Source organism: Cornus florida, unplaced genomic scaffold (assembly GCF_030987335.1).
Source record: "Cornus florida cultivar Cherokee Brave unplaced genomic scaffold, ASM3098733v1 CherokeeBrave_3.0.0_Hap2_Chr10, whole genome shotgun sequence".
Classification (NCBI taxonomy): domain Eukaryota; kingdom Viridiplantae; phylum Streptophyta; class Magnoliopsida; order Cornales; family Cornaceae; genus Cornus; species Cornus florida.
In genome coordinates, this window is record NW_026775580.1 from 103548734 (window position 1) to 103620822 (window position 72089).

At 33.5% G+C, this 72089-nt stretch overlaps 3 protein-coding genes across 4 annotated transcripts; 2 read left to right on the plus strand and 1 right to left on the minus strand.

Moving 5' to 3' along the window:
* The first annotated feature begins 16129 nt into the window (after positions 1-16129).
* On the plus strand, positions 16130-22853 carry LOC132279614 (agamous-like MADS-box protein MADS3). Its single transcript, XM_059781633.1, has 8 exons — positions 16130-16311; positions 19109-19184; positions 19347-19408; positions 19746-19845; positions 20967-21008; positions 22040-22102; positions 22189-22328; positions 22766-22853. The coding sequence occupies exons 1-8, from the start codon at positions 16130-16132 to the stop codon at positions 22851-22853; spliced, it is 753 nt and encodes a 250-aa protein (XP_059637616.1).
* Positions 22854-24335: 1482 nt separating this feature from the next.
* Positions 24336-32630, minus strand: LOC132276582 (MADS-box protein SOC1-like). Of its 2 annotated transcripts, none has more exons than XM_059778068.1 (8): positions 32104-32630; positions 31793-31986; positions 26449-26530; positions 25695-25756; positions 25470-25569; positions 25334-25375; positions 25186-25227; positions 24336-24710 (listed from the first exon to the last, which is right to left on the minus strand). In XM_059778068.1, the coding sequence occupies exons 2-8, from the start codon at positions 31972-31974 to the stop codon at positions 24555-24557; spliced, it is 666 nt and encodes a 221-aa protein (XP_059634051.1). In that variant the 5' UTR covers positions 31975-31986; positions 32104-32630; the 3' UTR covers positions 24336-24554. The 2 variants fall into 2 exon arrangements, with proteins under 2 accessions (XP_059634051.1, XP_059634050.1); XM_059778067.1 differs by having other exon boundaries at positions 32165-32629.
* Positions 32631-41414: 8784 nt separating this feature from the next.
* Positions 41415-43412, plus strand: LOC132276583 (pentatricopeptide repeat-containing protein At1g08070, chloroplastic-like). Its single transcript, XM_059778069.1, has one exon. It carries the CDS (start codon positions 41586-41588, stop codon positions 43161-43163), a length of 1578 nt encoding a protein of 525 aa, XP_059634052.1. The 5' UTR covers positions 41415-41585; the 3' UTR covers positions 43164-43412.
* The last annotated feature ends 28677 nt before the right edge of the window (positions 43413-72089 follow it).

Below are 72089 nucleotides of genomic sequence, written 5' to 3' on the forward strand. Positions count from 1 at the left end.
AATCTATGAAGCTCATGGACATTATTATATCGGTAGTTTTATGGACATAGAATATGAGACATTCAGTTCTCGTGTACTCATGTGGTCACGTGAATTACAGATAATTATCATACATTAATGAACAATCATTTTTTAATCAACTTAATGACAAAAATTTGACCTTTTACGAAAGTACATAATTTATTTTATATTTGAGAGTAACGGTTTGGATTTAAAAGAAGAAAAAATTTAGTTTAAATCCAAATTGCCAATGATCCATAAGGCAACAATAAATTTAACCCCTCCTAAGGTGTCATTTAGCAATAATTGATTAATTAGTGACATGAAAAGTCTTTAGATGTAAAGAGTGATTTTAGATAGGGTGCAATTTGACCCTAAACAAGTTGTCATTTATATTTGAGAGCATTTAGATTGTTCATGTAATACATATCTCACACCCGTCACCATTTAATCTTAGATTCAAACTTGTTCTTAATAGAAAGTGGCACAATAGAAGTGATTTACTAATTAATGGTCATTACCATGCATGTTTTAACAGTTGAATACATTTATCTCTATGATTTAGGAGAAAATTCTAGTAGGGTTTCACAGATTTTAGCCAAAAAGTGCCAATTTCTATGTCAATAGAATTGACCTATTTTGGCTAAAAGAAACTAACACCATCCCATTTTGTTCAATTTGCAATTGATGGAATGTGCTCTGAGAAGAGACTGAAACACTACCATGCCAAAAAAAAAGAAAGGATGAATCTCCAAGTTAGCTAATAAATGGGTGCAGAATATATTACTAAATCAATGCCTTCCATAATTCCTCGTCAATTAGCTTCTTTGGGCCCCTCTTGAAATTTTTTAGATAATTGTTTGGTGCACGTGAAACAGGAGACTGCATTAGTCAATTCGACTACTGTGAGATTGGTTTGGATGCAATTTAACTTGATTAATAACAAGTTTGAAAATTCAAACCTCCTTTGTTTAGTAATAAATAAAAATAAATTGTTTGATTTTTTTATTTTCCATTGTCTTTCATGATAATTAAAATTTTAATTACAAAGTTAAGAAGATAATTGTGATATTAAGTACTTGTTTATGATTAAATATGCATAAGGGGCATGGGTTGGAGTGTTGAATTTTTATTATTTGATAAGTTTGAAATTCTAGGTAAAGCAATAATATTGTACATGTCACATCTAAATTATATTGTACTATTATTTCACATGGCACCATACATGGCATATAGCAGAGAGTGCTATCATTTAATTATTTTGAATTATAGAAGTGTACCAAAACACCTAATAAATATACATAGAATTATAGTTCCACAGTACCTAAAATGAGTACTATGATAGAGAATTGATGAGATATGAGTAAATTACGCATCACGCAGAATGACCCCAACAGTGGTTAATGAAGTGGAACTTCACTCCTTAATGTTGTGAGTCAATCGTTTAACCCTTTTTGGTAAAGTGATGATACCACTTGATTTTATGTTTGTTTTGACCATTTTTCATTGAATAATCAATAGCATGTCATTATGTAGTCCAATTGACTAATGTCTAGTATTGTCTTCAATTCTTACTTTAAATTTGTGTTTTTTTATTTTTTTTTAACTTAATATATATAGTTGGATGAATTGAGTGGTTCACAACATGATTTGAAGCAAACTATTAATTAGAATTACATATAAGGCATATTTGGTATGTATTTTATTTTGAATGGTAGTATAGTATTATATTGTGTCGCAATATATTTGGTTATAAACGAAACGAGTTTATAAATAATGGTCCAAAGTTGATACATAACGATGTGATAAGAAAAAAAAAAAAAAAAAAAATGAAATACTCAAAATTTACCTTTTTAAATTAACTATTATATTTTTTAAACTTGCAGCATTTTTTTATCAGGCACGTTCTTATGTTTTTTAGTTTAAGGAGTTTGTTCATAATTTCAAAATTGCCCTCAACAATTAAAAGGAGAAAATTGTTATTTCACTCATACCTTATTTATTTAAAAATGTATGATAGTAATTTGATTGTTATTATTTCATTTCATTTCTTCTCTATTTTATCCAAATAAAAATATTATTATTTCTTTTCTTTTCTATCCAATTTATCCAAACGTGAATACAGATTATTCCTATCATTTCTTTTATTTTATTTTCTCTCCTAACTAATATTATCATTTCCTTTTTTATTTTATTTTCTCTCCTAACTAATATTATCATTTCCTTTCGTTTTTTTCCCATGTGTATTTAAACAGAACCTAATAGTTTTTTATTGGACAATACTTACCTACCCACCACTGAACAAGTAAGTACTACACTTTGAACGATGTGATCCAATCACAAATGTACATTGTCTTTAATTACAAAATTAAAAAGTAACAATTAAGAAAAACGAGTTCATCTAGAATGTGATTTACCAAAAAGAATGTTTTTCTTATTTATTAATTTACTGATTTTGTAATTAAGAACAATGTATATATTTTTTTTATTGGACCACACCCACGAGAGGGAGTATTGTCATGTTTTAGTTAATCAATACATAAATATTCAGTTGTCATTATTGTAGATTTCAACCGTAATAGAAATTGACCATAAAAATACACATGGACATTTATTTTCTATATGTAGACAAAACCGTTTACTTTTAATTTTTTTTTTTCTATTTTATAATTTTAAATTTTCACATGTATAAATTTGCACTTATTTCATAATTAATTTTAGTTTTATTCATTAATTTCGTAAACAAAATTTAAAGTTGTAAAACCTTACATAAAAAAATTAAATTACAGTGAATATCCAAGCCACTTCCGATCAGACCTAAAATATTTAAAGCCTGAATTACCAAAAAAAATTGTTATTTAGGCTCCGTTTATTTAGATGGAAAATATTTTTTTATTTTTTGGTGTCTAGTTGTCATAAAATATTTACAAAGAAAAAAAATATTGAAATCTAACAAAAGCAACTTACTCATTAATTTTAGCCAAGTTATTTTATATACCATACCAGATGAATTCAATCTCAACCTTGACCTAGACTTTTGTAAAATACTAAAATATTAAAATAAAAAAGAAATATTTTAATGAAAATATTTTAAGGGAAAACAAACGGAGCCTTAAAGCCTATCATAAACCCTAAGGAGCAGTAGTTAAAACTTAAAACATTGACACAGGGATTTAATTTTCAGATATTGAGAATGTTTATATTGAAAAAAATCATAATTTAGTGACAAATATAAAAAATATTTGGTGTATAATAACCATTAATGTCTTTGTCTTACAATGATAATATTATTTAGTTAATAAATAATTGAAATAAATTGGGATATTATAGGTACGGCGGAAAAAATAAAATTACTTTTATTTGTACAAGTATATAGTACAATGTGATGTGTAGTGAGAGTTGAATGTTTTAGGAAGAAAAGACAACAGTGGTGTCCAAGTTGGTACTTTCCTTGTGATAGAGATCTGAAAGAAATGAAAGGTCATTCCCATTTGCCTACCTGGGGGTTCAATTTCCACTTCTTCTCACCAAGTGGAGGTGAGACCATATAATTTTCACCAAAAAGGTCATGGGACAAAACATCATGTCCCACTATGGTACACTAATATCACAACTGTTTCATATGTGATCAATTTTCAACTAATTTCAATTTTTTTTTTTTTTTTTTTTTTTTTTTTAAGAATAAAGTACAGTAACACCCCTCTTAAGTTTATCAAAAGAATACTCAAAAGAAAAGTTTGTCTATTTTGGAACAATAACACCATTAAAGTTTGATACATCTATCAAAGACACCCTAATGATAATAAATTGATATTTTTACCCTTTCACTTTTATATCGACTAATTTAAATGCTGAAATGACCTTTATTTCTTTCTCTCCTATCTATTTTCTTTTTCTTAGCCCCTAACACCAATACACACTGTCACACATATACACACATACTGTCACACAAATGATGCATTCATACTTGTTTAATAAATAATACATCAATTACTTGATATTTTTTTTGGTTAATAAATCTAATTACTTTGCTGTGTTCTTTGAGCAGAATCAAGTTTTAATTTTTGGGCATTTTATGGTTATTAAATTCCCCAAATAGCTTGGTGAGTTGATTTGATGATGCAAGTTGTTTTGAAATTTTCATTATTTTTATAGATATAATTTTTCTGGCTTTGGTTTTAAATTTTCCAATGTTTATGTCCGATCCCTCCTATCTATAGTGTTTGTCAAATTCCACGAGACTAGAAAAATTATATCTACAAAATGTGAATTTTGGTTGTTGGATGCACTAGGACATTTGTTATGATTTAGCCCTAGCAATATTTAAATACTCCACTTTCATTTTTTATGTGTGTGTGTGTGTATGTGTGACAATATGTGTTGGTGTGCTGAGGAACAGAAAATAGAGAGGAGAGAAGAAAATAAATTGTTATGGATATGAGGTTAGAAAGATCATTTCAGAATTTAAATTAGTCAATATAAAAGTCAAAGGGTAAAAATGTCAATTTATTACCATTGAGATGTCTTTGGTAGATGTATCAAATTTCAAGGGATGTTGTTGTTCCAAAATAGACAAACTTTCCTTTGAGTGTTCTTTTAGCAAACCTCAATAGATGTTATTGTATTTTACCCTTTTCTTTATATATATATATATATATATATATATATATATATATATATATATATTTTGGGTGGGAAAAGGCAAAATTTATCATTTCAAGAATGGACGAAAATGAAATACATCAAAGCCGCCTATAGAATCAGCAGCTATATCACCCTGAATACACTTAGAAATCTCAAAAGTGTAAACCTTCTCTAATTTACTTTTAAGAGCCCACCTGCTAGATGATGTGCAACACCATTAGCCTCAAGGAACTCTGAATGTCTTCAATAATAGTAGTCATTGGCACAGGAGTTACATGCTTATTATTCACTTCTTTTGCAACAATCTCTGCATCGGCTTCAAAAACAACCTAATTAAGACCCCACCCAACAAGGACAGACCTACATGTCTGCCGGGGGTGAATTTTTTATTTTTACAGAAATACCTTGCTATTTTTTCCTTTTCTCACTATATACCATAAAATATTACTATCGCCCCCTTCAAATTTTGAAAAAGATTATTATTGCCCCCTCACCTAATGTTGTGGGTCGTCACTGCCACCCAATAATGTACCCCATTGGCTAACGCAAACTCATAACATCTTTATTTTCATCTCTCACAAGGGGTGGGGGGAGGGGTGGCCATGGCTCCCCAAAATCAAGTATTTTATTTTATTTTTTAAATTAAATTTTATATTAATTAATTTAACTCTCAAATATTTTTTTCTGGCGCCGTCCCTACTCACAACCATACTATCCACAGGCAAATGAGAAGAACCACAAAAAGCCGCATCACAATTTTACCTTTACAAATCCTTTTGGTGGAGGCCTCCATTGAGACCACATTATTGGAACGCACATTAGATTTTGACGAATATTTTAAACTTCAAAATCAATAGGTCTATATAGTTAATAAAGGTCTGAAGAAATTGATTTTTCTATTTTTCCTATAACAGGAGAAAGAAAAAAAAAAAAAAACCCAAAGAAGTTATCATTGGTTTGGGGGGGTCAAAGTATCACCTTTTTTTTAAGAATTTTTATATTCAGTGTATTTGATAAATTAGGTTGTGGAATGAATATTTAGTAATCCGGCATAAATTTCATTGCTGAGTTTCACTTCATGTTGTATGCAATTGGAGTTTTGGAATTGGAATTGAAATTGATGGAATTAGAGAAAAGTAATTCAGAAAATTAAACTAAAATTTTTTACGATTCTACCAATTTCAATTATAAAGTTTTAATTCCATACAACCGAATAACCACTCTAATTCATCAAACAACTTATTATTTATTTCTAATTCAATTTCAATATAATGATTTTTAACATGAGTTGTTAACATAACAAAAACTCACTTTATTTTCATGGAATCACATTACAATGAAGTCAACTTGTCTCTCATAATCGTTCTTTTCCCTTCATGACTGAAAATCAGATTTGTTGACAGTTTTTGATAAATATTTTTTAAAAACTTAATTAAATAAGAATTATATTCAGATAATTGATTTTTGTAGTTTTTTAAAAATAATTTTTTATTTTTTTACTTCTTAACAAACCAAATAGGCCTTTAATAATTAAGAAAAGTTGAGTGCAATTTGCCTAATTAGAATGAATTGGCATAGCCAAAATTGAGTTTCCAAAGGACTGGTTCTTTAATTTACCCAAAACATAATGTTGAGTAGTTAAACCCATTCCTATGCAGTCTGCCAGTCTCTGATCCTAAAATCACACAGGACAATAAAAGAGGCAGCAATGGACTTATTATCCTGTACTGACATGTTTGGATTTCAAGGACACATTCAGAAAATTAGGGCCTGTTTGAGTTTTGTTATGTGGTGTGGTGTATTGTTCCCAACATTGCTGCAGTAGCACTATTGAGCATTATTGAGGAACAAAACATGTTTAGCGTAGATTGTGCTGGTTTGAACAGTATCAAAACACTTTGCACTGTTTGGGCCAAATGTTGGAACAAAAAAAACTTGTTCCAAGTGTTCCGCCTCCATCTCTATTCTCGTCTCAACTCTGAACTTGCCAGTCTCTCTCTCTCTCTCTCTCTCTCTCCAACTGCAAACCTGTAGGGGTTTTGTTTTAATTTTTTTTAGGGCAAATCATTCAGCCTCCCAAACGCCTCCATCTCTATTCTCTCTCTCCCTCTTCGCCAGTGCCAAACCAGTCGTCTCCACTGGATCCTCACAGCTCGTGGCCGAATCTGGATTCTCAACGATGAACTTGCCCTAGTCTCTCTTTCGATCTCTCTCTGCAACTGCAAACTTTTGATACCCAACACCATATGTAGCAAATTGAGTTGTTTCAGAAACCTTTTTGGGTATTTTCCTTTGAGAGACGGGATGTAGGGCACGGTTTTTGCCATTTTCGATCTCTTCAACCCTAACCAACCAGGGAATGAAAATTGGAGTGTTTGGTTTGGAGTTTTGTTGATTGGGTGGTTGGAGGAGGTAGATGGTGGTTTCGGTGAGAGAGAAGAAACCGTCACGTTTGGCTTTTCGACCTAGGACAAGATGGTTGCGATTGGTGGGGGAAGGAGCAAGGAGAGGCAGAGGAGACAGTTGCCATTTTTGTTCTCTGATACGAAATTTTTTTGAAGATGAAGCCAACTCTAGGGTTCCTGTGACTAATTAATGATCAGCGCTGGACTTCCCCTTTTTTTTTAGGGCAAATCATTTCAACCTCCCAATTGCCCTAGTCTCTCTGTCTCTCTGCAACTGTAATTTTGTGTGGTGTATGGTTTTTGTTTTAATTTTTTTTCTAAATTAACTAATCAAGCTCTGTAATTCTTGTTTTGCAAACTAATCAAGTGAAGTAATTAATTTATTTTAATCATTAAAAAAAATTATAATAATTTCCATTCAGAGTAAAATTTTGTCGCCAAACATGTTTTGTTCTCCTCTCAAAACACTACACCACACAACACTTATTTTGTTCTAGACTAGAACACTACACTGCACCACACTACAAACTCCAAACAGGCGCTTAGAGAAAGCCATGGGTAAACTTGGTCTTACAATTTTAAAGGTCAATTGACGGCGTTACTGTTATCTACGACTATGGAAACTTCATATCACCGAACAACAAGACGGAGTCACGGATGGATAATTGACAAATTGCAAATCATTCATTGGGTTTGTCTCTATCTTTCACCGCCCAACAAAAAAGTGGTACATATGATATGACTTTCTTTTTTCTTCTTTTTTTAATCAAATTATTAGTGGGACCCACATCGGACGATTGCAACAATTGCCTAATTTAATTATTTTTATTTTCAACACAAAAATTGATATAAATTTTTAATTTATTGGTTTACATCTTATAATATCTGAATTTATGTATCTGTATGTTGTCTCATAGCAAGTATAAATCAAGGTGTAACGAAAACGGAATTTATTGATACAAAACCTATTTTTTAAAAAAATGGACCTGTATCTCCAAAATTTATTAATACGAAACATATATTTTTTTTAAAAAAAATAGAGTTTTAGTCGATTTTAGTAATTCTTAAGATCATCTAACACAAATAATAGCCTATTCATTATTTTTTAGTCAATGTCATTATTAAAAAGCTTAATATTTACACTATTTACAAAATTAATGAATAAAAAGCAACTGAATTATGAAATAAATGAAAATGATCCCATATGATATAATAAAATATAAAAGTAATATATATATATATATATATATATATATATATATATATAATGGAGGTGTTCCGGATCTTGTCATGATTAATCCACGAAACATGTGCAAGACACCTAAGGGTGGCAAATTATGACACGACACGACACGACAATCCGACACGAACACAACACAAGTTAAAAGTATTTAGGTTTAGCATAAACGGGTTTGGGTTATAAAAAAGGTCGACACGATTAACCCGTTTTCTTAACCGTGTCGGGTTAGGGTTGAGGGGTTCAACCTGTGTAACCTGTTTATGACCCATTTAACTCAACATGTTATAATCATGAATATTATATTACCTGTTTAAATCCAATTACTATGAATAGTTAAGTCATTTCAACATAAACCTTGTATATGCCTTATGATTTTTCTTTTTATTTTAAATATTTGGGTTAATTATGATAATTTTTTTTCTATTATTTAGTATTTAATTAAATATTAAATGTCTTATTTTAATAAATAGATCATTAAACGGGTTAACACGATTACCTGTTTAATAAACGGGTTGAGTTAGTGTTGAGATTCTTGACACGATTATTAAATGGGTTGGGTTTGAGTTTACCTATTTATTATAATACCCTTACATCAATACGATACGAACACGACCCACGAGCACGAATTGCCACCCCTAAAGACACCTCACACGAATCAAATAAAAACTCGAACTATGTATGCCGGTGTGACCCGAAAGGGAAATGATATATTGTATCATTTTGTTTGCATGGAATTTATAATACAATCATTTTTTTGGGTTAAATTTATGATACAATCATGATAGCAAATGAAAAGAGAGATTTTTTTTTTTTTTTTTTTTTTTTTTTTTTTTTTTTTTTTTTTTTTTTGGACAATCAAAGATTACATGTCATAATAAAATTGTGTCACATATGTTGTGAAGATGCTATCGCTCTTCCGCGATTGTGAAGATCTAAATATTATTCTTATACTCAATATTAAATTAAATATGAGAGTTTAATTTGGTTGACTAACAGAATTAATAATCTCTCGTAAACATAATCCAAGAGAATATTAAAAATGAGAAGACATTTGAAGGTTCTGAAACATAATAAGAAGTTAAAAAATGTTATAACTTATACATATTAGACATCCAATGGTACAAGGAAAAGGAAATAGAATGTAATACCCCTAATTTTAAAAGGATAGTTCTGCCATTTATTTAATTGTTTAATCTTTTATTTAATTGTTTAATTGCGTGTTATTCTATAAATTGGTTATTTTAATTGTGTGTTTCTTCCATGGTTATTTAAATTTGATTTTGTTTTAGTTTCTATCAGCTTAAAACTTCATTTCTTATTTCGGTTTGTATTATGTGTTCATTATAAAATATTAATTATTAAATATCCCTCGGGTTTGGGCCTGGGCCTGATCAACCCGTGACTTGGATCCAAGGGGTATCACAGTTGGTATCAGAGCAGGTTCAAACTCGAGGGATATTTAACAATTAATATTTTATAATGAACACAGAATACAAACCGAAATAAGAAATGAAGTTTTAAGCTGATAGAAACTAAAACAAAATCAAATTTAAATAACCATGGAAGAAATACACAATTAAAATAACCAATTTATAGAATAACACGCAATTAAACAATTAAATAAAATATTAAACAATTAAATAAATGCCAGGACTATCCTTTTAAAATTAGGGGTATTACATTCGAGATCGCATGCGTACTGCCCAAAGTAGGCAGAAGAGCTATGCTGATCGTCGCACTCGTGCTTTGGAGTTTCGGGTTGGAGATCAGGTTTTTCTCAAAGTATCTCCTATGAAAGATGTTATGCGCTTTGGGAAGAAAGGGAAGTTGTCTCCGCGGTTTGTCGGTCCATTCATGATTACGGATCGAGTTGGAGCTGTTGCTTATCGGTTGGCACTGCCGGATAACTTGGATCGCGTTCACAACGTGTTTCCATGTTGCGAAAATTTCTGCGCGATGAGGATCGGTCTCAGCATATCGATGTTGGGGAGATTGAGCTGCAGCCGGATGCAACTTATTTGGAGCCACTTTGTCGTATTGTTGACCGTCGGGATCAAATCCTTCGCAATAAGGTTATCCCTTTGGTTCGTGTACAGTGGAGTCATCACAATGAGGCTTAGTCCTCTTGGGAACGGGAGGATGTCATTCGCTCGCAGTTTCCTGAAATATTGGAAGAAGGTAAGAGCGAATTCCGAGAACGGAATTCCTTTTGTTAGGAGGGAAGAATGTAATACCCCTAATTTTAAAAGGATAGTCCTGACATTTATTTAATTGTTTAATCTTTTATTTAATTGTTTAATTGCGTATTATTCTATAAATTGGTTATTTTAATTGTGTGTTTCTTCCATGGTTATTTAAATTTGATTTTGTTTTAGTTTCTATCAGCTTAAAACTTCATTTCTTATTTCGGTTTGTATTCTGTGTTCATTATAAAATATTAATTATTAAATATCCCTCGGGTTTGGGCCTGGGCCTGATCAACCCGTGACTCGGATCCGAGGGGTATCACATAGAAGGAGCTGTGTAAGGATCTATTCCATCTTATCGTATGATATTGTTTGCTTTGGACCTGAATTCGCATGATTTTTGGTCTTGAATTTTACTCCAAAAAGTCTCATACCAATTAGAGATAACACCACCACATATAAACACTTCACCTTTCTCTTTTCCTTTACGCAAACAATGTGAAATTATACACCCATAACTTGCTTGCACTTGCCCATAAAATGGCCATAAGCTATATAAAGTGAAAGGCAAATAAAATTTGTACAGGTCCCACATTCAAAGAATTTAAATGGGAGCACAAGCAGGTATTTAAAGTTTGTTAGAGAGGATGTGAAAAAAAAGGGCATGATGAGGCTTTAATGGAGGTTTTGGAGGAGGAAAGAGAGAAGATATGAAAAAAAATAATCAAACATCATTCTCGTAATTTGTTGGACAAAATGGTAAAAAAATCACTGCACCAAACATATTTCTAGGATACATACTTTTTGGCTTTAGAAATGGGTAAGTGCAAAAAATACCGCTGGAGTATACCTTTCATAGCAGTTTTACCCTTTACTTAAAAAGGTGTGCAAAAAACACTCCTATTCTTTTTAATTTGTGCGAAAATACTCTCAATTAATATAATGACCATTTTACCCTTTTCTATTCCAAAAATGCCCCTACCAGAAAGACGTGGTTTGTACTACCGGAGAGTATCTGTTTCATACCAATGAATCACCGCTACCATATCCAGACGAACGCTACCGTCAACCGAGACAACGAGAACTACAGCTAGAGGAGAGGTTGCGGAGATCATCCTTGAGCTAAGACCAATGTTGCCATGATTTGAGCAAGCTTCTGCTAGTGACTTGAAAATTCAAGGGCGTAGGTGATGGTTTAACAGCACAGTTCAGGAATTCGTGGATAAAGCGATCGAGTGATGGTTTGGAGAATTGAAGGCGTCGCGACCCTTGGAGAGAAGGGGATCAGCGGAGGAAGGGGTTTCGATAGTGAAGGAATGGGTAAAGTACAGCCACACCCCTGAGGTTTGGCAAAAGGATACTCAGATGAAACTTACTTGTATTTTGGACAAAGACGCCCCCTGAAGGTTCAAAAATGGATAAAGAGATCCCTTTATATGAGAAATTGACCAAATTACCATTTGACTGCTTAGGAGACTTTTTTAACTTTACAATTTAATTAATTAGACCAATCTACCCTCATGAACAATTTATGCATAAAAAAAAGTAACAAAAAAAAAAAAAAATTTCTTTTTTTTTTTTTTTTTTTTCCGATTTTTTACTTTATAAATGTCCCAACTTCTTAAAAATGTAGATGTCTAAAATAATTTTTTAATCCAATAAATATATTTCAAATAAATTATATTTTGTTAATACTTTTTTCTTTTTCTTTTTTATTTTTAAATTAAGATGCTTTATTATTTCATCTAAAAAAATTAAACCAATCTTTTTTCCTTAAAAATAAAAAATATGATACCAATATAACTTTATGCATCTTAAATTATATATCAAATATTATGCATTTCCCAACATAAAAGGGAAAAAATAATAATAATAAAACAAAGGGAAAAAAAATAATAAAACAAAGGGGAAAAAAAAAAAAACAAAGGCATACATAAAATTAAGATGAACAAAGTTATACGGGTACCTATTTTCTTTTATATTGAGAAATGCATAATATTTTATATATAATTTAAGATACATAAAGTTATACTGGTACCATATTTTTTATTTTTAAGAAAAAGAGATTGGATTAATTTTTTTAGATGAAAGAATTAAGCATCTTAATTTAAAAATAAAAAATAAAAAGAAAAGAAGTAATAACAAAATATAATTTATTTGAAATATATGTATTGAATCAAAAATTCATTTTAGACGTCTACATTTTTAAGAAGGTGGGACATTTATAAAGGAAATAATAATAATAAAAAAAAAGAAAAAGAAAAAGAAGAAGAAGTTAACAATACAAAGTTTTTTTTTTTAGCTTTTTTTATTTTTATGCATAAATTATTCATGAGGGTAGATTAGTCTAATTTATTAAATTGTAAACTTAAAAAAGTTTTTTAAACGGTTAAAGAGTAATTTAGTTAATTTTTCATGTAAAAGGGTATTTTTATCTATTTTTGAACCTTCAAGAAATATTTTTGTCCAAAATATAGATAAATTTTATCTGAGTGTACTTTTGCCATATCTCAAGTGTGGCTGTACTTTACATGCGTAGGAATAGTTGTTGGTGGCGGCGGCAGTGGCAACACCTCCATTCTTTCTCTTCGTTGAATTCTGTGGCCCGATTGTGGGTTTAAGGATAGTGGGGGTGGTGGCCCTTCCACCATCGGCGGAGACGATTGTGGGCCATCAACAGGTGTATATCCCACAACGGCTTGTCGAAGCTGAGCATCGACACCGCCAGCTTCGCGAGGTAGTCGTTGATCGCGTCCTCGTCGTTGACTCTGTCAACAACGGGTTCATGGGGGACGATGAATTGGTTGAGATCAACCTGGGTTTCTCTAGTGTTCGATGCCGCGAGAGTCTCTGGCCACCAAGTTGTTGAATATGGGGCGTGTGATCATGACGGAGTTGCTAATCTCAGCCTTCACGGTGTCCACATCAATTGGGTATTTTTGGTTGGTGACGCAGGTGATTATTTGGTTCAGCTCCGGCTGAAAGAATAAACGGCCGACCGGCGACAATGGCTCGTCCATCTCTGCAGCGTCCATGAGAGAGAAAGGGAGAGTTACCTGTTTTGGTGTTTAGAGAGAGCAATTGCTCATCTTGGTCGGCTAGTCACGGTTGTTTAGAGAAAGAAAGAGGGAGAGTTACGAGGCTCCAGCCGCTTCACACATTGGTTGTTTAGATAGAGAGAGAGAGGGAGAGTTATGACGCAACTAACAATGGTTGTCGCCCCTACTGAACCATACCCAAACCAACGCCACCATCAACGGTTGTGGGTTTTTTTAGCCACCTATTTTAGTCATTTTACAAAATTTTAAATTTATATATATATTATTAAGTACCTAGCTAAGAGTATTTTAGTCATAAATGTGTGAGTAGAACTTATTTGCATAAATGTTATAGTTTAGGTGTATTTTTTTATACCTAAAAAATGCAATACGGGATAAAGATGTTTTCTGCACTTGACACCTTTAAAAAAAACACATCATGAATAATGTGAGTTGAATTTCAGAACTTGGTCAGTTGGTCATTTGTCGGGTTAGAAACTCATAATGCATGTCTTAGTGTTAATGTTAGAATTCATGATAAGGAATTAAGGATCCACTAAAATTGAATATTTTCTGATTATAATTTAATCCTTTCTTATTACTACCGCGATGGTAATTTATTGATATATTCTCTACTTTCTAAAATAAAAGATAATTTAATGTCTAAGTCAAAAAAAGAGTGTGATTGACATGTCAAAGTTAAAAAAAATTATATAAAAAATTATATATATATATATTTTTGTTAAACTAAGTACTCACAAAAGCATTGTCTGACTTTCTATGTAAACACGTGTATTTTTATTAAATTTCTATCCTAACAGACATGTAATTTGGTTTATGACTGTGAGAATAGTCTTAAGAACTAAATTAGTCAGCTTAAATTGTCTGGAAATGCTGCATAGTTATTCACATAATACTCATGTCATTTCATCTTTTATTTAGATTTGGTGGGGATGAACCTCTCTAACATTTTCTTTCACTTGTCTCACTCGAACTCGTAACGTCAACATTAATGTCGGACCATCCTACCTACCGGTGGAGACCCCGGACACTTTCCAGATTGACACTCGGCGCAATACCCAATCAAGGACTACATTTGACTAGGTGAAAATCCAAATTTCTTGTATTGTTGTACCACACCGACCTTGTATTGAGATTAAGTTGTAGCATGGCATGTGTCTATGAACTAGGAGTAGTTTAAGTGGTCTTTTTTGGCTAAAAACAATATCAATCGGTTAGACAAAACTTAATATTATTATGAACATATAATTTTAGTTATTGGGAGTTTAGTTATTCCCATTTTTCTTATGTTCACTGAGAGTTTAGGATGAACCCTTTTAGTAGCTAATGGTATGGGGAAGTAAGTATACTCAATATATATATATATATATATATATATATATATATATAGTAGGAAAAGAATGTGAAGGTTACACTAGAGACTAAACAAATGAAAAATGGACAGATAATTTACGTAATTTGTGCGCTTTGCCTTTTTTAATATAATGTGTGCATAAAAATATAATATCATGCTTTGCCATATGAAGCAATCGAATCAAAGGATAATCATGAACCCAGGATATGATTACTTTAGAAGAAGACCACATTAAGTTCTAAACCAGTTTAGTTGGGACAACCAAACCCAGTTTCTGTTTTCTACACAAATATTCTGGGTCTTCAATGCATTTGTGTAGGGGTACACAAAAAAATCCCGTCAAACCGAAAATCCAAATTAGACGGGATAGTTTGATTTGGTTTGATCACGGTTCTAAATTTATGAAACCGTAAAGATACGATTTGATCAAAATTTGAGATCCTTTAAGACTGAATTAGACCGAACCGAACCATTATGTTATATATATATGTTAAATTATAAAGTATACATAATATAATATAATCCTACAATTTAAATCACTTATTAGTTTATAACAACTATCAATCATACAATGCATCCTTAATTATCTTATCAATTTGTTAAATAATCTAATTATAATATATGTTAATGGTCCACCTACAAAGTACAAACCAAAACCTACTTGTAATCTCCAACTGTGCAAAATGAGGATATTTATAGGTTCCATAGTTTAGAATTCAAAATTTAATTTAATTGTGGCGCACTGTACCCATCCGTTTATTTTATAACCATGACAGTCAAAGTCAAATAGTGCATCCACGGAGGAGCGTGCTTTTCACTTGCAACTAAGTCGCGTCCGGCTGAAGTTTTACCCCCAAAACTGGAGGCTATTCTGAACAAGCAGACGCAGAGTAAAGTTTTAGAGAGAGAAAGTAGTTATATAATAAACAAAGTAATTTCCAAAACAAAAATTGCAAAAGAGTATACTCGGTAAAGAAAAAGAAGAATTACTGTATTAGATTTCCTTCCTTCCCTTGTGTTGTAAGAGTTGAGTCCCTCTTGGCCGTCTATTTATAAGGAGAAGGAATTTGCAGTACCCCTTCTTATTCTCCCCTCCATTTTCGTATATACATACCCAATTCTAGTGATAGAAAATACATACATGTACATAACTGGTTGCTTATATATATATAAATACACACACACACACACACATATACACCACTACTCATCTCTCATTGTTAATTTTAGAGAGAGAAAGAATGGGGAGAGGGAGAGTGGAACTGAAGAGGATAGAGAACAAGATCAATCGTCAAGTCACTTTCTCTAAACGCAGAAATGGTCTGCTCAAGAAAGCTTATGAGCTTTCTGTTCTCTGCGATGCTGAGGTGGCTCTCATCATCTTCTCCAGTCGCGGCAAGCTCTATGAGTTCGGTAGCTCTGGGTATACACATACCTCTCTCTATATATATACTTATATCTATAATATCACAATAATCTCTCTCTGGAAATTTGTTGCTTGAAAATATATATGATTCTCTGCTACATCAAATAAAGCTCTATGAGCTTTGTGTGATGTATGTGTGTATATAAATATATATGTCTTAAATTTTAGTGTGTGGAAATATGAATCTCTTACATGTCTTCAGCACTTTCTCTCTGACGTAATTCTACATCTCAGATCAACTCCACTCTTTTGTATATGTAAGAGTGTGTGTTTTTTTTTTTTTTTTTTTTTTTTTTTAGAGCTTTGTACTCTTTCTTTCTCTTTCTAGCTACTCTCACTGGCTCTTAGAAAATATCTCTCTTTCCCACTCTACTTTTTCTCTCTCTTCTGGTTGTGGTCTTCTGGGGATCTTCCTACAGCTTTTTATGGCTTTTATCTCCGATTTTCTATTTCTACATTGATGTTGTGTGCAGTGATTTTCCAATGAAAGATCGACACGTTTTGTGATTCTCAAAATCTCATCATGAAGAGCAGAGAAGAGAGTGAGACGAGGTTTTTCATAAAAACCTTCACCCCTTAGACCACCGTGCTAAGATCTAGGGTTTTCTCTTTTATTCTTTATCTTCTTTCTGTCTCTACTCTCTCTCTCTATAAAAATATGCAACAATAGTGTACTACTACTGAAACTGGTCATCATATATATGAAGCACCTCAATGTCCAAAGGACTTGTATTGTTGAAGAGATCGAAATTTTGTCTCATGTCTTTTAGTCCTTAGATCTTGTGAGTTCTTCACTGGTTTTGTACCTTCTCTTTCTCTCTCTCTCTCTCTCTCTCTAACATCTCCTTCAAAAATAATATTTTCCAAGAAGGTTATGATAGCATAGATTGGTACAGATATACTTTTCACTGTAAAATTAGGGCTTTTTAAGCTATCTGAGGCTCAAACTCAGAGTCAAGATTTCTATGTTTCTTATTCGTAATCTCTCTCTCTCTCTCTCTATACACACACACACATGGTTTTGGCGTGAATCAAACATATGTTTTGTTTTTGGCATTTCAATTTTTAGTAGTTCTTAATTGGTTTTACTATCCTGAAACATATTTGTATCATTTTATACATACACATATATATACACACACACAAGATAAATCATTTTATATAAATCGGATTTCCTTCTTTTATATGATAGTTAAAATACTAGGTAAAAATTAGAAATTTTAATATAATTGGCTTTTGATTGAGGTAGTATGATGTACAAAAGGTAGCTCAGTTTGTATGAAATTGGAAGTTGCTTATATATAAACAGATGAGAACTAGTGTGTGATCTAGAATGTGCACACATAAACTGTGCATCAATACAACTTATTCTTTAATTTAGTGCATCACATAAAATTTATTCTCGATTTTTTGCAAATATGGATCCATACAACCCACGAGTTTGTGTCTGGCTTATACGCTTTGGATTATGTGGAAAATTAGTGTAACAGGAGAATTAAAAGTTTCTTGCTAGCACCTTTGACCAAAGGAGATGATGATAAGAAGTGAAAAATCAGGCTTTCTGTTTCTGGATTTTTTTTTTTTTTTTTTTTTTCTCTTTCTTTATTTTCCCTTCATTATTTTTTTGCTTTTTTTTTTTTTTTTTTTAGTTATATGTATATATATATTACTTATTATTTTATTTTATTTTATTGGGGGTTTTGGTGTGGTGACTGGTGAGGGAGTAAACACATGCATAACTATATCAAGATATTCCACTTATAATCAGTAATAAACACTGCTTCACCTTAATTAGGTTGCTTAAAGCCTTAAACTTCAACCTTTTACCTTAAGGTATTTGGGATGCTTCTAGATACCACCCAAGCTATGGTCTTTTCCTTGATAAGGCTTGACTTGCACTACTAATGAGCATCCATTTCATAATATACTTCAAAATTTTCTTTTTCTTTTTTCAGTAAGGTAAATGAATTTTAAGGATGTATTATGCATAACATACTTAAAGATTAACATATATTATTTGAGTAAATAAGGTTTGGATACAAAGAATGAACTTAAAATTGTACTTTGTTTTAAACTTATATGTCAATTGTTATTTAACCAATTTTGATGCTTGATTATACTCTTACTGTCAGCTAGTTTTTATTTTCAAGTTGTTTTAAGAATGTAATAGACAGATGCTTGTGTATGGAAAAAATGCTTTTGGATTCTATTATTTTAGAATGATTGAAGTTAAAAAAGTGGATCATTAATTGGAATGTTTATGTTTATGTCATTCCTTCTCCTACTCTCTGAATTGTCTTCAAGGCTGCAAATTCTCATCTGTAAGCAATTGCCATGGTTGTAATGGAATTAAAAAAATAAGGAAAGGTTGTAATGGTGGCAAATTCTCATCTTTAGTGAGAGTAAACCAACTCACTAGTAATTATATTGCATTAGATAATTTTTAGTAAAATATTTGGAGGACAATTGTTTTTACTTCCATATATATATACCCTGAACCCTAAACCCCTGTATATATATATTTATTGGCAAAAAACATATTCACACACCCATTTTTGTCGGGAACTTGAACCCTTGACCTTCTACTAAGGAAGGCGAGGAAGTACAGTTAGGCCACAAGGCCCTTAATTAGTTCATATATATATATATATATATATATATATATATTGAAAGGTAAATTTTATTTCCATATTACACCAGAGTATAATTAGGAAAAATATTAGTTGGAGTGGTTGGTTGTAGACACAAATTCTTCATATTTAGGCAACTATTTACCATTGTTCTCACTCTGCAGTATGACCAAGACCCTTGAGAGATATCAACGTTGCTGTTTTAATCCTCAGGACAACAATGTGGAACGTGAAACTCAGGTTTTGCTCTAAAACAACATTCCACTAAATATGGCAAAAATTATTCATGTTGAGCAGATCATTTTCTTATTCTCGTATGGGACAAGTTCTTATTTTGTAATGAGAAGATCACCACTTTCTTTCTGTTTCACTCATTTATTGAATCTTTCGGTCACAATGCAGAGCTGGTGCCAAGAGGTGTCAAAATTAAAGGCAAAATATGAATCTCTTCAACGCACTCAAAGGTTATTTCATTTCTCTTTTCTTTTCTCCCATATTCTTTTTTTCTTCAGTAGGTAACTTGAGTTTTATCAAGTGGAATAAAGATGACGTACCCCATCTCCCCTTTATTTTTCTAATTCACAGTTAATACTTCATTTATTTATTTTATTTTTTATACGCAAATGCATTCTACTATTGCAGCTATTGAGTAGAGTTATAAAATTGTTACTAGCATCAAATTTTGGCCTAAAACATACAAGTAGAATTTGGATAGAAAATAATTTGTTGACTTGTCTGGCAATTATACAAGTGCCAATTAAGGTACGTGCTGACACTTGAAATGGTATGTAATTCATGAAGGCATTTGCTTGGAGAAGATCTTGGACCACTGAGTGTGAAAGAGTTGCAAAATCTTGAGAAACAGCTTGAAGGAGCTCTCGCGCAAGCTAGGCAAAGGAAGGTACTTAAATGAGTTCTAACAAACTCATAATTCTGCATTCCATTGAAACCAGCATGACAGCGTCATTGGTTTTTTAACTTGAATATATAATGTTTTAACAAATATCAATTTTCTAGTGTGAACCTTTAAATCCAAACTTTGAAATTTTATGAATATTACTAAAAAAGGAAACTGAAAGAAAAAAAATCTCATTTCTTTCTATAACCCAATTATCTGCTCAACGCGAATGCTGTGCAATCTGGAAATTAATAAAATTTCATTGATATGCTTAATTGGACAATTTTTTGGGAACAATAAAGAGATTGAACCAGTAAAGTTGTGTACTGAACATATAAGACTAATTGTGAATTCTGCTAGTGATCTTTTTTTTTTAGTTAAAAGGTAAGCTTGTATTAGAAGAAGAAAGAATGTACAAGGAGGTTCAAATTGGACAAAACAAGCTGCCAAAGCAGTAAACAAACAAAGCAGACCAACATCTGCAATGGGAGATATGAGATTCAACACAACACTAACTAAGAACAAGTAAAGAACTACCATAGTAAACAAAATAGTTTAAGGGAAAGCAAGAGAATGAGCATTGGATTAAGTAAGAGGGATGACTAAACATTTTTCCCACATCCTCATTCACATCTTTATTCATGTGAGTTTGATCAGGGCATTCAGACTAGGGATTTTGACTCTAGATACATAAAATTTGAATTTATAACACCCAAGAAAATTGTAAATTATATGTAATTCACAAATTCTTATACTGAAGGAATGCCCTACAACTGTGCCATGGAGCATATATATATATATATATATATATATATATTTCTGCCTCCATCTGAATATACCTAGGGCTCACGCTTTAGCTCCATTTCTTGAGACTCCATAAATGTGCACGGAACTATATTCAATTAATTAACTGTATATTCTAGATATAGCAAAAAGTACTTCAATTCTGCCAAATGAATTCCCAATGCATATTAGAAAAACAACAGGATCAAAAGCATCTTCGTTTTCTTAGAAAATTATGAAATTTAATTATGATATTCATGTGATTGGCTAGTCATATAATTAAGCCTTATTTTTTAAATGATGGATTTCTTTTTTATTTTATTGTTATTTTGTAACTGCAGACACTGTTAATGATAGAGCAAATGGATGAGCTTCGAAGAAAGGTAAGTGAATCATATAGCTTTGCTTTAAATAGCTACAGTGGTATAGTCTGAATTAGATATTGGTTTTAATTTTCTGGAGATTTAATTGACAAGGTTGTTTGTTTCAGAAACTGGAAATCAATAAGAAGATATTAAACATTATTCATCCAACTCTATGAAATTAATCATACAAATCGTCATTGTTTCATCGCCTAGGTCCTCTAAAGAAGATAACTTGTGGTCTATGAGTCAAAATGAAGTTGGTCAGGTATTAGGCGGAGAACTGGGGATACATTTTTATGCCAAGAGTTAAGGTCCATCCAAATTAACCAGAAATTATTGGGTATTTCCGGATACCTAATAAATTTTCAAATTAATCTATATGCATGAATTTCTTGAAAATTGAAGGAGAATTCACAATGTAATACCAAAATGGCAAAAGGGCATCTTGCAACTTAAATGTGTACAATCATTGATGTAAATATTCATTAGTGATGCTTTTTCTTGACCTTATGAAATCTGTGATTGCGGCTAATTTATAAGCTGTAAGAAGTAGCTACCATTTTTTATGTACATGTGCTAGTTAGAACATGGGTGTCTGTATCTTACGTAGAAAGTTTTTTTTTTTTTTTTCCCCAGCTAATGATATTTTATTCGGCAAACAAGCCTATTCTTGAAAAGTTGTAGTACATCTAAAACCTATATTTTACTTCTTTTTAATGTTGTGATTTTCATATTGCACTTGGCTATACATATTGGAATTCTCATTATCAAATTGCCCTTTTCTTTTCCTTGTAATATGTTCTTCGGGTTAGAATAAAGATATTTGAATCGAAGGGTTCAACCAAAAATGCGACCCATAAGACCCATAAGATTTAAGGCTCTTGGATGCATTGAAGTGGAGCTCATGCTCATGGTTGGGAGTTTCACTTCATAATCCAATGGCTTTGTATGACTCGGCCCACCCCTTCTGTTGGACCAAAAAAAAAGTATTCTTCTAGTTATTAGAACTCATATATCTCTTACTATGTTTGTGTCGATTATATTGGCAGGAGCGTCATCTTGGAGACATGAACAAGCAACTCAAGACTAGGGTTTCGCTTGAGTTGACTCCGGTACTCACTGCGAAATATACATCATTATTGGCGCCTTAAATTAGTGAAAATAAACCTGACTTATTTGCTTCGGTTTAATGATTTAGCTTGAAGCTGAAGGACAAGGTCTTAGAGCCCTCCCATGCTCATGGAATTCTAATGCATCAGCTGGGACCAGCTGCTTTCTCGTGCACCCTTCTCAATCCAATCCCATGGACTGTGAACCTGAACCTGTCTTACAAATAGGGTTATACTCTCTCTCTCTCTTTTATATTTGATGGAGTTCAATATGAATATAATGTTTGATATATTTTCTAACAGCTATAACTTTTAGAATGTGTGTGCCAGCTAAACTGTTAGAGAATATGTAACTTAATTATTTATATTTTTTAAATTGGCCTTCTCCCTCTACTGTTCATCATAAGCGACATGCATGCAACAATTTAATTGTCATGGTGACAATCGAGATTGAAAATTCAAGACTTTGGTTGTTCTAATAACATGTTAATTAACCACCAGCTACTTAAAAAGTTATGTGCACCATCCCTCTATTCGAACTATTCACAAAAGGCCACACGTGACAGAGGTGTTGAAATATATTGTTACACTACCTCCTATCTCTTAACAGTTTTAAGTTTTGGAAGTAAATGGTGATTATAATTAAGTATTTGTTTCGTGTAACAGGTACCCTCATTACGTTCCAGGGGAAGGATCGTCTGTTCCAAGGAGCATGGCTGGTGAGAGTAACATCATGCACGGTTGGGTTCTTTGAACTCGTATATGCAAATTACAAATGTGATCTGTTTATGATTTTCGAAGTTAATTATAATGGGATATGAAATCTATATGTACTTGTGTATCATCCTCTCCATGGAGAGGAAGTAAACTGCGTAACTATTGCTTATATGTTTATGCAATATTAATGTTGGAAATCGCAATGATAATTTGTTTTTTCTAATCAATATATGATTGCTTGGAATGTAATATTTATAGGTAACTGTAGGCGATGACAAATCTATATAACCAACAGTATTTGGACCAAAATTTTATTTTTATTTGTTAAAGGTGTATATGTATTGATGGATAAAAAACACTATATTCTACGAGAGATTGAACAGGGCAGCCCCTTAAGGCCCCAAAGGGCACAAGACAAAAGCTATAAAGGCCCAGAACAAAAGGGTGAGCCCGAATCCTAAAAAGCCAGCCCAAAAAAAAATATGATGTACCTAAAGGACCTAAACTACTATTTCCATTTGTTACTTGTTACTTGTTACTTGATAGAAGTTTTGCTGGAAGGCTTTTGGACTATACACGTAACACGCTTTCACTGTTATTCTCATATTGAAAAATGGAATTTCCTGCTTTTTTGTTGATGGAAACCTAGGTTCCATTTGAATTGACGGATTTGAAATCAATGAATTTAGGTTCAATTATATAAGAAATAGGGATAATTATACTTATCTTATGTTTGGGAATATCAAATTCGTGAATTGGATTTGAGAATTGTCAAAAATTTAGTTCAAAATTTGTATTGAATTTCTTCCGATCCCAAATTCAACGTGCCGATTCGGCAAACATAGCATTACCTTCTTTGTAAATTGCCTATATAACATGACATCCCCTCTAGTTTTAAATATAACACTGAGGTCATTTGGTTTAGGTATGAGTAACACTAATCTCCTTGTCATAAAATTTGACACTCTTATTTTTAATGTCATACTCGATATTTACTTAAACAGTAATTTAAAATTCATGTATGCAAGAATTCAATTTGTATGATGATTGTAATACAATATTTATCTGATACCTCTACACTAACATCACTTTGTTTTTCAAAATCCAACCTTTCATTTAAATTTAAATTGCTTGATTCAAATCTATTCCTTTATCCAAATGACATTGAAACCAATACCAGGCAGGGGAGGTTCAAAGTAGAAGTGATTTCCCAGAAAGTTTAGCAATTCTTGGCCACATCCTTTATCTGAAACATTCAAAATCTTTTCTCTACGACGTAAATTTTGGTCGAATCAAATTAGCAATACAGGTTAAAAAAAAAAAATTCAAACTGCAGGGGTACCCTGTTCTTGTTTCTTATGATATTTGTAATTATTTTTTTAGACTGAATATTAATCCGATGATCGAATTTTGAAACAAAATTTGTAACTTGCTAGCTGATTCTCCGTGCACTATATGCATGATAACAGCTCTATGAAAACAGCATGCAAACCAGGATACAATCAAAACACCAGGAAAATGAAGGTGTGAATTAGAGTACTACTATTATAATGATATGCAATAAACACCAGGACACAATTTTTCGTGTACTAATTTTCAGTCATTCTAGATGATCTTGTTACAATAAATAAAATGTTATACGATATATTGAAAATGAAAACAGAAATTGGAAAAAAGCTACCATCATACTATGGATTTAAATTGAAGATATGTAAGACATGGCCTGGACTGTCCGCAATTACTTTTGGGGAGTACGCTTTGTTCTTGCATCCGGCGGTCCAATGAACAACTCAGTCTCCACATCCACATCCAAATCTGATTTATCACTCCCTTCTCTGCAGGGCAAACTTTGTTTCTCTTTATTTAATCCTTCCTGTGGCTGTTGGGGTCCATGCTGAAAAATATATAGATATATATAATCAATCTTCTGCAATTTCTCAAGTGACAACACGAAAGTTTACCAAGAATGTTGCTCAGAGTAGTTCCTGAGTTTGTAGGACTACAGTACTGCATTGCCACAAATTAATTACTGTATATGTTTGTGTAACTTGTTTCGGATAATTTTCTCCAGGATTAGTAGATATCCGGGATAGAGATCAAAAATTTCAGACTATGTACCTTCACAAGATCCTTAATTCAATATGCACCTTGATTTATGCAGCAAATTGAAAATTTTTGAAATTTGTTGGCTGTTTGAAAAAAGGGAATAAAAGAAGGAAATGGAAATCTGCAAGCCAACACAACATTTCCAAAATAATAGTCTGTTAATTTGAAAATGTTCCTATGTTCAAGTATTTCTTGTCGTCGCAACCAAATGTAGCAGTGATAAGCCTCCAAATATTTGGAAATAACAATGGTAAAGAGTTTACCTTCTCACGTAGAATTGCATTTTCAGCTGCTAGAAGTTTCCCCTGAATTTCAGTAAGAAAAAGAAACAGAGGATTAGCAAGTGGTTAAGCATTCTTTAACTAATGAAGAAAAAGTATATGATTTTATTGTATGTATGTGTCAGCTTACCTTCTCTTTTAACTGCTCAATCTTTTCCTTGAACACGTGCATCTGAAAGATATATAGACAAAGAGCAAAAGATTAGAATGGTAGTTGCATCAGATTCTTTGGAACCAAGTGCATATTATCTTTTTACTGTGAGAACCTTTCTTGCCCGGATGTTGACTACGCTTCGTTCCAACTGTTTCTCAATCTGTTGCAGTTCTTCAATGGTGCATGACCCTAGACATTCTCCCAAGAGTCTCCTGATCCATTCCAATTTCAATGCTCAGAAATGCATTGATCTCATTAGCCATATGTGACCTAAAATCTCAAGTACCATTTTTTTTTTTTTTTTGGAGAAAAAAAAAAAAAAAAAGCCTTTTCTAACCGTTTTGAAGATTCGAGCTGCTCAATCTTCTTCGCCATGTTTTCCGCTTCATGCTGCAAATTCTGCCATTTCAAATCACTATTGTGAGACCAGAGAGATGAAAAGAAAAAAGGGAGTGGGGGATAAGAAAGACATTTGAAAACTCCTTGGCAACCAATTGAATCACAATCATATTTGATCTCTCTACTCTATTATGGTACAAGAAACTCAATCTTTACAAATTTATGAGCACCAATATCCCGAAAAGCTGGAATATTGAATCTGGCCTTTCCTCCCACAAGAATGGTTTGTTACATCAAACAAGCGCGGAAATCACATGACATAAGATTGTTGGTTATGGTCTAGAAAAGGATGCCACCTCTTGGATGGTTGATGTTATGGAACTGAACTGCAGATTATAGCTTCAACGAAGGGAACCAGAAATGAATCTAAAGTGTTTAAGCAGACATGATCTCAAATAAGAAATCTCTCTACATTAAAGTGACTGAGATCGAACAAATTCAAGGAAATGTCTTCGGATTTTAATAACAATCAATTAATCAGCCTTTTGGAGTTCTCTTGCCAAACACAGTCAATCTCAAAGCAATAGAACCAGAACCAGCCCAAACAGATAATATGGTGACACCATTTGATGAATATGGTGAAATAAATAGCTATACATGTATATCTAACAACGAAAATTTAAATAAACCTTGATGGGAGATACTGTATATAGAGAGAAAATTGGTGTGATCATGGACTAGGGAGGCTTGACCTGCATGTTTTGTTCCTTATACGTGTCATCAGTTTGAGCATCCTTTTTGAAGCTCTGATAGTGTTCTATCGTCCCCTGCATGCTAAATAATTTCCAAAAAAAAAAACACAAACACAAATGCAATTAATTTCTTTCTTGGTTGTTTACTCTCACAGTCAAATACAAAAATTTTATCTGCCTACAAATCATTAAAACCGCAATTTAAATAAAACTTGCTAGGTGCGTAGAAATCTTTGAGATTTTGTTTTAAAGTTTTCTCAAGAATTACTAATAGACTGTTTATTGTGGTGGTTACTTGTTACAAAGGATGTTGCTCTCACACTACACAAATTAGAGCTATAAGAACAAATTGTTTTCCAATTTATGAATTTAAATTTGTCAATCCTCAAATTTATTTTTATGAAAATCATTGATAGACAATCACGTGACATTTATTACAGATTACTACCAAACCTAATATCGATTGAATAGAAACTGTTAAAAAGGTGCACAACTAAGAAATAACCTACAATAATAAGTCTTGGTTAACAAATCCTTGCCATCTTGTTGCCCGTTTTGGTCGGTTTTTGTTTTTCTACTCACTGGATAAATTTTCTAGTCATGAGAGCTATATCCCACAAGTTGATATAGCAGATTAAAAGTAGTGTGTGTGACAGTGTGAGTGTGTATATTTTACAAATAAATTATGTAGGCACTTGCTAATTTTTCTTTATTTAGTTAGGATGTTTGCTATTTTGGAATTCCTTAAAGTTGCAAAAATAAAATAAAATAATAATTCTACTTTCATGTATAAAATCTACATAATATCTCTTTAAGAATTTATAGGAAATGTAAAGATTTGATTGCTGCATTCAATCAAATCACATATTATGTATCTCCTAACCTATGTTACATGTACTTTCAAACGTTTTGAAGTATTTGTGTCAAATGCATATTGTTCAGACATGCGTATAAGATATGCGTGAAACATTTTTTGTTGGATATTTACTTAAAAAACATATCCAACCATCATTCAATTTTATTATATTACTCCCTCCATCACACACACACACAAAAAAAAAGTGCCTTTTGGGGAATATAACTTTTTAAGAGCAGGTGTTTTATTATTTTTTTATTGAATGAATTATCAAATTATACATAATGAGTCCACATGGACGTGATGATTTACTTTTTATAAATTCAATGCAAGAAGGTTAAATAAGTAATGTTACAAAAAAAAAAAATTCAAATGAGACATTTATTTTGGCACAATCAAAAATGAAAAGATGAACATTTTGTTTTGGGATAGAAGTAGTATTACTTTAAGATGAGTTAAATGTGTATATTGAATGCTTACATAAAAACATTGCTTTATTTTAGAAAATTAAATAAAATGAATATTTAGGGGTGTCCATTTGTCCTTCTCTTTAGAAATTTGACATGTTTAACACGTGGATACGTACTCATACTCAACACACGTATCCGAATCTATGTAACATAGATCCTAACACACGCACACAAATTTTTTTAATATATTTTTTATTTTGTTTGAATTTTTAATAATAAAACAAACACACATTCTTTTGTCCACACACCCGAACTCGAACCTCTCCCCTCCTCTACCTCTTCCCTCCTCTTGGAGGACAGGGAGATTGTACCAGGTCAAAGGTCCCTTTGGTTTATTATTTGTTGAACCAAGTATTCGTCTTTAGCATGTATATATATATATATATATACTGAAATTGTTTTATACATGCGCAAAATTATTTCAATTAAAATGATCGCAAGGTGTATTTTTAACCATTGGCTGTGTTCCTGTAAATACTTGGAGATTAAAAATAAATAAAGTTTTTTTTTTTTTTTTTTTCTAAAAAATAAATAAAGTTAAAAAACCTTGAGATGATACCCCAGCACTTTTCCCTTTTAGTGGGTCTGTGGGACTCACTACCTTTGTATCTCTTATTTGGTGTTGGGAGAGTGTATCAACTGTCTCATGTCATCTCGCTACAACTCTTAGAAAGATTGCAATGACCCACATCTGCTTTGGGCTCCAGCATGCACAATTTTGCCATTAGGTTTCACTTCAAAAGATCTTGTACAGTTATACCATTAGTAAATAACACCACCCCATATAAGTATTTTACATTTTTCTTACTTAGAAGGTGTGAGATTGTGCAATGTGTACTTGCCCAGTTCCTATTCACACTCACCCACGTCACCCCCGCGCACATAGATAATCACAATTGTGATCACCTTGTGGGCGGGTGCGCACTGATAAATTATAGGTGCACAATCCTACATCGCCTGAGTGTGAAAAGAAGGTATTCTATATATTTAGGATGTGTATACTCTAAGTGGCTTAGCCACATAGGGAAATTTTTAATTTTATATGAAAAGATTTTTATATTTGTATAATTGTCCCCACTAAAAGTTGACATTACACACATATATATACTATCTATATATATATAACCAAATGACCATTAAAAAAAAAAAAAAACTTTTCAAAAATATGATATTTTTTTCCACTTTCTCAAAATATTATATTCTTTCTCACTTTCCCCAAAAATATAAGATATTCTTTCACACTTATGACTTTACCACAAATAAATATGTTGTTAATTTCCATCACATTTTCAATCTTCAACATTTCTCTTTCGGCGAGTCTTCAATATTTCAAAAATTCACAAAATCCAAACAAGTATTGCAGTGCGGAGATAGGTAATTTGATATATATTTTTTTATCATCTAAATTTACTATTATTATGCCATGAACATTTTGAAAACTCGACTGCGCGCTTTCAGAATATGAAAAAAATATAATATTTGAAATATTTAGTACTGTTTAATTTTTACATATATTATTTTGGTTCAAATAATATATATATATATTATTGCATTTAAAATTGCCCCCACTGAAAAAAAATTCTGGCTACCCTCCAATCAAAGTTAGTAAAATACAGTACAAAAAAAATACAGGTATGGAAACATTTGAGTATAATTATTTATAATACGTTATATGCACCAAAAATTGGAGATAAAAAATTCGGCAAAAAAAAAGAAGCAATAACCATATCTAAATATAATGAAGCAATAACAATAGGTCCATGACATGAACAATTTCATCACAAAATTAATGAAAAATTTCTAATTTAAATAATCAACTATGTTGCCCAAAATAAAAATAAAAAATTGTTCTAAATTTAGATAAGACCATTGAACCAAGAAAGATCTTCATCATTGACGTATTTTACTGCATCTTTCAATTCTGATCGACAAACGAAAATATTTTTCCAAAATTCATATGTACGCGTTTAATTCACGTATCATACACGAGTTTACTAACTAGGACTCCAACTAGTATAAGACATTTTGGAGTAAAACTCAAGAACAAAATTATACGAACTTAGACCTAAAATGGATAATATCATATCATGGGGTGGGATCGTATAAGTATCTACAATTAGTTCATTTGGGTTGCATGGTTTTATGATGCTCCATCCAGTATATTAACAACTCCCCACCTAAATTTAAAACCAAGATAAAAAAAGTCACTAAATCACGTATTCACAAATAAGGATGGCAAATTCTCCATCCCCGCCCCGTTTATAGCGGGGATGGAGACCCTTTTATGTAAACGGGATGGGGATGGGGTAAATTTTGAAACCCGCCGGGAGCGGGGGCGGGGGCGGGAACGGGGTAAACCCGTCTCGCCCTGCCCCACCCCGATTAAGTGTGAAATTATTAATATACCCTTACATATAATAATTTATTACTAAATTTGATTTAGTATATATATGAAAATAAGAAAAATAATGTTTTTTTATTTTATAAAATATATATGTTAATCGGGGCCGAGGACGGGGACAGGGCAGGGCGGGGGATAAGGGGTCGGGTGGCGGGGTCGGGTATGGGGGTGGTGGTAAAATTTTAAACTGGGATGGGGGCAGGAATGGGAATTGAAAAATTCAACGGGGATGGGGATGGGGAATGAGATCCCCGCCTCGCCCCACCCCATTGCTATCCCTGTTCACAAATAAGAGTCTAGTAGACTATAGAGTATGGTGCCACTGGGGTTCAAGTTTCAGAGCTTGTCAGTTAGTCGTCAGAACCCAACACTCACATTGCGAGTTTTTAATTATTCTCTCCCCCTTTTCCTTCGTCTACTTCTCTCAAATTTTTTTTTATTTTAATTATTTAACAAAGGGTACAACCATTTTTTTTTATTTTTTTTTTGTCCTTTTACTTTTCTAGCTAGTTTCGATACCATTTTCCTTCCCTTTAATTGTTTGCTTGTCTTTGTATTTTTCATGAACATGTATTATGCTAGGTTAATTTGGTGTTTAATTTTTTTGAGTAGTACTAATGATATAATTATTTGTTGATTCGTACAAAATTGTACTTTTAATAATTGAATAAACTAAGTGTTACATATGGATTCAAGGTTCAAGATTCTTCGATTTATATTATGTTTATAGATCAGATTGGTTCAGATCAATTATGATTATCAATTATGATTCAGTTCATAGTCAAGGAGCATGATAAAACATCTCGGGACAACTTTTGGAGATGATATAAGATTTTGAATAAATATATCTATATTTGTAAATGTGATATTACAACACCAAAAAACAATCTGACTCTACATTTCTTGAATTTAAATACCAAAATAAGTAAAGTGGAAGAGACCCTTTTTAGATCGAATACTAATATTATTGAAAATTAATTTTAAAATACAAGGAGCATGATAGAAAAATATATCATTTTTTTTTTTTTTTTTTTTTTTTTTTTTTTTTTGGGGGGGGGGAAAAAGTTGCACTTTTTTTAGGGGAAACATACAACACTAATTTCCTTATTTACCCCCAATTCACTGAAGGCAAATTACTTCATTCTTCCCCCTACTTGAGGGGTATTACTTCATTTCAAAGGAAGTAAAGTGCAAAAGACCCTTTTTATACTAATAACTAATAACTAATATTATTGAAAATTAATTTTAAAATACAACGAGCATGATAAAAATATATATATATATCTTTTATTTATTTATTTATTTTCATATTATATTTTATTTTCTTCTTGTGCATATCCCTTCTTTTGTTTTCTTAAGCTGCAAGTTGACCTTACGAGACCCACAGATATTTGTAAGACCCTTGTTCAAGTATCTGTAAGATCTTCTGATCAAAATAAAGCAAGAGAAATATCTGATTCAAAAAATTGCAAACTCAGAAAATCCTAAGGTGTATATACGGCATATCCAATATATATGCGAATGAAATTAATTAAATTAGGAAAAAGAAAACAATTACAATACAATTCCAATATATACTAATATAATTCCACCATTAATTGAAGCTAGCAAACTAACCTTGAACTGGCGAATTCATAGAGCCTTCCTCTAGGAGAGAAGACGATGAGACCGACTTCGGCATCGCAGAGAACTGAAAGCTCAGAAGCCTTCTTTAGCAACCCATTTCGCCTCTTTGAGAAGGTCACTTGTCGGCTCGTCGCATTCTCTATACGCCTCAACTCTGTCTTCCCTCTCACCATCGCAATCAAAACCTATACATATGAATGAAGACTTATCACAAACACTTTCCATACATATATATAAATATTATTGATATATATAGAGAGAGAAAGATTTAAAGAACAAGTATTGAAACAGAGAAATCTTACAAAATAGACAAAAACCCAGAAGAGAAATAGATTAAACAAAGAAAAGTAAATAATTAATTACCCGAAAAAAGAAAAGAAAAGAAAAAAAAAAAAGACAGTAAGGTGTGTGAATAGTGATGAGCAAAGAAGAGAGTAAGAGCTATAAAAGGGTAGGGGTTATAGAGAGATATAATAGGCGTGCAGGTTGTTTGATTGAATTTGAATCATCTGCTGTGTGTGGGGCTATTAGATATCACACACAGAGAAAGAGGGACGAAACACACCCACAACCAATTCTAGCAATTTGTTCAAATATGTTGCATCTATTTTGATCAGTTATTATTTTTTTGCTTTTTCTTAACTTCGTCAAAGCCAACCAAAAAAAGAAACAAATGGCATTATTATAATTTACAAAACCACATATTGTTCTTGTTTTAGTAAAAACCTTAACCAACCAACAACCCCCCAAAAAAAGAAAATCAGATGTAAATGGAAAAGATAGAGGAGAGAGAAAATTCTTGAATTGGAAAAAGTTTCTTATGGATAGAGAGAGAGAGGGGCAGGGTGACCCAAGTTACTGTTCTCTATAGTAACTTTATCTACTTTTTCTTATTTTTTTATTTTTAGTATTTTACAAGACGTGTGAATGGTATTTATAACGTAGAAAAGAGAGAAAAACAAAGGAAAAATGTAAAGTGGAGGGTGTGTCCGTACGGTTTAAATATAATTGGACAAATCGGGTCGTACGTTTGGTACCCAATGGACCAATGAGAGATCGAAAACGCATAAGGGTGTTGATGTTACATGATTGTCTGCTTTTGCGAAAGAAACTTCCCATGGACCCCACTGTTTTTATTATGTGCGACGCGCCGTTTACTTTTCGTTGTCACTCCAATAGTTGTTCCCACTAATGCTTTTTTTTTTTTTTTTTTTTTTTTTTTTTTAACCATAATTCTCTTTTAGGTTTTAACCATGTCTCTCTCTCTCATAATATTTTTTTTCTAAAAAAATTCGTGTGAAAGATAGAAAAATCAAAACCTAGTGGTGAATTTTGGGAACATCTTCGTGTATATTAAGTTATACACTAGTTGACTAAGATAGTTGATTGAGCGTTTCGTGTGTTCGTGTTGTGTTTAAATTTCTCTTTTTATACTATTGTTCACACATTTTATGACAATCATCCATTATGATATTATGTTTCATAAAGAATGTTTGAATAAGTAAAAAAAATAAAAAAAAAATAGAAAAATTTACTTTTTATATAAGACCAGATGAAAAGATGAATTTATTCAAAATATTTTTAAAAATTAAATTAATTAAGTAAAACTACGCAACATAAAAATAAAATAAAATAGTCTACTGACTTCTTTCATACATAATTAAAGCAAGATGATGATAATAAGACCAATGAGAAAAAGTTAAGGCGTTTTTTACTTTCTACCCCCATCTTTTATCTACGTTTTCTGTCTTAGTACTTAAAAGCACTTCTTGTGCTAAATTTCAATTTTTTATTTATATTAGCACAAACAATGTTTGTGTGTGTGAATGTATAGACGGTTCCTGGAACCTTCAAATTGGACGAATTAATTAATTAATTAATTAATTATATATATATATATATATATTTCTTTAATTAGCATTTACACCCCTAAAAAAAATTGTTTGCATATGAGAAAAGTCCAATAATAAATACATCTATATATTCATTCATACTTAAAAGATATGATTATTTGAGGGGCTTGTATTTGTTTAAAAAATCAAGCGCCGGCTATTAAAAAAGTGTCACATGCTGGAAGGGAATTTAAATTCCTTTTTTTTATGAATATAATCCTTTCATGTATATTTTTTCTTTTATTTTTTTAAAAAAATTTCCCTAAGAACTCTAGTTTTGACAAAAAGACGCCAATATCTCTAAATGTCAAAGAGTAATTTTTTACGCCATCATACTTAACTTGATGTGAACTTTTAAAGTAAAAACAATTCTAATTTTTAAAAGCCTAATGCTAAAACAACTCTATCTGCATTGACTAAATAGAGAATTTGTAATTAGACTGCGTTAGAAGTAGCTAATATAAAAATAGCTCGAGCCGTCTAAAACATGAACAGAAGATTGAACTAATCAATTTTAAAAAATTAATAATGTCAATTTTCAAAGGTTAATTTTCGGATTCAAAATTTATGCAAGCAACATAGCAGTATAGCACATAAAACAAAGTGAATTGCCATGCATGTGTAATGTTTTTTTTTTAATTTTTTTTTTTTTCCTTTCTAAGTAATATAATGGAGTACTTCTATTTTATTGTTAGATGTGAAAGTTAAAAATTAAAACCAATTAAACACAGTGAGTTAAATTTAATCAATATTACATCACTTCTAATCGGTTTTGATTTTATGTTGCTTAATTAGATATTTTTAAAGGTGGTGTGGCCTAGTAACATTTTTTTACCTCCTAAAATAAAAATAAAAGGTGACAAACAGATGGGTAGCATTCGTCCCAATGAAAAAGAATCTAATTTTTTTTAAGGTAAAGTGTAAAAAATAAAAAATAAAAAAAATCCCTCAAACTGTTACTCTTTTGCAAACAAATTTTCTAAATTATTGATTTGTTGTAATTAAGGATTAACTCATTGCAAAAGACTATTTTGCCATTTCTCATTAAAATTTTCGTTTCTTATTAAATTATTATTTTTTATTTTTTTCATTTATCTAAATATTAATTATATTATTTACCTTAATTTTATTATAAGTATCAATTTATCATAAAAATGACAATAAGATAAATAAATTTGTAACTATCATTTTCGAAAATGATTAATTTATTATTAAAATTTTATTATTTTTAATAGAACCTATTATAACCAGTTTGCTTTTTTTAATGTAGAAAAATATATTCTTTTTCATATAATATAATGACGAAAAATTAATAATTTTTTAAAATAAAAAATACCTTATTTTTCATGTAATATATTCATGAAAAATTAAAAAAATAATTAAATTTTTTTTAAAAAAATTCTACTAAAGATTTTAATTTAAACAATTGAATTAAAAAATTAAAGTAAATTTATGCAAATTTAATGAAGTATATATCATCAAATTAGTATGAATTTTTTTCATAATTTATTTCAATAAGAAAATTAGATTTAAGTGTAATTTAGTAAGAAACAACATTATGGTCATTTAATGAAATATAATACAGACATTTGAGTATTTTGTAACAAAGTGAGATAGTTTAAGAGGTATTATGCAAAAAAAAATATAATAATTCAATTATTATTTATAAATTCAAACATAATTGAGAATTTTAATTTTTTTTGTGCACATTGCCTCTTTTTATACTGCCTCTGTCCCAAAAAAGACGGCCTTGTCCGGGAGAGGTGGAGTAATTTTTCTTAGTTGTTATGTTGACACGTGTCAGGCGAGGATAGGTCTTACTATGCTTAGATTTTCCAATGAAGGGGTGCGTGTGCTGTGAGTTGTGTGTGTTTGTGTATTAAGATAGGGAATAGGGGACCACTCCCCGTGCAATGAATCTAATGATCCCATCGATTTTTAAATTTAGGGTTTTGATCTGACGGTCCAATGCGGCAGGTGTCCTCGAGTGGCGACACCATTTTTGGTGTTTTCATATTCCATTCCATTTTTGGGTGTTTAAATTAAGGGTTGGTTTGCGTGCGAAATAAGACATTTTCAAGGCGGTGTGGCCTATTAATATCTTTTTTTACCTTTCAAAATACTTTTTTTCTTCTTCTTTTCTTGACATTATTGAAAGTGGAAATGGTATTTCTAAATTTTATATTTTAAAAATATAATTTGTAATTAAATAGTGATTTAAAAATTTTAATTTAATTTATTTATATATTAAAAAAAAAGGTGATATTTACTCAAAATTTAAATCGTAGGACTGTTTTTATCACTTTGTCGTTTAAAGTTTAACATCTTTGATTCGAATGAGATTTGTCCGAATTTTGTGTAATTTATTCTCCTAATTTCGGATGTATTTTTTTTTTTTTTCATACACACTGTAAATGCCTTGCATGCTGGTTGGATTCCTATTCCATTGCCTCTTCTTGCAAGAAAAAATACCTCTAAAATTACTCGGTAAAAGCGTATTTTAGTATAATGCTTAGATATTTGTTTTTCTTTCTGGGATCAATGTAACCAGTTGAAGAGACAGAAAAAAAAAATCGTATTTAAAAAAAAAGAATTTTATTTTTTGGCATTAGAAAAAGAATTTGACCAGTGCTAAAATTATGCAGTGCAATGGAAACTTCACATTCAAAGGGATTATAGTCGCTTGTGGAATTTCTGACATCGATTTATAAACTTCCAAGTACCCACTTGACCTAAAACAGTAACACATTCAAGCGTCTAATAATAATCAACTTCTATCTTCTTGGAAAATAATATTAATTTTTTAATACGGGTGTGTTAAATTAGTTACTACTTTTGAATCGCGTTCTTGACTTGAATAATCCATGTGTTATGGGACCGATACATGTACTCTGAGAGAGAGAGAGAAAAAAAAAAAAAAAAAAAAAAAAAAACTTAACTTCGGTAAGTTTAGTTTTTATTTTTCTTTGATAAGACTCTTTAGTAATATGAAAAAAAAAAAAAAAAAAAAAAAAAAAAACAGTTCATAACCATATACATAAAAATAAAGCTTAAAAAGAATAACATTGAATTGAATTCATGCATGTCACTGAAAGAATAAAACAATGACCAATATTGTCGTAATCCATGACATTACATATGAAACAAAGTAATTTGATTATAGACTTTATTCTTATCTTGATCAATAAATTAAATAAAAAAGTACATTGTTATCATAATTAAAACCACTATCAAATAATTTATTACAAGAATGCAAAACTTTTGTACTACTAAACTACTGGTAAAAAAAGCAATCCAATACCACTTGTGTCTAGCCGTCAGCCTCCGTAGAATTTTATAGAAATATCTTTTTTTACAATGGTGCACAACAAACTTTTACAACTGTAAAATCAATAAGAATCATATTGAATCCTTCGTTATTTTGATTGGATTCTTTTACCATTTTATTTTAGTTTTAATTTTAAAATAAGGAATCGTTCCATTTTCGATTCCAAGTCTATTCGAAGAACTGAACAGTAAACTAAAGATAAATATTACAACAATACATAATAATATAATATATGTCACATAAAACAACACACAAAGATACATGCTGTCAAATGATTTTTTATTTTTAAATTTCAGATTTACTTTACAAAAATTGGATAATAACTCATTTGTTTTAGGTTACAAATATTTTTGTTTTTGTTTGAGAGGTTTATTATTATTGTTTATTTGTTGTATAAACTAGTAATTGCTTTAATTAATAAGCCAAATTCAGGTGAGTAGTGAGTCATTTATCGAACCAAACAGTATGCACCTTCCTTTTTTTTTTTTTTTTGCTTACCGCAAAAAACTACACTCTAAAAGTGTTAATTAATAAGTAATAACTCAATTTAGTAATTATTCAATTAAAGACATTCAATAATATAATATAAATTTCAATTAAATATAAGTGATACTTGCAATAGGGTAAAATTTTAATTTAATGATAAATTTCACAATAGTAACAAGCACTTCAAAGTAAGCACTTTAAGTTCATCTCTTATTAAAAATTTCATATTTCGTTTTCAATTTTACAAAACAATACTTTATTAATTCCTTTGGGACACATCACGTTGAAAATAAACTTTACTTGTTACTGTCATGCCTACTTTAATAGAATTAAAATATGGTAGTACTTTTTAGGTGGTATCAAATTAAAAGAGTAAAGCCAAAGTTACTTACGGAATCCACTATACCTAACCCTTTCTAATCAGTTCAATTATATGTATAATTAACGCCTGATTTTTAAAACAATTGAAGGCTCCAAATTTTACCTACCAGCATCATTAAGATTAACAGGAATAATTAAGACAACTAACTTAATCTTAACATTATTTATTTCGTGTACCATGTGTTTCAATTGAACCATTCACATGTGAACCTTTTTTCTTATTTTTTTAGGTTAATATATATATATATATATATATATATATATATATATATAGTAGTGATTTCTTGCTCCACGTGGAACAAGAAAATTCATCCGCGCTTTTTATACTAATCATTAGATCTAATCTAACTGTCATTATAAAAATTCACTTATATCATTTTCTTTTAATACAAAACCATTGTTACTATTTTAATTTAAAAAATTTTATTGATGTAATTTATAACAATAAAAGGTAATTACCCAAACAAAAATTGAAATCTCCTCAACTCTGGAAATCACGTCTCTCAAACAAATAATTACAAGAGACAATCATAAAAATGAGATTTTAATCCATTGAAAATTAGGGGGTAAAGTGTTGTGCAAATAATAATAATAATAATAATTTTTATACTTTTTTGAGTCGATATTTTATATGTCATTAGTTTAATTTTCTTGCTATGAATACGTTGATTGTATGATTTGGACCATAATTTATTATAAAATTGCTAAATTAACTTAGTGAATAATTTGTCACAATTTTGTAAGAATTAGAACTTATAATTAAAGGGAGATAAAGAATTTGCAAATTCAATTTGTATGGGGGAGTTCTGTCTCTTGAAACAACTGTTCAGGAGTCCACAACATTGGGTAATTAATTACTTATTAATTTGTAAGTTTGCCAAGTAGGGAAACGTGTATGATAGAGCAATTTGGGCTAAAATTGATTAAAAAAATCCGATTAATGTCATCATTTAAGATTCATACACACATTTGTTTATACTCGTTGAGGGTTGGACAATTGAAGTTGACACAAGGCTTATGGGCTCACCAGGCCTTCTGTCAGCTTCGGCCGAACGTTGTGGGCTTGGTAGTCATAGTCTCTGTTTCGATAGATGGGTATTGCAAGGGTTACTGTTCCTAATTTGATCCGGATAGAAAAGTGATTATGTATAAATAGGTAGATATGCGGTAGAGCTCAATAATTTAAATTTTTTGATAAATGAAAAAGTGTCCACCCGTTACAGTTGGTATCAGAGTCAAATCTAATGCTTGATTTGATGTCATGCCAAATACCCGACCCACAATGCGTCTAAATGACTCACTCGAATAGGTAGGGTGATCAGACCGCAACGAGGGCATTGCGAATTCGGGTGGGAAAGAATATTATAAGGTTTATTTGTCTCACATCAGATTCGGATGAAAAAATAATTCAGTATAAATGAATGAGTATATAACACTACCTAATAATTTAATCTTTTAAATAAATGAATAAGCGTTTACCAGTTATAATAAAGATGAATTTTCTTATATCTATTGATTACTTTTTTAATATTTATCAATCTGTCTAGTTATTGTGGTGAACAATATTACCCTTCAAAAAAAGTTTGATTACTGGTAGACCTTTGTGCTAGTAACAAATGCCATTGCTTATCTATTAAATTAATTCAAACACTCAATCTTTTGTCATCTTTCTCACCCAATTAGCTCTTTAATTTAAGCCTCAAATTAAAGGAAAGTAGTTAGGAAAATGCCACGTTGACATAAATGAATTAAATTCTGGAAATCGTACACATGGTTTTCTCGTGTACAATAAAAGTGTATATGAATACAATCATTATGAATTAAGAAATTAGCAGATTTATTTATTTATTTTTTATATTAATAATGGTAATGGAGTTTCACCAACTAAAGGAAAAGGAGATCATCACCACTACCAATTCAGAAATTTATTATTCAATCAGTTTCTAACACTTGTTTTTGATATTTAATCAAATGATTAAATGCACTGACCGAGCAGGTTTAAGTTCTGTCTGATTTACTATATTATCATATTTTATTTCACTAGGTCAAGTTATCACATAGAAAATAGCAATAATTGGTGTAGTCAGAATCATTTTAACTTTATTTGTTCGAAAATTAAAATTATATTTTATATATGGACGGAGTCAAGAATTTGATTTAGGGAAGGCATTTTAACACTGACAAAATAAATTTTGTTTTTTTATACAGACAAAAAATATAATAGTGATAAGTGCATTAGAATAAATGAATAAAAATTAAATAAGAAGAAAATAAATAAAAAGAAAAAAATATGAGAGAATTTTGAAGGAAAAAATAGATTTTAATGATAGAAAAAGAATGTAAAAGTTTTTGAAGATAACAAAAATAAATTTGAAAAATAAAAAGGAAAATGAATAAAGAATTAAAGACGTTTTTAGAAATAGATAATTTTATCAGAATATTTTATAAATATTATCAAATTATACACATAAAATAAAATAAAATTTAGTTTTAGAGGAGACATTTTATCAAATTCTACAAATTTAAGTATAGAAAAAAAAAAAATTCTAGTGGGGCAGTGGTTAGCTGCCCCTCTAGATACATGCTGGCTCCTCCTTTTTGTATACATGTAAGTTCGTAATTAGTTTAGTGATGTTTTCTCAGTATTTTAAAAGTAAAAATAAATAAAAAATATTAGTGTTCATATAAATAAGTGTGAGTATATTTTTTTTTGGCCAAATAGGAAGTTTGAATTTTACAAGGGAGGACTGCTAGTGTATTTATATAACCAAGAAAAAGAGTTGCGCACACATAAAATTGTGTCGGTGTGGTATATATAACCCATTTATCTATAAATTACTAGTATTAATATCAGTATAGTACTGTAGTAAATTAGTACTGATACTTTGGATGGTCAACGATTACCATGCGAGGGCGGCTAGTGGTCTTCTATGCCACATTTTATGAGTATTTAATGTCACATCATATAACATAATTTTCTATTTTCAAACGGACTTTGTTTTTCTTTTCCACGAGAGAAAGGAAAAATTAAAATAAAAAATAAACCACACGAGTTCAATTTCTCTCCTATACAAGTGTAGAACTTAATCAAAGAGTTTTTATCATTCATGCATATGCACAATTACACGCAGTGTGGATTTAAGTAATTAAAGGTAATATAATAATAATACACCCTATGCTACCTCAAATCACAAAATATTTCTGACGTAAAAGCAAGGGCATTATCTAGGTCACCTAAGGGTGTTGGGCAAGAAAGACTAAAAATTCTATGCAAATTCGAATAGGGAAAACTTAGGCTTGTTTGTAAGTCAGAAATTTTACTAATATTGTACCAGACACACTATCATAATCATTAATGAGTAAAATTCAAGCACCGACAAAGTAGTTGACAAAGAAGAACAATTGTCTCCAATAACTTACCTATCATGATATGATAAGAAGTAAGAACAGTAGAAATCATTGGAAGTCAAGAATTTAAAGGATAGATGAGAGATGGATGGAAAAAAACGCTGAAGCACCGACATGCTCTTGATAAATTGTATTAAATGGTTTGAGTGATCGGGCAGTACAACCGATTCAGAATTAGACACCAATAACGGTGGGGTCCACTATCCTCTATATATATATATATATATATATGTATGTATGTATATAGCAAAAGCATCACAATTTGATGGAAGAAGCACCATTGACCTAAATGAGACATTTCAACACAATACTCAACATAGCATGCCTCAAATATAAGGTGTCTCAAATATGCACCCTCAACCCCAAGCAACTAAACCAAATCCAAGCCTACATTGTCAAGTCTCCCAAACCCCACTTTTTAAACTCATTGCTTGGCTGCTTCACGCACTCATCCACCCCACACAATGCTCTCATCCTCTACAACCAAATGCTCCACCACCCAACTTCACACAACCACTTCACATTCACCATTGCCCTCAAGGCATGTTCTTTGGTCCATGCAATCTCAAAGGGTCTTGAAATCCATGCTCACATCTTCAAATCCGGTCATTCTTCCGACATTTTCATCCAAAGCTCCTTAATCCATTTCTATGTTGTAGAAAATGACATTGTTTCGGCTTGTCGAATATTCGACGCCATAGCTCATCCTGATGTTGTTTCATGGACTTCGATAATTTCAGGGCTTTCTAAGTGTGGTTTTGAAGAGAGAGCCATTGCTAAGTTTTCGTCTATGGACGTAAAACCTAATTCTTCCACACTTGTAAGTCTTGTGTCTGCATGTTCTGGCGTAAAAGTCATTAAATTTGGTAAAGCTGTTCATGGGTATGTTTTAAAGCAACAATTCAATAAAGAGAATGTCATTTTGGACAATGCAATACTGGGTTTGTATATGAAATGTGGGTCATTGGAAGCTGCACGATATCTGTTTGTGAATATGCCTAAGAGAGATGTTTTTACTTGGACTATAATGGTGGGGGGTCTAAATAAAAGAGGGTTTTGTGAAGAGGCGATTAGGGTTTTTCAAGATATGGTGGAAAGAGGAGAAGTTGAGCCTAATGAGGCCACCATAGTTAGTGTGCTGACGGCGTGTTCTTCACTTGGTGCCTTGAGTTTGGGTCGATGGGTTCACAACTATTTGATTTCGCGACACGATCTTACTGTGAATGGAAATCTGGGAAATGCATTGATCAACATGCACTCCAAGTGTGGTGACATGGATATGGCCTCTCAGGTGTTCAACATGCTTACTTGCAAGGATATAGTGTCATGGAGTACCATCATTAGTGGCATGGCCTTGAACAGCCTTGGTGAACATGCTTTGCCACTCTTCTCGCTCATGCTAGTTCACGGGGTACCTCCTGATGATGTAACCTTTATCGGGGTGTTATCTGCTTGCAGCCATGCAGGGATGATTGATCAAGGGTTGATATTCTTTAAAGCCATGACCAATGTGTATGGGATTGTACCCCAAATGCAGCATTATGCTTGCATGGTTGATATGTACGGTCGAGCAGGGCTGTTGGAGAAAGCAGAGGATTTCATAAAAGAAATGCCGGTGGAAGCAGATGGCCCGGTTTGGGGAGCATTGCTTAATGCTTGCAAAAGTCATGGGAATGAGGAGATGTTAGAGCGGATCACCCGGTGTCTTCCTAGGACCAAAGGTGTGAGCACCGGAACTTATGCCTTATTATCAAACACTTACGCTAGTTCTAGTAAATGGGATGATGCTAATAAGATTCGAGATGAAATGCGTAACATGGGGTTGAAGAAGACGGCTGGATGTAGTTTGATTGAGGTTGATCATTGATGCATCTAATCCAGAAGTCTCCTGATCACTTGAATAAGTAGTACTGCTTTGCAGATGCAGAATATTAGTCTGCAATTTTTGTCATTGGTTTTAACTGTAACAAAGGGGAACTGTCAAGTTTTGTACATTGACTGCCATGTTGATTTAATATCTTCTACTCTGTATTATTATTATTATTACTATTTTCCAAAGCATATAAAAAAAAAAAAAAAAAAAAAAAAAAAAAAAAAAAAAAAAAAAAAAAAACAACATTAACAATATTTTGTAGTGAAACGCTGACTTGGGCTCGGTAGTGCAATAAGCATAGACCTTGTTCGACTATCTTGTGGTATGAAAGAGTTCCATTGCTGTGATCTGAGTGTTGGAAATTAACAGAGACCAATACATAACCAAGGGCTTGATCTGGTCCAAGTTTTAAATTTTTTTGTTCTTCCCGTCACTGAAACATTTTCTTGATAGAGCCCAATTGAGTCCCCTAATCAAGGATCACAAATGGTTCAGAAAGCCCTTCGAAAATTGGCCCAACAACCAATATACATGCATCACAAATTTTTTTTTTTTATATAAAAGAAGTCATTATATAGAATTAAAAATGATATATATATATATATATATATATATATATATATATATATACCAGATTCTGTCAAATGTATATCAATGTATCATATATAAAAGAAGTCATTATATAGAATTAAAAGTTATATATATATATATACCCGATTCTATGAACTGTATACTACATGAGAATGAGATGGATGCAGTTGCAATTAAATGGGTCGCCGTCTAGTAAGTAGTTACACATGAACTGGGCTTGGGAGCCTGAACACATCTCGTAAGTAGTTGGAACTCAATGTTACTTTTTAAAATGATTTGGGCTTTATTCACAGGCCTGGACAAACTTGCATCCAAAAAAAAAAAAAAAAAACAAAACATTGGTGACAACTCGATTATAGATTGGGCCATTTAAGAAGTTTTATTATTATTAGTTTTTCATTTGCACTCCATTTTATTGTTGTAAAATGTTTTAAATTGATAAATATTTTTCAATGCAATTTTTTATATGAAAGATATATATTTTTTTCATTCTTAATTATCAGAGTTTAGGTTGAAAATTTAAAATTATTTATATGAGATTTAGAATTCGAGAATTGGTAGAGAAGAAGTGAACAAATAAGAAAAACCATTTCTAAGAAAATATTGGTGAAAAATACCTTTCAAAACAAAGAAAAATAAAAAAAACAAAAACAAAAAGCATGTCTATGTGTAGACATGCTAATTAACTGTTCCGACAGATGAGTTTTAATGCATATTTGGAAATTAGATGACTTGAGAAAGAAATCACAACCAGTCATTTTCAAATCTTGCAAACTTCTTTCATTGTTAATTAAAAAAAGTTCATAAAACACTTATATAGACAACAACTAAGAAAAACATTTCTTAAATACTCTCTCTAGCTTTTACATCAAAAAAAAAAAAAAAAAAGAATTAATAACGCAAAATATAATATTCACATATTACAAAAGTACTCTTACAATTTGCTTACTTACTTTTCAAAAAATGTAAAAAAAAAAAAAAGAAATAAAAAAAAAGAAATAAAACTCAAAAGTTGTATAAGGAAAAAATAAACTTATTAGAAATAATTAAATGAAATGAAGCGTGAAAATACTTTGTTGGAGTGAAAAATCAAAATCCACTATTACTATATTTTCACTACCTTTGTATCCAATATATATATATATTTATCAATGGTAGAACTTATTATAATTAAAGCTTGCATGCTTACAAAGATTATTTATTTAATTAATTAGAATATTTTATAGGGTCAGACTGAAGTTTCACTGGACCACCAACAAATAGAAGGACCAAACGTGGAAACATGTCACCTCTCCTTGTTTGTATCATTATTATAGGCGAGTAAGTGGATCCTCCACTAACTTCACAATCCACAAATTTTTTCTTCTGGTTCATTCTGGATCATATAGCTTTGCATACCACTGTGAGTGATTTAATATCGATTATAGATTGGGCCATTTAAGAAATTTTATTATTATTAGTTTTTCATTTGCACTCCATTTTATTGTTATAAAATGTTTTACATTGATAAATATTTTTCTATGCAATTTTTTATATGAAGCATTTTTTTTCTTTCTTAATTATCAGAGTTTAGGTTGAAAATTTAAAATTATTTGTATGAGATTTAAAGTTTGAGAATGGGAAGAGAAGACGTGAACAAATAACAAAAGCCATTTCTAAGAAAATATTGGTGAAAGATGCCATTCAAAACAAAGAAAAGGAAAAACAAAAAGAGACCACCAACAAATAGAAAGAACAAACGTGGAAAGATGCCACTTGTCCTTGTCTGTATCATTATTATAGGCCAGTAAATGGATCCTCCACTAACTTCACAATCCACATATTTTCTTCTGGTTCATTCTGGATCCTACGACCGTGAGTGAGTGGGCCAAAAAAGAAAAAGAAAAAGAAAACAGAAAGACATAAAAGGCATTTTAACTTTTTAATTATTTTATTTTTTATCCAAACAAACTATATGGAGGGAGTTCTATGTTTTACTAATTAAGTTATTGGATAATATTTATAAGACTATATATATCCACACGATAATTTGCAGTATCGATTGTAGTCGCAGTATAACAAATTAAGATATAATCAGTATAAATTAATTAAACCGATTAATATAAAATCTTTAAAAAAGAGTCGCGTATCGATGAATACACCGAACCATGTATGATTCACACTAGTTACTAAATTAAAGTGCACACAGACCATTACTACATTGAATTTGTTTTTTACTTTTTTTTTTTTTGGATAGGTCACTACTACATTGGGGATAAGGCCGTGTAGACACTACTACTGGGATTAACATATGGTCCAAATAGCAAAAAAAAGGTTCCAAATTTTTATTTTTTTATTTATCAGTGAGAAGATCAATGTAGTGATTTACACCGAAAAAAAAAAAAAAAAACAGTGATTACTCATGATAATCGAACGTGATACATGATTATACGCACTACGTACATTTATGTATCTTTATATATCTGTATATTGGAATTTTGGACTTATATATATTGATGAAGTTCTTGAAGTTGAAGGTATCGTAAGGTTCAATTATGTGTTATTGAATTTTTAAAATTGAAATTAGTAAAATTAAAAAAAATTTAATTCAATTTTGTGAATTACTTTTTTCCAATTTTGTCATTTTTAAATCCAAAACTCCAATAGTCCATAAAAAATATTCGAAGGAATTCCCTGCAAAAAATTCCCCACTCTAGCAGTTCAATTTTACAACTAAATTATATAAAGTCAAATGGTCAAACCCCATAAAATCAAATTAATCTCTAATATGATATAAATTCTTTCAATCCACATGGTCCACATGATATGATGATTGATGAACCTAGGTAACTCCAATAAATCTGTTTGAGAAGATAGTGAAAAAAGGATGTGTTAGAAAACGAATATTAGTTTTTCTTTATTTATTATTATTTTTTAAAACATTTCAACTCTCTTAGGGTTATTCAAAATATATAATTCACAAATTTTGGAATAATTTTGAAATATCCAATATATTAGATTAATTAATGTATTATGAAATATGCCACATAAATCTTATGATTATTTGGTGAAAATCAATACAAATTTGAGAATTTTTAAAAAGTCACATAATTATGCTGTCATGCCAATTATAGCCCTAATGCACCATCTCACCGGCTCACCCCAACTAGACATGGTTCGGTTCTTTGATATTAATTATGCCGAAATTGCTTAAGCTTAATTACTAGATTGTTGTATATTTTTTTTTGATAGAGGCCTTCATGGACGTCGCGTTGTTGGAGGGGTCTTGTCCAGGCCACCCCGGGGTGGACATATATGAGTGAGTAGACAACACTATTCAACAACTTAAGTTATTATTATGCCGGTTTGCATCGAGTGTGTATATATGGGTGTAGGCCAACTCGATAAAAAATAAAAATAAAAATAAAAAATTACGTTGCTACTCTTTTGCGAGGACGACATGTAACACTTTGAGGGACAAGTCTTGGACCACATAAAGAAACTCTTGACTCAAACCCATTTGTTTGCTTGTATTATGTTCACCTCATAGGGCATCTCCAATGGTGTGCTATATTGGCTGTTATTTTCAAAATATAGCAGGTAGGCTTAAAATGGGCTCTCCAATAGTGTGCTATATGGGCTGCCACTTTGCTAAATCTGGTGCCAAATGTGGCACAACAAATAGCTACTGCTATTTCAGAAAGAGAACGGCAGAGAGAGAGAAGGGGGGGGGGGGGGGGGGTTCATATATATATATATATATTTAAAATAGATCATAAAAATTTTCACAAAATAGGATTTAGTTTGCAAAACAAGAATTACAGACCTTGATTAGTTGATTTAGAAAAAAAATTAAAACATAACCCATACGTATAAGTTAGCAGTTGCAGAGAGAGAGAAGGGGGCAAGCTTGAGAGTTGAGAGATAGCGGCTGAAGCTTGTGAACGGCGAACCCGAACTGGAACAGCAGGCGATGGAAACTGAAAGATATGGGTTTTGATTTTTTGAACAATCTGAAATGATATGCCGATATGGGTTTGAACTACTGATTCTTGTAGATTTTGTAGTTTGCAGTTGCAAAGAGAGAGATAGGGCAAGTTCAGAGAGAGAGAGAGAGAGAGGGGGGGGGGGGGCACGGTTCAAATATATATATATATATATATATATATATATATATATTTGAACCGTGCCCCCCCCCCTCTCTCTCTCTCTCTCTCTGAACTTGTATTTATTTAAAAAATTTCACCAAATAGGATTTAGTTTGTAAAACAAGATTACAGACCTTGATTAGTTGATTTAGAAAAAAAATTAAAACAAAACCCATACATACAAGTTAGCAGTAGCAGAAAGAGCTTTTGATTCTTGTAGATTTTGTAGTTTGCAGTTGCAGAGAGAGATAGGGCAAGTTCAGAGTCAAGAACGAGAATAGAGATGGAGGCGATGGGGGGAGGCTGAAATGATTTTTGATAGGGTTTGCTTGTTATGTAAATGACAAGTTTACCCATTTATTTTTATATAATTTACATTCTTATCTTTACATTGAATTTGATAATTAATTTTTTTTTAATCAGGCAAATAAGCTAAATAAAATACAAACAGTCATATTAAAAAAAAAAAATAGTTATTGAAAATTGGTAGTTGAGAATGGTAGTTGGAAAAAAATGGTTGTTGTGTCAAAAAATAGCATTTTGGATGAAATGCACTATTGGAGCATAATTACTAAAATTTAGCATTTTGACACTGTAGCACCCGTCAAAATATAGATTTGACATGCAAAAATAACTTTAGTATTAGAGATGGTCTTACAACAATTTTCATCATTGTTCGCCTCAATTTTTGGCTCTTGGGGGTGTGTAAGAGTCCTTGTGGATGCGAGACATGCTTTATATATATATATATATATATATATATATATATATATATATATAACTTCACAATTTACATATATTTTCTTCTAGCTCCTCTTGAGATATTATTACAAGTTTTCGAAATTATTGATTTCGGGCCAATCACGAAGCGACACATAAATAAATATGTTAATTTTATGATATTTTCAAACAACTTTTTGTTTATATCTTGTTTTGTGATTGATAGAGACAAAAAAAAAAAAAAAAAAGAAGCAGAAAGATCGACAATAAGGGCCATATTTACACTACTAAATTAAAGCCCATTGCCCGTTACAAACCACTAGGGATGGCCATGAATCAGATCGGATTAGGCATCCATCATAATCCAATTTGCTCTAACGGATTGAAAAAATTAAATCCGACACCAATCCGTGGGATAACGGATTGGATCGGTATAATGATGGTAACTATGCATTAAGCAAAGTTCATGTCACTTAAAAATTTGGCATGTTTTAAGCTGTGCGTAATGTTGAGGGTGAAATTCACACGGTCCGATACGACACCGTTTACCTGCAAGGGAAAGAGAAGAAGATAGATGAACCTTGACAACACCGATGTGGTGCCTGCCAAGAGCCATCCGATGATCAAGTTAGTCATCGGAGGTCTAAAAAGAAGGCAGGGATTTAATAATAGTTTTTTCGTCGTACCTTATTCCCGAGTCGTCGTCCTATTTATCGTCGTTTCCCTTCTTCTCGATAAGGGAATTTCATCATCATTATCCCATGGAACTTATCCTATAAAAATCTTATCCTTGATAAGATTTGTCATCATCCCCATGGAAATTTTATCCTGCATAAGATTTGTCATCATTCTTATCCATGGAAATCGTTACCCCTAATAACAAAATATTATCGTTGATCACCGAAAAGATCTGGCGGTTGGTCAATACTTGATTGTCTCTATTGTTAGGTCAAGATAGGTTTATTTTTCACTATCAGTTGCCCCACATTCCCAAGCTTGCTCGTCTAGCTTTGGGAATGTAAGATTTTTTTTTTTTGCCCCCGGCATTGTTCCCTCGGGAATAGTGCCCGAGGGTACTGTTCATTAAACAGTAGGGAATTTTTGTTTTTTTCCCCCGGCGCTGTTCCCTCTAGAACAGTGCTCGCGGGTACTATTCATTGAATACTAGTTTTTTTGTTTTTTGTTTTTTGTTTTGTTTTTTTTTTTTCTCTCCTTCGTTGCCCTGGGAACAGTACCCGCGGGTACTATTCCTTTTTTTTTTTTTTTTTTTCTTGCCCTGGGAATAGTACCCCCACGGGTACTATTGCCATGGGTACTGTATGAACAGTAACAATTTTTTTTTGGGTACGCTTCCCTTGGGTACTATTTTTAGTACCCTTGGGTACTCTGCTCCTTGGTACTATTTTTAGTACCCTTGTGTAATCTTCTCCTGGGGTGCTCTGCCCAAGGGTACTATTTTTAGTACCCTTGGGTACTTTGCCCCAGTGTACTAGGTTTGGTACCCTTGGGTAATCTTCCCTTGGGTACTATTTTTAGTACCCTTGAGTATTCTTTCCCTGGGGTACTCTTCCACTGGGTATTATTTTTAGTACCCTTGGGTACTCTGCCCCTGGGCACTAGTTTTGATACCCTTGGGTACTTTGCCCCTGGGTATTATTTTTTAGTATCTTTGGGTAATCTTCCCCTGGGGTGCTCTGCCCCTGGGTACTATTTTTAGTACCTTTGGGTACTCTATCCCTGGGTATTAGTTTTAGTACCCTTGGGTAATCTTCCCTTGGGCACTATTTTTAGTACCCTTGGGTACTCTGCCCCTGGGTAATATTTTTAGTACCCTTGGGTAATCTTCCCCTGGGGTGCTCTGCCCCTGGGTACTACTTTTAGTACCCTTGGGTACTCTGCCCCTGGGCATTAGTTTTGGTACCCTTAGGTACTCTGCCCCTGGGTACTATTTTTTAGTACTATTGGGTAATCTTTCCCTAGGGTGCTCTGCCTCAGTCACCGGCCTAGTATACCCGCGACTGGTGCGGCTATTCTTTCAGCATCTCCAGCCCTCGCCACGATCTACCGCGGAGATGATCATTACACTGGACGGCCACGAGATTGTCATCACAGTTGACACTCTGGCCCGTGTTTGCCGGTGCCCACACCGGTGTCCACCTGAGCTTGCAGAGAAATACCCGAGGCTGCATAGGCCTTCATTTTCTGACATGGCTGTCTCCTTGACAGGCCATCATGTCGGTGGTTAGACATTCGCCACCAGGACCTTCTTGCCTGACGACCTCTGGTTCATCGACACAGTTCTCTTCCAGAACATTTATATGGCGGGCCACAAGATCCAGAGGCGTCATGACTACTTGACAGCTCTTTACGCTTTTTACACGGGCTGCTGGGTATCTATCCCAGTCCTCATCTGGAGCGTGATGAGGTTGCTGTATGATTCTTTCATTTCCAGGAAGGACCCTAAGCGGTCCAAGGTCCTGCCCTTCGGACACCTCATCACGCAGATCCTTCTTGACCAACGCTACAGAGTGCCCCCAGATGAGGAGCCCCTTGCACGGTCCAACTTCTATAGGAGGAGCGACTGGAATAAGAGCTACAATGCTCTTATTCGGAGTCTTCAAGAGCCAGCTGTAGAGGCGGCAGCTGAACTAGAGGAGGAGGAGGCAGCCCAGGCACAGCCGGCACCTCCAGCAGTAGCAGATATCGCAAAGGACGACGTACAAGTCGGTCCGGCTACCGATCGCATGGACATTGACCTGGAGCGACCTGCGGAGGAGTATGCCGATGCTACAGATAATGCTGATGCCGATGATACCAGTGATCGAGCCGCTGCTCAGGAGCGAGTTCGGGAGTCTTCTTCAGAGGCATCTCTGCCTGAGTCTCCAGTTCCCACTCCCGGATTCGGAGTACGCTTGCAAACACTAGAGGAGGACGTAGCAGCCATGCGAGCCGACATCACTGCCCACCGAGCTGAGTTCACCTCTTTCAGGGCGGATGTCATGGCTTGCTTTGCCGATCTCTCCAGCCGACTCCCTGCACCTGCACCCGCACCTGTACCTCCAGCCACTGCAGATCTTCACGATCAGGCCTCCTGAGACTCCACTTCCAGTTGTTCTATGCTTTTATTTCTTTTATTCTGGATCTGTATTATACTGTCACTGTTACTGTATTATACTTTGCCGCCGGTCTGTCGGCTTTATTATTTTATTGATGTACCTGCATTTTATATTCTCTATATATTGCTTTTTGATTATCGATGTCTCTTAGTATCTCATATTTGTATGTTTGACTCCATCAGGTACACCACAGTGACTTCAGTGAGAGAGTGTTGCCTAATTTTTCAGGACCACTCTTACACCTCTCTCTCTATTCTCTATTTATCCCATTTTACACTTGCATGTCCACTGTGCACTGATTATCCTATCTTGTTATCTAATGAGTATCCGAGTGCAAACTTTTCAGGACCACAGTTTATCCCAAGTTTGGGGGGGCCATGCCACCCACTTTGGATATTTCTATCCCGATCATTCATGTCTAAAGCACTGGTATACTCTTTCCTTTGTTCTCTTCACACATTGAGGACAATGTGCAGTTTAAGTTTGGGGGTATTGGTGTATGTTTCAGTGTTACTTTAAAATTCAAATTTTGAGCATGTCTTGTGTATTTGAGGGATATTTCTATACTTGGTCCATTTCTAGCTATGATTTTGATCTTTTGAGGACTATATTGCTTAAAATTTAAAAATTGCTTGACTTGAGAGTCCAATACTCCTTGTATGCCTTAAGGATGCCATTTAGGAGTAAATTTTTCAAAAGATTGATATCTTGCTTGCATTTGTGGTCCACATCATCCTGAATTTGTGATTATTTTGAGATTCATTCTAGGATTCTACACTAGCACCGGCGCACACTAGCATTCATTTGTGGGGTACATGCTTTGTTGATTATTGAATTGGTTATATCCCAATTGGGCTAGTAGTTCATTGAAAGCTTTCATTCTTGATAAAGGTGGATAACAACCCCTTTTCATTGAGTAGCCGGGATTCTTGCCTCATTAAGCAGTGAACTTCTCGCGCCGAAAGGTGGAGGGCCCAAACTCTAGGTTAATAATTGATTATTTCAAAAAAAAAAAAAAAAAAAAAGAAGTTGCAAAAGTAATAAAAGTGAGGACTTCTCCCAAAAGGTGAGAAGTAGAAAATGATTAGATGGTTGTTGTCTTGATTTGTAGCCTAGTTGATTTGAGTTTGTAAATCCGTAGGGGTGTCTTAACACCTAATGCCCTAAAGCCATCTGGTTTGGGAGTCATTGACCTAAAGCTCGCTACATGAATCTTCTAGAAAGCTTAAGAGATCAACACATTGCACAATATTTCCATCTTTGATCCTCAATAAAAAAAAATAAAAAAAAGAATAAGAAAAAAGAAAAAAAAATAGAGTGAAAAGAATAAGCGCACCTAGAACAATAAAGCTTTAATAAAAGGTCAACTTTTTGTCTTGATGATTGGGACTAGATTTGTGTGCTAGTTTAAGGGTAAGCATATGATTACTTCTCTAGTTGGCTAAGATAGCAACACACTTGATGCCGGACCTCTCACATGGATTCTAGACTTGTTTCAATTTTCATGATCATTTTATTGATGTGTGGAGGACCATGCTTGCTTGTTTGATGTTGAGATTTTGGGAGATTGCTTGGAAATGGTTGAAAATTGCATACTTGAGGTAGTTTTCTCCCAATGCTTGTTTGTAATATTGGTGCCTCTTTTGAAAGAATGAGCTTAATGTTTGTGGGTACCATTTCTGGAAACCCTCACGAGACTTTACTCGTCCACTAGGGGTAACCTAGGGGTTTAAAAGGCTTGTTGCATATGCTAAATGCAATCGTGTTCCCTACGAAAATGGTGTTATCATTTTACTTGTTTTCCAGTTTATACTTGTTTAGTTGTTCATTTCATTCCTTTACTTCTTAGTTCATTGCTAGGGACTAGTAATATTTAAGTTTGAGGGTGTGATGAGCACTGAAAAGTGCGCATTTAAACCCGTTAAGCTTAAGAATTCTAGTACCTTTATCTATCTTACTTTGCCGTTTTAGACTTATTACGTGTTATTTATATTTTTAGGCACTAATCCCAAAATTGAGCTAACTCAGCCAAATAAGAGCTTAATTGAAGCAATCCTGAGATAAACCAAAGGAGGGAGCAAAGTGGAGAAAGAAAGGAGCAAAAAGGAATTAAGTTGAGCAGCTGAAAAGTTCGATCGATCCAACTTAGAGTTCGATCGATCGAACATCTATGATCGATCACAGTACTTCTCGATAGATCCAACCTTGGCCTTTGCTGAAATTCTAAGTTCGATCGATCCAACATCACCTTCGATCGATCGAACCCTATTTTGTCCTATTCAAATGATTGATCTTATCCACAGCTGTACGCCTACCAACCACTTTTGTCCTTTTCCCCATAAATATCTTCGAAATATCTCAGCCTTGTCCTTATCCGGAGGAGTCAGACCACTTCGATCGATCCAAGATGCAGTTCGATCGATCGAACCCATCTTCGATCGATCCAAGTTAAGGTTCGATCGATCGAACTTCCTCCAGCGAGAAAAAGTTAAAGTCCAGCTCATTTATTCCGTCCTTCATCCAATCATTGGAGAATATGCCTTGCACGACCACAGCTCATCATAGGGTGTATTTGACCTACCTATATAAGGAATATGATACACTTTTTGGAGAGGTGTCTAGAGTCTCTTGTCACACATTGAAAATCATCTTGGAGGCTATTCTTGGAGAGGAAGGAGGGAAGCTAGAGCACCATTGGAGGAGATCTTCACCAACAAGGAGCAGCCATGGAGTTAGCCCTTGAGGGTTGGATCATCACTACCATGAGTGGCTAGACATCTTCTTGGGGCTAGAGTTAGCCCCAAGCATGCTTTCTATACTCTAATCTTGTGTATTATTGAGGGATTAGTGTTGTATGATACATCTTGATATTCATGTATATATAAATCTTGATTATTTCATGGTTTGTATGGTTTAATGCTTTCAATTGACTATTCTATTCTACCCATATGTCTATGTATGCTAGAGTAGGATATTCATGTGTTTATCTCTAGATTTAGTGTTTTTGATGCATGTCTATGTGTATTGATGCTATAGATCTAGAGATTATCAAGATAATATACTTAATGAATGCTATTTTGGTTCATTTGATGGTTTATGCCTATTCTTGATGGTTTGTGCCTCTCCCCTAGTCTAGATAGCTTTATTTTCATGCTAGTAGTGTAGATTTAGTGTAGTGGTAGTGTAATGTTAGATGGGAGGACAATCTACTCTTGATATTTGATGTTTCATGCTTGTGAGTCCAAATGGCATATTCCTCTAATATTGTGTTGCATGTGAATTGTGAGCTTAATGAAGGATTAATGACTTGTTTTGATCTATTGTGCTATCCCCATGTTGTCTAGACAATATATGCTTTATTGTTTAGATATATTGTGCTCTTCACATGATGTTTAGACAATACTTGCTTGATTTGTCATCCTTACCAATTGAATCAACCTAATGCACACACACCCTTATCATATTGCAACACATCCATTACCCTCAATTGATCACTTGTTAGTAGTATAGAAAAATATTGCTTGGTGGTGATCTCTACACCCCAAGACCTCTCTCTCTCTTGTTTACCTCATATTATTTTATTTAGTTGAATTCAATTTAGCTTAATCAACCAACCAACCAATTGTGTGATCACTCGACCTACTAACCCTAATTACCATAGTTTCACAATTCGATACACCATCAAATCCCTTGGGACGATCCCTACTCGCCCTATCTATATTTTATATAGAGAAAGATCGTAGTGGCTTTCTATAAATGTAAAACTTGGCCACCTCCTAAATTCACACACAACTCCTCAAGCTTGACTTGGTATCGCGACCCTTGTAAAAGAGGACCGGTCAACTATTTTTAGTACCTTTGGGTAATCTTCCCCTAGGGTACTCTGCCCCTGGGTACCATTTTTAGTACCCTTAGGTACTAGTTTTGGTACCCTTGGGTAATCTTCCATTGGTATGTGAATAAATTGTACAAGCTTTAATCAGGTCGTCACTCCTTTAATAAGGGAATTGAACTTTATGAGCTTTACTCAGCTCACCCTTTTAGTAAGGGATTTTTATTTACTATCCCTTATTGTAAGGGGATATTAATTACGGGACTCATTCAGGCCGGGTCCTTATAGTACAGGACACTCATTTATTATTCCTTATATTACGGGGATATAGATTACGGGATTCATTTAGCTTGGGTCCTGATAATACATGATACTTATCCCCTATAGTCCGGGGATATGGATTACGGGATTCATTCAGCCCGGGTCCTTATAATACATGATACTTATTTACTATCCCCTATAGTCCGGGGATATGGATTATGGGAGTCATTCAGCCCGGGTACTTGTAATACAGGATACTCATTTATTATCCCTTATAGTACAGGGATACGGATTACGGGATTCACTCAGCCCAGGTCCTTATAATACAGGACACTCATTTACTATCCCTTATAGTTCGGGGATACGGATTACGGGATTCACTTAGCCCGAGTCCTTGTAATACAGGACACTCATTTATTATCCCTTATAGTACGAGGATACTGCACGTATAAAGATAATTGACCAAGAGTCAAGGCAACTGAAAAAGAATTCTATTAAAGACCATCATTACCTCAAGGCTTATTAAAAACAAGATAACACGTGAGGGAGCTACCCTCTATTTAAAATGATTAACTAAGATGCCCCCAGTCTTTATTGTGAATGACTTGATAAGGCTAATTCTAGCCGTGAGACAATTTCTAGTCGGTATACTCATCTGAGTTCTTCTCATGATATGTGCTATCGCTCTGGCTAAAGAACGATCTCTTATATTTGGTATTATTTTCATCCTTGGCGAGAGGGGTTAGCCTCTTTTTGTCCTCTCTTTCCTTCCGTGCACTCATGGTGTCTTCAGCGTCGATGTGTTTTTGCGCTCTGATCAGCAACTCTATCATGCTAGTGGGAGGTTCTTTTAATAAGGAGAACAAGAATCTGGAGGTTTGGAGTCCTCCTATGAAAGCGGTCAAAGCTACCTTGTCGTCCACCTCTTATACCTGCAACATGTCTGCGTTGAATCGGATGATGTATTCCCGAATCGACTCTTCCTTTTATTGCTTCACGGTAAACAGGTAGGTAGCCGGCCTCCTATGCCTCTGACCTGTAATGAAGTGGCTCACAAACTGTTTATTCAGTTCTTCGAAGGTGCTGATAGTTCCTTGCTTCAACTTGTTGAACCAAACTCTTGCTGATCCCTTAAGTGTAGTGGGAAAAGCTCGGCACATGATTTCGTTTGGCACATCGTGTAAATGCATAAGAGCTTGAAAAGTTTCCAGGTGATCGAGGGGATCTTTGATTCCCATCGAAGCTTTCGAATGAGGACATCCTGAACTTGCTAGGTAGTGGACATTTTATAACGGCGGGGCTGAACGACAAGTTGGTTCTTTGTACTAGGTCATCTATGGCGGCAGGACCTTTTCTTTTCATAGCCTGCATTACATCTTCTATTTTTCCCTTGAGATCCTCGATCTGCAGGTCGAGATAGGTAACTTTCTTTGTCTTTTCTTTAAGACAGAAAGCTGTGCTTTCAAGAGGTCGGGAACTCCGTGGGAGAGATGGGTGGACCACTTCTCTATGTTGGGTTCCCACCTGGCTTTGTTCCACTTCAGTCTCATTTTGGGGGGGATGATTATCCTATTCTTCAAGATTCCCATTACCTCCGTTTGGATTTGAGAGATCTTGTCGTTGCAAGTTTTGTTGAACCGGTGGAACAAGATGTTGCAGGAGCGCTGCATTTTGCTGGATCAATTGGTCCATACCCTGACTCAGAGTTTGGACCTGCAGTTCCAACGTTGTAAGCCGTGTCTGGTCGTTTGGGACGTCCAGGTTTTCATCCGACTCTACCTTTTGACCAGATCCCTACCACGGTGTTCCTTTGGTAACCATACGGAATTGCAAACGTACATACCCAACAGAGTAATTAATTGATTCAAGAGAATCGTTGTTCCTACAGACGGCGCCAACTGTTGAGGGTGAAATTCACACGGTCCGATACGACAACGTTTACCTGCAAGGGAAAGAGGAGAAGATCGATGAACCTTGACAGCACCGGTGTGGTGCCTGCCAAGAGCTCTCCGACGATCAAGTTAGTCACCAGAGGTCTAAAAAGAAGGCAGGGATTTAACAATAGTTTTTTCGTCGTACCTTATTCCCGAGTCGTCATCCTATTTATCGTCGTTTCCTTTCTTCTCGATAAGGGAATTTCATCATCCTTATCCCATGAAAATCTTATCCTTGATAATATTTGTCATCATCCCCATAGAAATCTTATCCTGCATAAGATTTGTTATCATTCTTATCCATGGAAATCGTTACCCCTAATAACAAAATATTAACGTTGATCACCGAAAAGATCTGGCGACTGGTCAACATTTGGTTGCCCTATTGTTAGGTCAAGATAGGATTATTTTTCCCTATCACGTAATATTTTAAGTGGTAACCTAAATGGTTATCAAACATTCACTTACCGTGTTCTGTGTTAAATGATGAACATTGAAAATTAAAAAAAAAAAAAAAAAATATTTTTCATTAACACTTTAAAACTTCAACACTTAAAATTCAGTTCTTATACACTTAATTTTTAGTTTTATCAAACAACTCAATATATATATATATATATATATATATATATATGGTCCAAATAGCAACAAAGGTTCCAACTTTTATTTATGTATATATTTATTTTTATTTTATAACTTTGAGTATTTATATATTTGGACCAATGTGCTCTTTTTAATAACCAAAATAATTAGGTAAGTTCATTTTTGGCATTTAAATAGAGAAAATTTGGTTGGTTTGTTTTTTCTTAACAGTAAATATTATGGTCTTGGGTAAATTTTTAGTCGACAATTATTTTTGAAATAATCTCATTTTAAGGATAATTATGTAATTTTACCAGGTCAAATTATTAAGAATACGTAGCTTATTTTTTATTTTTGTAATGTAGAAAACATTTGAAATTTAGAGAGTTTATATGAAAATGCAAAGTAATTCAAAGTTTTATTTTTAATTTTTCTTTGAAACATTATTGTGTGGGGGGCCATATGAAAAACAAGTGACTATTCCCTCGATGGTGGAACTATGCTAATGGAAGAAGAATATATGGTATTTGTTTTGCCCACTGTATGCATTGTTTGGTGCCATCTCAAATAATGCACTATTACTATATTTTCACCACCTTAGTATCGAATAGACGAACATTATTTATTGATAGAGTGCTTAGCTCGTCAAGTATGCTTAATCCCCTAACTTGCACAGCTTTGCATAATTACAAAGTTAATTTAATTAGAATATTTAAGAGGGACAAGACTGGACCTCCAACAATAGAAAGTACAAAAGTGAAAAGATGCGTTTCTCCTTGTCTATATCATTGTAGCTAGTGATGGATGCCCCCACTTATTCACAATTCACACATATGATAAGGCCAAAAAAAAAAAAAAAAAAAAAAAAAAAAAAAAATACATTAATGATAAGGCCAGTTCATCACAATGCTACCAGGGTAATCTCTCTATTAATTTTCTAAAATTTTTGTGTAAGTTTATAAAAATTATATGGATTCAAACATGACACTGGTTGATTGTTATTGGGAATATATTTTTATACAAAATATATAAAACAATTATTGGAGCTAAAAATAAATAATTCAAATTTTTTGTGTAAATCTATTATGACACATCATATTTACACAAAAATATATACACAACAGTTGAAGATGCTCTAAGATGTTCATATGATAAGGCAACAAAAACGGATCGGGGCTTTTATTAATTTTCTATTTATGAATAATTTTTAGCTATTATAAACTTATTTTCTATTATCAATTTTTTATAAAAAAACTATCTCAATCAAGTCGTAGGTTGAATGGATTCCTAAAAATAAGGAGGACATGGGCTAAAGAAATTGGTAATATTTGAAACTTCTACAAGATGACAGTTAAGTTTAGAAGTCCTTACCTTCAAGGAGTATAAAATCAATACACGACTTAAGAAGGTAGTTCCTAAAAACTAGGGATGAGGAGATCGTTGGTTCTATAGAATCCATTTCAAAAGGAAATAGACTGAAGTAGTTAAATTACGATATATATATATATATATTCAGATAAGTAGTTTGAAGAACGTGGTACACATGGCAGCAGTGGAAGTAGATCATGGGTCTGGAAGTTGGAATCCGGCACCTGAGCATGAGACAAGTATCTTGTAAATGAGTGGGCAGTTGTTTAAAAGGACATGGGTCCTTCTTGTAAGACTTTAATGCCTATAAATAGTTTGTTTAAGGCTACATTGCAAGCTCTCTCAACGACATCAATCAACATTCATTACTCTTGTATTTCAATTCATACAATTCCAAGTCAATTTCAATTCCTTTACATTAATGCACTTACTTTAAGTATTGCATTTCAATTCATTAGATAGCATTGTAGTTTTAACTAAATGTCCTTTCATCGAAGGCAAATTCGAAACCTCACAATCACTTGATCATTCCAAAAGGATCTTCATTTCGTTGCAATTCAATTCATTAGATAGAATGTGTATATTTCACATTAATTAATGTCAAATTTGAAATGTATAAGATGTGGTGGGTCAAATGACTCCAATCACTATGCACCCTCACATGTTCCAAACGTTTACATGTTTAGAAAAAACCGTTCTAGATAGAATTATATTAAATAGGGATGTGGATGACGTTCCCTGTCCCAAACCGTCGCGTTATCATCTTAATTTCTAACTCTCCAAGAATTAATCAAGATATATAATTCATTAATTTTAGAACAATTTTGAAATATCCATATCAGATTCATTAAAGAATTAAAGTTTGAGAGATAAATCTAAAGTTTTGATTATTTGTTGAAAATATCTATACGAATTTGAAAGATGACAGAATGATGTTGTCATGCCAATTAGAGCCCTAATGGCCACATTTCAAAAAAAAAAACTCACCTATAGACAACTCCTAAATTATTATGTGGTCCCAATTAAACAATCATAGACGATACTATTTTTGGATGGCATGTTGGCGTGTAACACGTAGGGACAAGTCATGGGACACAACGTAGAGTCTCATGGCTTAAAGCCCTTTGATTGCTTCCATAATTTTCATCTTCCTCACCTCGTACCACAATTTGTATTCTTGAGGTCAATAATTCACAGGCAAACAAAAGAATGTACCATGCTTAAAACCATATATGACACCATTAGTAATGATTTCATGATTTTTTATGGCCTAAAATTACAAAGTATGTCACGCCATAAAAAAGTACTGATGTAATAAGGTTGTAATGACATTTCACAATTATAATAATACATGTCATCTATATTGGATCTAGATCCTAAATCTCCCTTCTCATTCAATTGCACTATCAAACAATAGTGCATCATATTACATTATAATGTAACATATTAAATCATAAATGTAATAACACTAATACAATACATATGAGATACAACACTAAACATTAAAACGCTACAATTATGAATTTAATATTTTTACGTAGTTATTAAGTTATCAATTTTGACAGTGCCCATTTTGGGCTAAATGAAAAGATTTGTCAGGTAATAGACTGGAATATCAATAGTTGGAATTAATTAAAATAGGTTGAACTATGTGATTGTGGGATTATTCAAATTCCAGACAATATCATTTTTGATGGATAAGACTAGGGGTGGTAATATGTGTTTGTGGTTGTGTTCGTATCGTATGGATATAAAAGTATTATATTAAATAGGTAAATTCAAACCTAACCCATTTAATAATCATGTTAAAAATTCTCAACACTAACTCAACCCGTTTATTAAACAAGTAAACGTGTTAACTTATTTAATAACCTGTTTATCAAAACGAGATATTTAATATATAATCAAATATTAAATAATAGAAAAAAATTGTCATAATTAATCCAAATATTCAAAATAAAAAGAAAAATCATAAGGCATAGATAATATTTGTGTTGAAATGACTTAGTAATCTATAGTAATTGGGTTTAAAAAGATAACATATTACATAGGTCATATTCACGACTATAACGTGTTGAGTTAAATGGGTTATAAACAGGTTATATGGGTTGAACCCCTCAACCTTAACTCGACACGATTAAGTAAACGGGTTAATTGTATCGACCCTTTTATATCCCAAACCTATTTATGCCAAACTCAACTCTATTAACTCTTGTCGTGTCGTGTTGTCTTGTCGTAATTTGTCGACCCAAGGTAAGACACATAAATATTAGATGAAATTTTATATGTAGAAAAAAAATAAAAGGTGTAAGATATTTGCACCCCAATATCACTTCTATTGATGATTAAAGGCGCACGCGCGCACGTGCACAGGCATATATATATACATATACACACACACGCACGCATGCATGCGCACACTTCAAAAATTAAAGCTCATCTATAGACCCCTCTTACATTATCATCCCTATGTATGAAGGGACAAGTCCTGGGACACAAAAAAAAAAAAAAAAAAAAAAAAAAAAAAAAAAAGGGGCCCTCGTTTCCTTCCATATTTTTCATCCACTCACTCATCACCCTTATCTAGTACCACCATTTGCGTTATTGAGGTCTAATCAGTTATCTAATCTTGCGCGTTCCTTGTAGATCATCCGAGCTTTTCACACAATTGGAGTGGGCTAGAAGACAGACATTGATAATGACAAGTTCATTCGCTTTAACTTGGAAAAGACAGACCACTCCCACATTAAATGGTCCCAATTGAACCATCAAAGGTTGCTACTCTTTTACGAGGATGGCATGTAACAAGTTGAGGGACAAGTCCACACACACACACACACATATATATATACACACACACACGCACGCACGCATGCGCACACTTCAAAAATTAAAGCTCATCTGTAGACCCCTCTTACATTATCATCCATATGTATGAAGGGACAAGTCCTGGGACACAAAAAAAAAGAAAAAGAAAAAAAAGGGCCCCTTGTTTCCTTCCATATTTTTCATCCACTCACTCATCACCCTTATCTAGTACCACCATTTGCGTTATTGAGGTCTAATCAGTTATCTAATCTTGCGCGTTCCTTGTAGATCATCCGAGCTTTTCACATAATTGGAGTGGGCTAGAAGACAAACATTTGTCACGCCCCGCCTATGGAGGTTGTGCCACGCAGGCGACACGCAGACGCTGAGGAGGACGCTGTATGGCAACTGCATGGCAAGTGGAGTTTCTAGAGTCTTCCGGAGTAGTCTAGAGTTGTGTGGAAGATTCTAGATATGTGTAGTATATTCTAGAAATGTGTGGAAGGTTCTAGAATTCTCCAAAATTGTGTGGAGTAGTATGGAGGGTTCTAGAATATTGTAGATATGTATGGAGATGTGTAGAAGGTGGAAGAAGATTCTAGAGAATCAATCTCCACCGTTGGTTAGAATGCATCCTAGCCATCCATTAGGGATGGGGATGCCTATAAATAGGAGTAGGACTTCATTTTGCAACCAACAAGTCCTAGAGTGAGTCTTAAGAGCCTTGTAGAGAGCTTGAGTGTTAGCCTTGTACAAAACATTCTTTGAAGTAATAGAAGTGTTCTTTCCTTGCCAACTTCAGTGCCTTAGTGTGTGTGAGTGTGTAAGCCAAGTGAGGAGAGGGTGAGGGCAACTACAACACTAGTAAGCGCACGAGGGGAGTGTGTTGGCTAAGATGTGCACGGGAGTTAGGCTGACCAAGTACTTGAGAGAGTGGAAGCAACGTCTTGGTGCCGCACGGGAGCAGCTAGAGTGGTGCTGAAACTCTAAGCCCGTGATAGTTGGTATCAGAGCAGGTTCGTCAAGGGAGCTTTGTTGGAGTAGACATGGCTAGCGGAGGAGACCACCAAGTCCACGTCTTGGAGCAGAGCTTGGAGGAAAAGCTTGCCACACACTTGGTCTACACCGAGACCAAGTTTAATAGGCTCGAGAGAAAGATGGCAGAGCTCTACGAGCTGATTGATGGCATCGCTAACAAGGCACAAGAGAAGGAAAGGGACTTGCTTGATCTGGTAGACGACTTGCGCGTGGAGATTGCCGAGTGCAAGAAGGAGTTCTCCCAGGCGCGCGAGGTCGTGGTGAAGCCAAGGAAGAAGAAGGCGCCGGAGCCCAAGGAGTACGATGGGGCGAGGAATGTGCGCTAGATTGACAACTTCTTCTGGCACATGGGGCGGTACTTCAAGTGCATGGAGATCGAGGATGATGAGGAGAAGGTGCAGACAGGCACTATGTACCTCACAGACACCGCCGCTCTATGGTGGAGGCAGCGCTTCACCGGTAGGGGCGTAAGAGTAGCTGATACATGGGAGGAGTTCAAAAGACAGCTCAAGACGCAGTTCTACCCTGAGTGCGTTGAGGACCTTGCCATGATCAACCTAAGGCGCCTGAAGCAGAAGGGCAGCATAAGGGAGTATGTGAAGGAGTACTCCAACTTGATGTTGGAGATCCCAGAGATGCCGGAGCGGCAACGCGTGTGCTTGTTCATTGATGGGTTGCAATCTTGGGTAGCCACAGAGCTGAGAAGGAGGGAGCTTAGAGACTTGACATCCGCAATGGCTATAGCGGAGCGCCTTGAAGACTTTAGGCGCGATGACAAGAGGGCCACGTCTCCCAGGAGGGACCACGGAAAAGGTGGGGGAGACCGTCGCTTCAAGAAAAGGGGCTCGCCCAAGTCAAGTGATGATGAGCACAGCGATGAGGAGAGACGCCCACGCCATGATAAGGGCAAGGACCATGGAGAGAGGTCTAAGGCTAGTGGCAAAGGGGAGCGCCGCAATAAGGGCAAGTGGGAGCCGAAGTGCTACTTGTGCGAAGGGCCGCACATATTGCGACACTGCCTCAACAAGAAGACCATGAGCGCCCTTGTGAAGGATAAGGGCAAGGGCAGGGTGGACGATGTGGGCAGCGATGAAGATAGGTGCATGGGGGCTATGCAGATGCTGAGTAGCATAGCGCATGACACCAAGAAGAAGGGCAAGGCAAAGAAGGTAGCTGGGGTGCGTTATGTGGATGCGCATGTTGGTGGCAAAGCCGTGCAAGCGTTGGTAGACACGGGCGCTACACACAACTTCATTACCCCGGAGGAGGCGCAACGACTTGGCTTGGAGATGCGCAAGACGGAGGGTTGGATCAAGGCCGTTAACTCCGAGGAGGCACACGTGAGTAGAGTGTGTAAGGAGGTGGAGCTATGCATGCAAGGATGGAAGGGCAAGGCTGACTTCCAGGTTGCGGAGATGGACGACCACGACATGGTGCTGGGGCTAGAGTTCATGGACAGGAACAACACCGCGCCACTACCATGCCTTGGTGCGTTGATGATACTTGGAGGCGTGGAAGGCAAGGCCGCATGCATGGTGCCGCTCGTGGGCAAGAAGGAGAGTCCAGAGGTGGCAGTCAACACGATGGAGCTCGTGAGGACTTCACATCTCCCAAAGGGCGCTCGTACGTTTGGGCCAAGGACATATGCGCAAGTGCTGATGACCTGCGAGAGGCTGGGTCAGCTGAAGAAACCGTGACAAGGGCGTCACGGAAATGGGTGGGGGAGAATGTCACGCCCCGCCTATGGAGGTTGTGCCACGCAGGCGACACGCAGACGCTGAGGAGGACGCTGTATGGCAACTGCATGGCAAGTGGAGTTTCTAGAGTCTTCCGGAGTAGTCTAGAGTTGTGTGAAAGATTCTAGATATGTGTAGTATATTCTAAAAATGTGTGGAAGGTTCTAGAATTCTCCAGAATTGTGCGGAGTAGTATGGAGGGTTCTAGAATATTGTAGATATGTATGGAGATGTGTAGAAGGTGGAAGAAGATTCTAGAGAATCAATCTCCACCGTTGGTTAGAATGCATCCTAGCCATCCATTAGGGATGGGGATGCCTATAAATAGGAGTAGGACTTCATTTTGCAACCAACAAGTCCTAGAGTGAGTCTTGAGAGCCTTGTAGAGAGCTTGAGTGTTAGCCTTGTACAAAACATTCTTTGAAGTAATAGAAGTGTTCTTTCCTTGCCAACTTCAGTGCCTTAGTGTGTGTGAGTGTGTAAGCCAAGTGAGGAGAGGGTGAGGGCAACTACAACACTAGTAAGCGCACGAGGGGAGTGTGTTGGCTAAGGTGTGCACGGGAGTTAGGCTGACCAAGTACTTGCGAGAGTGGAAGCAACGTCTTGGTGCCGCACGGGAGCAGCTAGAGTGGTGCTGAAACTCTAAGCCCGTGACACATTGACAATGACAAGTTCATTCGCTTTAACTTGGAAAAGACAGACCACTCCCACATTAAATGGTCCCAATTGAACCATCAAAGGTTGCTACTCTTTTACGAGGATGGCATGTAACAAGTTGAGGGACAAGTCTTGGACCATATAAAGAAACTCTCGACTCAAACCCATTTGTTTGCTTGCATTCTTTATTGTTCACTTCTTACAGCAATTGAATTTTCATCATTGTTCGCCTCAATTTTTGGCGCTTGGGGGTGTGTAAGAGACCTCGTGAATGCGGGACATGCTTTTTTTGTTTTTTAGTTAAAAGGGTCATGCTTTATTATATATAAATTTACATATACATTATTTTCTTCTAGTTCCTTCTCTCCAGATATTATTACAAGTTTTAGAAATTATTGATTTTGGGTCAATCATGAAGCGGCACATAACAAATATGTTAATTTTATGACATTTTTAATTAGTTTTTTTGTTTATATGTTGCTTTGTGATTGATAGAGACAAATAAAAAAGAGAAGAAAGATAGACAATAAGGGTCATATTTACACTACTAAATTAAAGCTCATTGACCATGAATTAATCAATCATAATCTAATCTGTTCTAACGGATTGAAAAAAATTAAATTCGACACCAATCCTTGGGATAACGGATCAGATCCGTGTAATGATGGTAATTGTGCATTAAGCAAATTTCATGTCGCTTAAAATTTTGGCATGTTTTAAACTGTGCATAATATTTTAAATGGTAACCTAAATGATTATCAAACACGATTATTTTAAAAAATCGCTTACCGTGTTCTGTGTTGAATGGTGAACGTTGAAAATTTTATATATATATATATATATATATATATATATATATATATTTATTTATTTTATTAACACTTCAAAAACTTTAACACTTAATATTCAGTTCTTATACACTTAATTTTTAGTTTTATCAAACAACCCGAATAATGGTCCAAATAGCAACAAAGATTCCAACTTTTATTTCTGTATATATTATTTTTATTTTATAACTTCGAGTATTTATATATTTTGACCAATGTGCTCTTTTTATTTTTTTTCCTAGTTGGTACTCACACACACATGTTTCTTTTAAGACTTGAACCGCTGACCTTCCTTTGGGAGGTAAAAGGCTCATACCGCTAGGTCACTGACCCGTTGGTCCAATGTGCTCTTTTTAATACCCAAAATAATTAGATAAGTACATTTTTGGCATTTAAAAAGAGAAAATTTGGTTTTGTTTTGTTTTGTTTTAACAGTATATATTAGGGTCTTCCGTAAATTTTTATTCGACAATTATTTTTGAAATAATTTTAAAGATAATTATGTAATTTTACCGGGTCAAATTATTATGCTAATGGAAGGAGAATATATGTTATTTGTTTTGCCCTCTCAAATAATCCACCATTACTATATTTTCAGCCCTATAATATCTAAACTTTATTTATTGATAGAGTGCTTAGCTCCTCAAGTATGTTAATGTGAACATTATTTATTGATAGATAGCTTAGGTCCTCAAGTATGCTAATCTTCGAAGCCCCTCCCCTAACTTGCAGAGCTTTGCATAATTACAAAGTTAATTTAATTAGAATATTTAAGAGGGACAAGACATATCATTGTCTATATCATTGTTGTAGCTAGTGATGGATGCCCCCATTTATTCACAATTCACACATATTACAAGGCCAAAAAATGAAAAAAAAAAAAAAAAAACAAAGAAATACATTAATGATAAGGCCAATTCATGAATATGCTACCAAATTAAAGCCCACTGTTGAAAACCACAACTTTAAGTCTCTAATTAATAAGATAAGATGTTCATATGATTGTCACATGACAAGGTAACAAAAACGGATAATTTTCTGTTTATGAAATTTTTTTAGCTATTATAAACTTATTTTTTATTATTGATTTTTTAAAAAAAACTATCTAATTTCTAAACATGTAATCGTTCGAAACGTGTGAGGATGCATAGTGATTGGAGTATTGAACCCACCACATCTTATACATTTCAAATTTGATATTAATTAATGTGAAATACAAACATGCGTATATTTATAGTTCATGTTTGAGTTCACAATATATATATATATACTTGTATAAATATTGAAATTGAATATATACTCATGTATGAAAAGAAGACCGCGAAGAGTTCTTGTATCGATCAGACCAGATGGCCGAAGCCCACTTGTGAATGGTGGATGGATTTGGCATACGAGCAATAATGTCAACTGTCAAGAACCAGTTGCTGACTATTTTTAATTATATATATAAAAGAAGAGTTCTTGTATCGATCAGACCAGATGACCGAAGCCCACTTGTGAATGGTCGATGGATTTGGCATACGAGCAATAATGTCAACTGTCAAGAACCAGTTGCTGACTATATATATATATCCAGTATAATTTAAAAAACTTTTGAGACGTCAAGATGACGTTGCAACTTGCAGTAATCATGATGTCGTGGTCTCCACACAAATCATGATTTGGAGTTATCCTGCACAATTAATCAAATTTGATACCAATTATTATGGCGAAAATGCAAAATAAATAACATTTTTCAAGAAATAAATAAGTAATCACGAAGAATTAAAAAATCAAACACAAGAATACAAGATATACATAGTTCACCTAAATCTTAAGGTTACGTTCATAGAGCACACCTAACAAATTCACTACGAAAAAATGAAGAATTACAATGGAGAATTCTCTCTCAATTACTCTCTCTTGTATTGGCATAAATTTATCTCTAACTCTCACATTTTTTAAAATCTGATTAGAGTTATATTTATAGAGTCCTAAACTTGTCTTGCCTTCTGTAGAATCCAAAACCAATAAGGAAGTTAAATCAGATCAGGAAATTGAATTTTCCTTAAACCAATAAGGAAGTTAAATCAAATCAGGAAACTGATTTTTTCCGAAACTTCAGCCGTGTTGGAGTTTCCATATAATTAAATATTCCTAAAAATTAATCAGACTTCATAAAATCATAACAATCTCCCACTTGGAGGCTGGAGTACTTGTAAACCCATTCCATCTTCTTCTTATGCATGTCCCATACATGTCGGTGCGTTTTTTTTTTTTTTTTTTTGTCTTCAAGCTAGAAGACCAACTGAAGTTGCGCACAACTTCAGTTTCTCCATGGTCACTGTCTTGGTTAACGTATCAGCCGGATTCTTGGTGCCAAGTATTTTCTTAAGTGTCAACACCCCATCTTCTAACAAAGATTTGATAAAGTGATACCGCAGTCCTATATGCTTGGTTCTTGAACGAAATGCTGAATACTTTGCCAGATGTATCGCATTCTTGATTATTACTGTGCAAAACATTCTTCACCTGTTCGAATCCTAACTCTGTCAACAAACCTTGTAACCAAATCATCTCCTTACTGGCCTCTGTCATCGCCACATACTCTGCCTCTGTAGTAGATAACGCTACAATCCTATGTATTTGTGAAACCCAACTAACTGTAATTGTACCTACCATGAACACATACCCGGTAGTACTTCTTCTGTGGTCCACCTCACTAGCAAAGTCTGAATCTACATAACCATATAGCTTCATTTCGCCCTTTCTGAAACATAAGCATCTGTTTGTGGTACCCCATAGATATCTCAATATCTATTTTACTACTTCCCATTGTAGTTTGCCCGAATCATTCATGAACCTGCTTACTGCTCCCACTGCATATGCAATGTTTGGTCTTGTGCACACCATGGCATACATCAAACTTCCAATGGCTGAGGCATATGGAATTTTAGCCATGAAGTTTTTCTCATCCTCTATCTTCGGACACTGATCTTGAGATAATCGGAAGTGATTACCTAAGGGAATACTCACTGCCTTAGCATTATTCATGTTGAACCTCTTCAGAACCCGTTCGACGTACTTAGCCTGAGACAACTGCAAAGTACATTTCTGTTTATCTTTGCTAATTCTCATCCCAAGAATCTGCTTTGCTGTGTAATACCCCTAATTTTAAAAGGATAGTCTCGATATTTATTTATTTATTTTAATTGTATTTTTAATTATCTAATTGATTATTTGACTAATTGCTTATGTGTTTAATTGAATTAGGTATTACTTGATTATTTGATTACGTGTCTATGTATTATTTGTATTTGTCTATGTGTTAATTGTTTAATTAAATTATGTGCTTAAATGGTGTTTTGATTAATTGTAAATTAAATGTTTTCTTTTCTTTTATTATTTTCTTTTATTTTTCTTTTATGGTTATGATTAGTAGTAATGGGCCAACCAATTGGGTCCCATGGATTACTTGGATAGGAAGTTTGATGTGTATGGATTATTACCCATGGATAGTTGTGTATGTATATATATAGATATATATTATATACATATATAAAAAGGAAAGTAATTTATTAATTACTTTTATGGTAACTTGGGTAGTAATATTTAATCTAATGCATATGTTTTATATTTAAATAATAAAAATATACATAGATTTGATACGTATTATGTTTTAAGTTACTTTATAATATTATGGTAACTTAAATATTATTGGATAATCCATTAATAAATAATGGAATGTGTATAATTTATTTATTTAATAAAGATATACATAAATTATATACGTAACATATTTTACTAGGCTTGATCACGGTTCGGATCGGTTCGGTTTAGGGATAAAGATCAAGTCGAACCGGTCCCCACGGATTAGTGAAAATTGAAACCGAACGGATCCGTGGGGGCCTTCAATCCGAACCAAACCGATCCGTGAAGTAACGGATCAGATCGGATCGGTTTTCACGGATTATGGCCCATTAACAGCCTGATACAACTACATTTGGCTTCTTTCAAGTCAGCATTTTGAAACATAGATTTCTGAATTTAAATAATGCAATACACAATAATGTAATTGGTATTGTTCATCTTTCCTTCTCTTCAATTTTCGTAGCAACCAAACAGAACGTTGACGAAATTCAAGCATACAGGCAATATAGTTGCAGATCTACACCAAATTCACCAATAGCAAATGAAATTCAACATATGTAACATACACACATATTTATATATGTAACATATATATATGTATCTACAGATATAAATAAATGTATAAATATTACTTGATATAAGAACGGCCATCATGATTTGATGATGGGATCGAATTGTTGGTGAGAGGAACGGCGGTGAGAGAAGCAACGATGCCTTCGATGCCGCCGGAGAGAAGGAAAGCATTGTCGACTTCTGTAAAAGAATCTTGGTTGTAGATATGGACAAAGGCATGAGCTGATCCATTGGCTGATATTAAGAGGGCAGCACTGATAGTGAAGAGAGTTGGAATAACTGTGAAACCCACGTCCTAGATATAGAGAGAGAAAGTAGAAAAAGAGGGGATCGACGAATTTGATGGAGTTTTTACAGGAGTGGGAAAGCGAGCTCCGAGGTAAATGCCAGTGAGAGAGGTCATGGACTTGAAGTATGTAACGCCAGGAAGAGAGAAGAGGCTGAGAGAGGCGCGGTTGTAATGGAATGAGATGGGAGCTAGGGTTATTTGGGAGATAGGTAAGTAATAAGTATATTTAATATTATATATATATATATATATATATATATATATATAAAATATATATTAATATATTACTAACGGTTTGGATCGGTTCGGATTGGTTTTTTCAGGGTCCAATCCGTTAACCGAACCGCGAATACCAGATTGCAAATTTTTCAAACCATCATCGAACCATGAGATCTGAAAACCGAACCAAACCACACGGATCGGATTGATTCGGACTGGATTGACGGATTATTTGCTCACCCTTATAATTTACTTACCTTTTTAATATATATAAAAAGGAAAGTAATTTATTAATTACTTTTATGGTAACTTGGGTAGTAATATTCAATCTGATGTATATGTTTTATATTTAAATAATAAAAATATACATATTTTTGATGCGTGTTATGTTTTAAGTTACTTTATAATATTATGGTAACTTAAGTATTATTGGATAATCCATTAATAAATAATGGGATTTGTATAATTTATTTATTTAATAAAGATATACATAAATTATATACGTAACATATTTTACTTACTTTTTTAATATTTTAATATTTATTTTTTAAAGTTGACTTGGATTGAGAAAAGGGTTAGGATTATTTTATTTAGCCTATAAATATATAGCTA

Bases quoted from the DNA above. Each gene is read 5' to 3' on its own strand.
- LOC132279614 (XM_059781633.1), top strand. From the start codon at position 16,130: ATGGGGAGAGGGAGAGTGGAACTGAAGAGGATAGAGAACAAGATCAAT. The intron at 19,185-19,346 runs GTTTTGCTCTAA...GTCACAATGCAG, and splicing joins ATGTGGAACGTGAAACTCAG to AGCTGGTGCCAAGAGGTGTC. The intron at 19,846-20,966 runs GTACTTAAATGA...TTGTAACTGCAG, and splicing joins CGCAAGCTAGGCAAAGGAAG to ACACTGTTAATGATAGAGCA.
- LOC132276582 (XM_059778068.1), bottom strand. From the start codon at position 31,974: ATGGTGAGAGGGAAGACAGAGTTGAGGCGTATAGAGAATGCGACGAGC. The intron at 25,757-26,448 runs GTCAAGCCTCCC...TTGAAATGGCAG, and splicing joins ATAAGGAACAAAACATGCAG to AATTTGCAGCATGAAGCGGA. The intron at 25,570-25,694 runs GTTAGAAAAGGC...GGAATGGATCAG, and splicing joins CAGCTCGAATCTTCAAAACG to GAGACTCTTGGGAGAATGTC.
- LOC132276583 (XM_059778069.1), top strand. From the start codon at position 41,586: ATGAGACATTTCAACACAATACTCAACATAGCATGCCTCAAATATAAG.